This window comes from Salmo trutta, chromosome 30 (genome assembly GCF_901001165.1).
Source record: "Salmo trutta chromosome 30, fSalTru1.1, whole genome shotgun sequence".
Taxonomy (NCBI): Eukaryota; Metazoa; Chordata; class Actinopteri; order Salmoniformes; family Salmonidae; genus Salmo; species Salmo trutta.
The window spans coordinates 26,959,730-27,025,282 of record NC_042986.1 but is presented as its reverse complement, the minus strand read 5'-3'; the positions used below and the strand labels follow the sequence as shown (position 1 = coordinate 27,025,282).

The following is a 65,553-nucleotide window of genomic DNA, read 5'->3' as shown; positions in this document are numbered from 1 at the left end:
TTACGAACGCACCCAAGATTGGCGGGGTCAGTGAGCTGCACAAAGACTACACACAAGACATGTTCAGAGAGTAGGCTAAAGATCATGATAACTAACCCCCTTTCGTAGCATATGTGGTAAAATGTGTCAGTACTCAGTAGGCCTACAATGTTCAACAGTAAGATTATACTGAACCAGGTGCTGGTGCACCGGACTATGGCCCGCAGTCTTCCAGCCTCCTATTCATGTTTCACTCTGTATAACCTTAAAGCTAGGGCCGAAATGCGTTGGTTTTACGTTTGAAAATAAAGAACCACTTATATGATCATCGACTTCTACTGTCCTCCAAGAGTTGAATGTCCTATACACTTCTGTTTGCTCATCAATTTATTCATGCAACTTGGTTGGAGACCAAAGAGAACGAACGAGGTAGCAGCAGTCTTCCGTGTAGTGAGTAACCTAAATGCACCCTTTCGTTCTTATGGTAGGGTAAAGTGGAACAATGTCCAGAACAATGTCCAATTGCTGACACAAAACAACTATGTTTGGTAAAAATTTGGTAGCCTATGTGGATGATGCTCATGCTTAGGGAAACGAACTATGAAGGGAAATAAGTGACTAAGGTTTACACTTTTTTTGTTAATTAATAAAGCTGCAGTAACATTTTGGGTGACCCCACCAAATGCACATAGAAATGTGAGTTATAGATCTGTCATTCTCATTGAAGCAAGTCTAAGAAGCGTTAGATCTGTTCTATATCCGCTATTTCTATGCTTCCCATTCTTAAGTAAAACATTTTTTGTCACAGCTGTTTAGATCGTACAATGATTCTGTGCACTGTACACTGAGTATACCAAACATTAGGAACACCTTGTTTTCAATCCAGGTGACAGCTTTGATCCTTTATTGATGTCACTTGTTAAATCCACTTCAGTCAGTTTAGATGAAGGGTACAAGACAAGTTAGAGAATGATTTTTAAGCCTTGAGACAATTGAGATATGGATTGTGTATGTGTGCCATTCACAGGGTGAATGGGCAAGACAAAAGATTTTAGTGCCTTTGAACAGGTTATGGTAGTAGATGCCAGGTGCACCGGTTTGAGTGTGTCAAGAACTGCAACGCTGCTGGGTTATTCACGCTCAACAGTTTCCCATGTGTATCAAGAATGGTCCAGCACCCGAAGGACATCCAGCCAACAGTGGGAAGCATTGGAGTCAACATGTGCCAGCATCCCTGTGGAACGCTTTTGACACCTTGTAGAGTACATGCCCCGAAGAATTGAGGCTCAATTTTAGGAAGGTGATGATATTAGATATTATGTTGAACAACCCCGATAATAAGCTGCTGTAGTAGCCTAGGTCTACATTGATTGATGATATTTTAATTTGTAATTTTCCCAATGAGTGTGTGCTTCAGTTAGCACTTCATTGCGCCCCACTAGACCTCATTAGCACCTCCAGTTGCATTTTGCTGATAACTGGGAGTTTAATGGGTGCCTGACATGAGGCCTGCTGCAAATTGACCAATAATGCTTCCTTTCTGTGTGTGTGTGTGTGTGTGTGTGTGTGTGTGTGTGTGTGTGTGTGTGTGTGTGTGTGTGTGTGTGTGTGTGTGTGTGTGTGTGTGTTATTACAGTGTGTGGGCAGATGCAAATCATAGGCTAATCTAGTCTGACTGAAATTGAGAAATTGAGGACTTTGATTTTGGCATATGCTTGTTGTGCAAAATTGTGCATGTGTTATCCATAATTTATTTATGCTTGCCTTTGTGTGTGTTAAGGCTGTGCAGCAGAAGCACATACACTCTAAACAGCTGTCTTGGAGTAAGTGAACATGTGTGTTTTCTGTGAAATGCGAAGCGACAGCAGTGCCTTGCAGATCAGGAAATGGCTGTAATTTTCTGTAACTGCTTTCCTTTGGGAGTGTGTTAGAAGGAATGTGTGTGTGTGTCGCTCTATACTGTGCCATCGCTTCACCAGCTGCAGACTGCATGCACTCCACCCCAAGACCCTCCAAAAATGTTTTGGTACCTCTGTGACCCCAACAGCGAAACCACCCCTGAGCCTCAAATTCCTTCCTTCCTCACCACACCATAGGGCTGAGTGGGGGAAGCTTTAATTTATCACGAAACAGAGAGCCTCACACCGCTAACTCTGTCTGTCTGTCTGTCTGTCTGTCTGTCTGTCTGTCTGTCTCTCTTTCTTTCTCTCTGTCTGTCTGCAGCTAAAATTTGCTAATATTTGCCTAGGGCTATTCCCTTCATCTGGCAACCTTTCACTCCTGAGGGCCTGTGACAACCTGTTTCCGCAATATTGCCTCTTAATCGCTAAGTAATTGCTATCTCTAGGTGACAAGCAACCACCCCTCACCCGCCCACCCTAAAAAAACTAAATCTGTGAAAGAAAGCCTACAAGATGTGGGGGTCCTCTTTCTTCCCCCTGGTCCAGAGAAGCAGGGACCCCCACTGGTTCCTTTGGCGAGAAATTTGTGTTGAGTGTGAGGCCTTAACCTGAGGAGACAGAGTGCAGTGAGTCATGCGCTCGTCACAGGAGGAGTGTTTGTATTGGGCGAAGGGGAAGCATGGGGGGGTTGTAAGGTTAGAGGAAAGGGAGACAAGGGAGGGAGGGGGCTTCTCTCAGTGCAGGTGAGGGGGATTAGCTGAAGTTAGTCCAAAGAAACCAAATACAGATCTGTCAGCCTAATCCTCACAAATAGAAAACAGAGCTGCCTCAACGGACCCAACAACCACCCAACACCCCCACCCAATCCCCCCGTCCACCTCTCTCTCTCTAACCTCTCCTCCTCTGCTCCTCTAACCCTGTTTCTCATCAGCTTTTGGCCCGGGCCAGTGAGGCCAGTCTGGCTGAGTTGCTGCTCCACTAATGGGGCCTCAGACCAGCACCTCTTAACAGGAGGTGACTGATCGCTGATCACCCAGGGCTTTGATTGACAGCCCAGCACAGGCTTACAGAGTGACGAGAACAAGGACCCACTCACCATAGAGACAAGGATAAATGGGGGCCATTATTAACCCCTCGCATATGGAAACACTAATGAGTGTGGGGTAAAGAGGGGAGAGAACAGCGTATCGTCAGGCCTATTCTATGCACTGATGACACAGAGTGACAGAGTAGGTGGGTGATAGTATCCTATGGTGAATAAGCCTTAACTCTGTGTGGTGGGTGCATTAGGGGCACAGCTTAAGTAAATGCTATCTGTGCCTGTCAACAGCAGCAAACATAACTGATTATGCAGAGCTGCTGAGTGCTATGAATCAGAGCCAGACTACTGTGGTATTCCTGCGTCTCTGTCTGCAGACTGACACACAGACGGGGTGAGAAGAGACACAGGATACAGGGGAAAGCAGGTACTGAATGACAGGAAAGAGAACTACAGGTGCAGGATTTCAAATGAGCTGATCATCATCACCAGGAAATGAGCATGTGCCATTTGGAGAGATGTTTGTCTCGACTCTCTCTTTTGTTACGGTAACGCTGAGCGAAACCACAAAGGGAATGGAAAACACAAAAGACAAGTTTAAAGCCGTTTTATGTTTTTTCTTGCTCTCTCTCCGGCCGTCTCACAACGGTGTCTCATATGTTCCTGAGGTCCCTGGAAGTGTCTTTAACCAGAAGGGGAACATTTGCATTCCCACAGCCTCACCTGGTCGCTGTGTTTTAACAGACTGGTGCACCGTGCAGCGCACACAGTGGGGCTGTGCCGAGAATGTCGACGGGCCAAAACAGGGGGGAGAAAAATGTCAGTTTACCCCAAAAGCAGGTTTTACTGTACCCTCTACAGGGCCACTTGGCTGGACCCCACCCCTTCAAAGGAGTGCCGTCCGGCGCTCTCCGAGGCAAAATGCAAAATAAATATTAATCTGACCTTTGACCTCTCCTCTGAGCTGTTAAAGAGAGAGGGGGTGGGGTGGGGTGGGGTGGAGAGAGCACCGACTCTCAGCACCGAAAAAAGAAGAGTGATCAGATGAGGGGTGAGGGGGTGAGGGGTGAGGTTGTGAGTGTGTGTTTGTGAGAGACAATGTGTGTTTGTTTGTATGTGAGAGAAAGCATCTCTGTGTATGTGTGCGAGAGAGTGTGTGTGTGTTTGAGGAACATGAGTGTGTGTGTGTGAGTGTCTCTCAGAGGCTGCTGTCAGGCTCCAACCTGCAAGAGACAGGAGTTGTGTGTTTGTGCAGGCAGGCATAGATCAGAGTGGGAGATGTTTTTTTTCAATGTGTGGATGTTTGTGTGAGCCTGTGCGTGTTTGTGTTGTTTGTTAAATTATCTGTGCTTGAGGGCAAGGTTTTGAGTGAGAGCTATCCTAGCCTATTACGGATTGAAGAGAAAAAGCCTGGCTTGAAATATAGTGGGGGAGAGTGGGACAAACAAAATCAAACACTTTGAAAGTCAGACTTCCTCACTGTAATTGCATCAGAACATATAAAGGGCTTGTAGGTATGGTACATTAAAAGAGGCCCCCAGTGTCCATTCTGGAGCGTGAAGTCGGCTAGTGCGTAGCAACCTAGCGGTGCCAAAAGCCCTGGCCTGCCCTAGAAAGCTTAAGTAAATTACGATCAACACAAACATTTAGATGGCTGTTTTGGGCTTTAAAATGTGTTTATTATGATTAACTTCGATCCCCACAGTAAATTATTTTAATGTTCGATACAAATTGAGATATTTATTTAAATAGTGATCCATTCTGACTCATTTTTGTCGTCACACAGGACCACGTGCTGACATAGACCAATCACAGACCGGCAGGCTATGAGGAGGCTCGCTCTTTGCACATGCACCTAAAGTGGGTGTGGTGTGCTATTTGGTATTTATTAGGATCCCCATTAGCCCGAGCAAAAGTGTCAGCTACTCTTCCTGGGGTGCACATGAAACATGACATAATACAGAACATTATTAGTCAAGGACTGAAATACATACATTTAAAACATCACACATAGCCTACCCAGATGAGAGCATGGAGTCAACAAGCCTGTCAAGTGGAGATGGAGGGGCTGACCAATGCCATGTAGCAGCGTTGAGTTGACTCTCTCAGGCATGATGAAAACGACTACATCCACCATGATCCTTTGCTAGTTACAGACACTTTCACCATGACCTGTAGACAATTTTTTGGTGCCATTCAGCCCCATTCAGGAATATGGCACGCTTCAAATTAAAATATTTCCGGCCTCATGCGCCATCAGGAGTTTTCCATAGGAATAGGTGGATGACGTCAGCCCTATCACCATCTACTGGTTTTAATGGCTATGCAATAAGAACATAGTTTTATCTCTTTCTCAAGTACAGCTCAGTTGTTCAGAGTGCTAATGATAGTAGGTTGGCACATCATCCTCCATTTCTGCCACTGATTGGTCTACTAGACCAGGGCCCCCAGTGTGTGTATCTGCTCCCAGTAGTGGCTTTCACACAGCAACACACTGACTGCATGGTAGGATAGAGGGAGGAGGACAACTAAGAGGCTGTCCTCTTGTCATATTGACTAGAGTATTGTGTAAGATTTCAGGTGTTGCCCTTGAAGGATAGGAATAGTTTATGTCTGTGTACATTTTACCAGGTAAGTTGACTAAGAACATATTCTCATTTACAGCAACAACCTGGGGAATAGTTTCAGGGGAGAGGAGGGGGATGAATGAGCCAATTGTAAGCTGGGGATGATTAGGTGGCCATGATGGCCATATTGGGAATTTATCCAGGACACCTGGGTTAACACCCCTACTCTTACAATAAGTGCAATGGGATCTTTAATGACCTCAGAGAGTCAGGACACCTGTTTAACATCCCATCCGAAAGACGGCACCCTACACTGCCCTGGGGCACAGGGATATTTCTTTAGACCAGAGGAAAGAGTGCCTCCTACTGGCCCTCCAACACCACTTCCAGCAGCATCTGGTCTCCCATCCAGGACCAATCCTGCTTAGCGTCAGAAGCCAGCAGTGGGATGCAGGGTGGTATGCTACTGGCGGTATGATTGTGTGCCTTGTCTGATAATGCAGTGTTTGATTGTATGTGATAATGGTTTAGTGTGTATATTACATATACATATTGTGTGTGTGTGTGCCAGTGAAGAGGCAGAAAGCTCAAACCCTCTTTGTTTTTTTTTAGCCACTCAGTGCAGCTCACACAGCCTGGGCTCAGCCTGTAACCACTGTTTACTGTGACTGTCACCAGGGCCATAGAGGCCCAAACAAAGAGGGGTCTGTTCCGATTGTCCTGCCCTAGAGTGGCAGCCCCTCTCTGGGCAATGACCGAGGCCAGGGCTGGGGGGGCTAGAGAACTGAGGGGGAGCTGGAGGGCTAGGGGGAGGAGGGGCTGGAAGGCTAGGGAGCTGGAGGGCTGGGGAGCGAGAGCGGCTGCGGAGCAAGGGGGGCTGGAGGGCTGTGGACCTGGGGACCAAGGGGGCCCCAGCTTGCAGTATAAAGCCAGAGAGCATGGTTCTAACTGAAACCAAGTCACTTTCATGTCCTCTGTCTGAAACCGCCATACTGTAAACACCTGCAGCCATTAGCTGAATCTGAGGGACCGGATAGCAGTGTTTATATGGTACAAACTACCGTTGAAAGACCATTTAAATCGCAATAGAGTGACTTGCGGATACACACATGGAGTGAGAGGTGGCAGGCACAGAGCACAGGGCAAGCTCTCAGACAAACCACATTGCATTGTCATCAGAAAAAGGGGAGTGGGGCTTTAATGAAATGGAGAAAAAGCATATTAAATGGGCAGGGAGGTGGGCTCAGCCTGTAACTACCTCTAGCCATGCTCTCTCTCTCCTGTCCTCTTTCTTACTGTCAATTAAAGCTCAGAATCAGGGACTGTATGTCCTGTTCTACCTCGCTGTGCCATTGAAGTCTAATTTGACTGTCATAAAATTACCCGGCAAGCTGTGGCTCTAAAACATCTCAACCTTACAGAGCCACTAAAACTCTCTGTGAAGCTAAAAGTTTACCGTTACACCACATGAAGTGGTCATTAACGGTGGAAGGGGCCATCTGAAAGCCCCTCTCCCTGCCAAGGCCAGAACGGAGCGCACAAGATGGTCAGGGATGTTCCATTAATGTGTGGTGTTTAAGAGGTGCTGGGGCCAGGGTGGCATGTGGAAGGGGTGAAACAGCTACCAAATATCTTCACCCCGTCCCCTCCAACCCTGGCCTGCTCCTTGTCTGAGCACTGCACAGCACTCTCTGGCGTTACCTACTTCCTGCTTGCATGTACACTGGCTAGGGTGACAGGGAGTAGGGGTGCGCTCATATTGCCTCATAAATAAACACTCACTCAGAGGGCATGGGCATTTGTGTGTGTGTGTGTGTGTGTGTGTGTGTGTGTGTGTGTAATTTGTTTCCCCTGCTCTACTTGTCAACCTTCCCCTGCTCTACTTGTCAACCTTCTTACTGAAGGTTGTGATGGTAAAGTTGTCTGACTAAATATGTTGATGGTAAAGTTGTCTGACTGAATGTTGTGATGGTAAAGTTGTCTGATTTAATATTGTCATGGTAAAATTGTCTGAGTGAAGGTTGTGATGGTAAAGTTGTCTGACTGAATATTGTGATGGTTCTGTTGTCTGACGGAATGTTGTGCTGGTAAAGTTGTCTGATTGAATGTTGTGCTGGTAAAGTTGTCTGATTGAATGTTGTGATGGTAAAGTTGTCTGATTAAATGTTGTGATGCTAAAGTTGTCTGATTGAATGTTGTGACGGTAAATTTGACTGACGAAATGTTGTGATGGGAAAGTTTTCTGACTGAATAATGTGACGGTAATGTTGTCTGACTGAATATTGTCATGGTAAAGTTGTATGACTGAATGTTGTGATGATAAAGTAGTCTGACTGAATATTGTGATGGTACTGTTGTCTGACTGAATAATGTGACGGTAATATTGTCTGACTGAATATTGTCATGGTAAAGTTGCATGACTGAATGTTGTGATGATAAAGTTGTCTGACTTAATATTGTGATGTTACTGTTGTCTGATGGAATTTGGTGATGGAAAAGTTGTCTGATTGAATGTTGTCATGCTAAAGTTGTCTGATTGAATGTTGTGATGGTAAAATTATCTTACTGAAGGTTGTGATGGTTAAGAAGTCTCACTGAATATTTTGATGGTAAAGTTGTCTGACTGAATGTTGTGATGGTAAAGTTATCTGACTGAATATTGTGATGGTAAAGTTGTGTGTCTGAATGTTGTGATGGTAAAGTTTTCTGATTTAATATTGTGACGGTAAAGGTGTATGACTGAATGTTGTGATGATAAAGTAATCTGACTGAATATTGTGATGATACTGTTGTCTGACTGAATGTTGTGATGGTAATGTTGTCTGACTGATTGTTGTGATGGTAAAGTTGTCTGACTGAATGTTGTGATGGAATAGTTGTCTGATTGAATGTTGTGATGGTAAAGTTGTCTGACTGAATGTTGTGATGGTAAAGTTTTCTGACTAAATATTGTGATGGTAATGTTGTCTGACTGAATGTTGTCTCGGTAAAGTTCTATGACTTAATATTGTGACGGTAAATTTGTCTGATGAAATGTTGTGATGGTAAAGTTTTCTGACTGAATAATGTGATGGTAAAGTTGTCTGATTGAATGTTATGATGCTAAAGTTGTCTGATTGAACGCTGTGATGGTAAAGTAGTCTGACTGAATATTGTGATGGTACTGTTGTCTGACTGAATAATGTGACAGTAATATTGTCTGACTGAATATTGTCATGGTAAAGTTGCATGACTGAATGTTGTGATGGTAAAGTTGTCTGATTGAATGTTGTGATGGTAAAATTATCTTACTGAAGGTTGTGATGGTAAAGTTAACTGACTGAATATTGTGATGGTAAAGTTGTGTGTCTGAATGTTGTGATGGTAAAGTTTTCTGATTTAATATTGTGACGGTAAAGGTGTATGACTGAATGTTGTGATTATAAAGTAATCTGACTGAATATTGTGACGATACTGTTGTCTGACTGAATGTTGTGATGGTAATGTTGTCTGACTAATTGTTGTGCTGGTAAAGTTGTCTGATTGAATGTTGTGATGCTAAAGTTGTCTTACTGAAGGTTGTGATGGTAACGAATTCTCACTGAATATTTTCATCGTAAATTTGTCTGACGTAATATGGTGATAGTAAAGTTTTCTGACTAAATGTTGCGATGGTAAAGTTTTCTGACTGAACATTGTGATGGTAATGTTGTCTGACTGAATGTTGTCTCGGTAAAGTTGTTTGACGGAATATTGTGATGGTAAAGTTGTCTGACTGAATGTTGTGATAGTAAGTTGTCTGATTGAATGTTGTCATGGTAAAGTTGTATGATTGAATGTTGTGATGCTAAAGTTGTATGATTGAATGTTGTGATGCTAAAGTTGTCTGATTGAATGTTGTGATGCTAAAGTTGTCTGATTGAATGTTGTGATGCTAAAGTTGTCTTACTTAAGGTTGTGATGATAACGAAGTCTCACTGAATATTGTGATGATGGAATGATGGAATGTTGTGATGGTAAAGATTTCTAACTAAATGTTGCGATGGTAATGTTGTCTGACTGAATATTGTCATGGTAAATTTGTATGACTGAATATTGTGAAGGTAAAGTTTTCTGAATAAATGTTGTGATGGTAATGTTGTCTGACTGAATATTGTCATGGTAAATTTGTATGACTGAATGTTGTGATGATAAAGTAGTCTGACTGAATATTGTTATGGTACTGTTGTCTGATGGAATGTTGTGATGGTAAAGTTATCTGACTGAATGTTGTGATGGTAAAGTTGTCTGACTGAATGTTGTGATGGTGAAGGTGTCTGACTGAATATTGTGACGGTAAATTTATATAACGAAATGTTGTGATGGTAACGTTTTCTGACTGAATAATATGACGGTAATGTTGTGTGACTGAATATTGTGATGGTAAAGTTGTATGACTGAATGTTGTGATGATAAAGTAGTCTGACTGAATATTGTGATGGTACTGTTGTCTGACGGAATATTGTGATTATACTGTTGTCTGACAGAATGTTGTGATGGTAAAGTTATCTGATTGAATTTTGTGATGCTAAAGTTGTCTGATTGAATGTTGTGATGCTAAAGTTTTCTGATTGAATGTTGTGATGGTAAAGTTATCTTACTGAAGGTTGTGATGGTAAAGAAGTCTCACTGAATATTTTGATGGTAACGTTGTCTGACTGAATATTGTGATCGTAAAGTTTTCTGACTGCATAATGTGACGGTAATGTTGTCTGACTGGAAATTGTGATATTAAAGTAGTCTGACTGAATATTGTGAAGGCACTGGTGTCTGATGGGATTTTGTGATGGTAAATTTGTCTGACTGAGGGGTGTGATGGTATAGTTGACTGACTGAATTTTGAGATGGTAAAGTTGTCTGACTGAATGTTGTGATTGTAAAGTTGTATGATTGAATATTGTGATACTAAAGTTGTCTGACTGAATATTGTGAAGGTAAAGTTTTCTGACTGAATAATGTGACGGTAATGTTGTTTGATTGAATGTTGTGATGGTGGAGTTGTCTGACTTAATATTGTGACGGTAAATTTATATAACGAAATGTTGTGATGGTAAAGTTTTCTGACTGAATAATATGACGGTAATGTTGTGTGACTGAATATTGTCATGGTAAAGTTGTATGACTGAATGTTGTGATGATAAAGTAGTCTGACTGAATATTGTGATGGTAAAGTTGTCTGATTGAATTTTGTGATGCTAAAGTTGTCTGATTGAATGTTGTGATGCTAAAGTTTTCTGATTGAATGTTGTGATGGTAAAGTTATCTTACTGAAGGTTGTGATGGTAAAGAAGTCTCACTGAATATTTGATGGTAAAATTGTCTGATTGAATTTTGTGATGCTAAAGTTGTCTGATTGAATGTTGTGATGCTAAAGTTTTCTGATTGAATGTTGTGATGGTAAAGTTATCTTACTGAAGGTTGTGATGGTAAAGAAGTCTCACTGAATATTTGATGGTAAAGTTGTCTGACTTAATATTTGATGGTAAAGTTGTCTGACTGAATATTGTGATGGTAAAGTTTTCTGACTGAATATTGTGATCGGAAAGTTTTCTGACTGAAAATTGTGATGATAAAGTAGTCTGACTGAAGGTTGTGATGGTAAAGAAGTCTCACTGAATATTGTGATGATACTGTTGTCTGATCGAATGTTGTGACGCTAAAGTTTTCTGACTGAGTGTTGTGATGATAAAGTTGTCTGACGGAATGTTGTGATGGTAAAGTTGTCTGACTGAGTGTTGTGATGGTAATGTTGTCTGACTGAATATTGTGACGGTATTGTTGTCTGATTGAATATTGTCATGCTAATGTTGTCTGACTGAGTGTTGTGATGGTAAAGTTATCTGACTGAATGTTGTGAAGGTAAAGTTGTCTGACTGAATGTTGTGATGGTGAAGCTGTCTGACTGGATATTGTGATGGTAAAGTTGTCTGAAGGAATGTTGTGATGGTAAAGTTGTCTGACTGAATATTGTGATGGTAAAGTTGTCTGACTAAATGTTGTGATGGTAAAGTTTTCTGACTGAATATTGTCATGATAAAGTTGTCTGATTTAATGTTGTGATGGTGAAGTTGTCTGACTGGATATTGTGATGATAAAGTTGTCTGAATTAATGTTGTGATGGTAAAATTGTCTGACTGAATATTGTGACGGTAAATTTGACCGACGAAATGTGATGGTAAAGTTGTCTGACGAAATGTTGTGATGGTAAAGTTGTAATAATCTAGTCATCGTTGTTATTCTAGTAGAGTAGTGCACCTGCAATATGAACACATTGTATGGTATGTTACGATCTCTCCTTCTGTATTAGGCAACACGGAGAACACTTTTGCCAACATTGCCCACACAGTTTCCTTAGGAGCAAATAATTCCTCCTCCATAAAACAGAGAAAAGAGTTCAGGCGCCTGTCATAGGTAAACTGTGTATTAACCATTTCCAGGGAACACATGCAAGAGAACATGATACTGATGACAGGTCTTTTTCAAAGCAATATAGATGTAGCTATGGTATGTTGGCCTTTTGTCACATTGTGCTTCTTTTGGGAGGGTAATCATGCAAGCACGGACACACACACACACGCGCGCGCACACACACACACGCACACACACACAGTGCTATACTGGGCTACAGCAATTGTAGCGCTCTCTCACTCTACTCCTCCCAGCGCACAAAGCACCTCCTCAAAGTCTGATTGCTGAGCTCGGCTCATCGCACTCGCTGCAACACGTCTTGTCAACCTTGCAGTTTATGCGTGACCCAGGGAGACAGTGACAGGCTAGTGAGAGGTCGGAGTAGCTGGATGTAAAGGCAAAATAATCGAAATTCAAAATTGTACAGATCAGTGGATTTTAAGGCAATCCAATAAGAGTGGACGTTTAAGTGAAATTGATGTTCCAATCGGGAACTCTTCCCTCAACATGAGGAGCCGTCAATGATTCGGGTATTGAACAAACATGTTGCGAAGTTCAATATCCTTATTTTAAGTATTGGGTTAGAGCACTCAGCGCAATTACGCACGGCATCAAAATGGTTTCATTTTTGGATAGACGTGCCCCTGCTTTGTTCCTCGTATGGGGCTACTGCGTCCTGGCGGACACAGTATTTTCTAACTTTACCCTGGACAATGAGGTCCACTCGAGTTTCATCCACCGGCGGCTGAAAAGCCAGGAGCGCAGGGAGATGCAGCGGGAAATCCTCTCGATACTCGGGCTCCCACACCGGCCGCGACCGCATCTCCACGGGAAGCACAACGCGGCCCCAATGTTCATGATGGACCTGTACAATGCCATGTCCACGGAGGGGGAAGAGGACGCGTACTCCTATCCATACAAACCCGTCTTCACCACCCAGGGGCCGCCGATAGCAACTCTACAGGACAACAACTTGCTAAACGACGCAGACATGGTTATGAGCTTTGTCAATTTAGGTATGTCACCCCTTGCCATTTGTGCATATTATGATGTGCCCATGCAGTATTCGATTTTCCATCTTAAGCGTCTGAGGTTTTGCACGGCGGATATCTAAGCGCCATGCCTTAAATGTGTATGTAACAATTTGCTCATATCTTATTACATATACACCAATATGTAATAACACGAGTGAAACTGGAGTAAAGGCGATTTGCAAATGATTTAACTGTTAACCTTAGTAATATTGATTTACAGACCAAGTGACATTGTTTAGGTTCCCTGTTCCATGTTTAGGCAATATCTAATGACTTTAAAGTAAGTTACACTGGGTCCTTAAGACTTATCGCCCTCCTGATTTATGGGCCTTAAAAGACAACTGGGATTTTCACATAGCAGGAGAATGAAAGTTAGATGTATTTTCTATTGAACCAACCATGCTTTTTCGTCTGCACATGGGGATGTTGGGTCTTTGTCCTGCAGAAGCACTTTATCAGGCTACAGCACACACACTGCACAAGAAAAGCCATCCAGTGTAGATACAAGTTGTAGAATAGGTAGTCCATCTTTACAGTGTGTTGCGATTGAGTTAATGGTCCAGTTGAGGAATCCCAGAGTGTCACATTCCAGTGTCTTGTCTGTCTCTGTCAAACAGCTGTCCGTTGAGCTAATGTTCAGGTGCTCAACCCTACAGATGATGTAACCTGCAGTCACTCAGTCCACTGTTGTTATCTGGAGTATGAGCAAGTGTCAACAACAGAATAGGTTCAAGGTGCATCTTGGTCTCCTTAGGTCTCTTTAGGTTTTGCATTCCCGACAAAATAACATCCTCAACAGTTTGTATTCTATCTCCAGAGTTGGGCATGATCTGTTGTATCTCAACACGTGAAAAAGGGCCATGTCTCGGATAGCCTATGCTCTTTCCCTCTTAGAATATACGTTTTCTCTCAGTTGTTGACTGTGGGTTTTTTGGCCCTGTTTCATAATCACGTTCCTTATCTAATTAGTGCATCTTAGTGAAATCCCCCTGAGATTCTGCTCCATTACTGATTACCATTACTGTCAGCAGCAACAGCCAGCCAGGCTTTACTGCCTGCCCATCATCACAATATTAGCAGGCAACGCCAGGGGATTTATGAAAAGATAAACACACCATCATAATTCAATTTGGCCAACAAATTATGCAATCACAGCAACTGCATTTATGAATGAGGGTCAAGATGAGTATTGGTGATTAATTTGAAGAGGGAAACCACACTGCAGCATGGGATCTGGCTAGAGTACATATTCAGTGTACTACTTGTGTGGTTATAGGAAAGTTAAAAGGCAAATATTAACAAAGAATACAAGAAGAAATATCATTGCTCAATGGAGCTGGAGTTTGTGATGAATCCTGGAGAGATGAAGGGATGATTGTTGGAGGGTTTTGGCAACGAAGTGGGAGGTGACAGTGCTTCCTCTGCTGCACTATATCATTAAAGAGGGACATGCTGCATTTTGACACAGATTGATGTGACTGCAGAACCTTGCAAAGTCAAGGGACTCTCTCTTTTCCTAACACTCCCAGACTGAGGCTGCATCTGAAAAGGCACAATATTCCAAATCCCTATATAGTGCATTGCTTTTGACCTAGGCCCACATAGGGCTCCAGGGCCCTGGTCAAATGTAGTACACTATGTAGGGAATGGGGTGCCATTTTGAAGGCAACCGAAGACTTCAACGGGGCAAGTAGAAACAGTTCCTAACATAGGAGAAATGAGCACTCTGATATTACTATTGGCCTTATTTTCTTAGTCTGTGATCCATAAACAAGACATTCAATCATAACAAAGATGTTTCACATCAACAAGAGAGCATTTTTTGATTTGGGGCAAACAAAATAAATAATATTATAGCTGAACCCATCTTGTGTAATCAAGACCCTTTCTCGCCTAGAGATTTCTACGCTTGTTCTGTGACTTGCGGCTTGTGAACAAAGCCCTAATACAATTAATGTTGGAGTGTTTGTCCAGAGTCACTTCCACTCAGCTCACAGTGACTGTTATTGGTTGAGGCCTGGTAATATGGTTACCGAGCAGCACAGAAGCCTTTTCTCCTCTCTGCAGGGAAGGTTGGATTCCCCTGATGCCATATTGGGTTCCTCTTACCATATATCAAATGGTCTGTGTCACTCATTTGGATAAAGTGGATGTGTGTCTTGTTGATGTCATCATGGGTCTCGTCCGTGAATGGGCCTCTTAGTCAGTGCTCTTCTTCCTGAGTCTTATGTGATGCCATCAGATATGAGCCAGGCTTGATCCAAGCCCCAGATCGAAATGCTGATTCATACGCCTTTATATGAGAACGTGAGAGAGTGTGTGAGAGAGTGTGTGAGAGAGTGTGTGAGTGAGTGATCTTATTTTCTAGCCTTAACTCAAGACCTATGCAGGGGGAAATGAGAGCGCAACATGCTTTTTCATTGAATCACTACAATTAGAACCCTCAGAAGTCAGGCTCCATAAATGCCGTCATGTCCAAGGGGCCTCTGTTAGACTAACGTCCAACTGCCTTGGAGGTGGTTGGGAAGCGTTTTCTAAAAGTATCTGGGAGGCATTTTAGCTTTTAAATATTATGACAACAGGAGTTTATCTGATTTCAATGATAGTCCCCTCAAAGTGCCAGTGAGGGAGAGGGAAGAAGAGCAAAGAAAAGGGAATGAGGAAAAGGGGAGGTATTGAAGAGGTTTGGTGGTTCCGCATGACCCTGATTCTTGACAGACGTCTTGTAGGGAGAGTGTGTTAGCAAGCATAGGGGAATAATTCGAGATTTAGACTCATGACATTGCTCTGTGTGTGTCCTCCTGGCTACTCAAGTCAAGGCCTACTCCCTGTTTAAATACAGCGTTGCAGCTGGCACAATCTGATTGTTTGAGCACCTGCAGATCATTTGAAAGGACCATTCAAAAAAGTGATTATAAGGCATGGAACTGATGTTTTATTATTGCTAAGTGCTGCTGAGTGTTGTTTATTGAATTGTGCACAGGGCAGCTGATTTGTTAAGTCATTGAATGGCTGTATGACCTTACATGATAAAGCATGATATGATATGCAACTGATAGATTATCTGTTAGTATACAGTATATCTGAGCTGTTCTCAGGCCTGCCTATAGCTAATTGTTTTGTCAGTGTGTATCTGAGCTGTTCTCAGGCCTGCCTATAGCTAATTGTTTTGTCAGTGTGTATCTGAGTTGTTCTCAGGCCTGCCTATAGCTAATTGTGTTGTCAGTGTGTATCTGAGCTGTTCTCAGGCCTGCCTCTAGCTGATGTTTTGTCAGTGTGTATCTGAGCTGTTCTCAGGCCTGCTGATAGCTGATATGTTGTCAGTGTGTATCTGAGCTGTTCTCTGGCCTGCTGATAGCTGATCTGTTGTCAGTGTGCATCTGAGCTGTTCTCAGGCCTGCTGATAGCTGATCTGTTGTCAGTGTGTATCTGAGCTGTTCTCAGGCCTGCTGATAGCTGATGTTTTGTCAGTGTGTATCTGAGCTGTTCTCTGGCCTGCTGATAGCTGATCTGTTGTCAGTGTGCATCTGAGCTGTTCTCAGGCCTGCTGATAGCTGATCTGTTGTCAGTGTGTATCTGAGCTGTTCTCAGGCCTGCTGATAGCTGATCTGTTGTCAGTGTGTATCTGAGCGGTTCTCAGGCCTGCTGATAGCTGATCTGTTGTCAGTGTGTATCTGAGCGGTTCTCAGGCCTGCTGATAGCTGATCTGTTGTCAGTGTGTATCTGAGCTGCTCTGAGGTTGGTTTCCAGGGCAGGCCCAGGATGGGTGTGTTGCTTTGGGAAAGACCCCAGGGCCAGAGATGTCCTCTCCTCTCCCCTCTTCTCCTCTCCTCTCCTCTCCTCCATCTGAGTCACCTCAGTTAAAAGGCCCGCTGTGTAAATGGCTTACTGTGTACATGCAGAATGTACACATCTACACGCAACATGAGTCACCTTGGCCCAGGGTGTGTGCTGCTCAACATCCAACTCTCACACGCTAACTCACTTACTAACACTCTCACTGTGTGAAATTGTATGTTTTTTTTCTGTAGCATTAGCTTGGGATATGAACCTATTACACAGCATATAGGAGTTATATTGACGAGACAGTCTATAGGAGTTATACTGTATGTGGCAATGTTCTCTCGCTTTCTCTCTCTTTTTTTCTCTGTCTTTCTCTGTCTTTCTCTCTCTTTCTGTCTTTCTTGTTCTCCCAATGTGTAGTCCTCTCAGCTGGAATGATTGACGCTTTACCCAAGCACACATACCATTTCACACACACACACACACACACACACACACACACACACACACACACACACACACACACACACACACACACACACACACACACACACACACACACACACACACACACACACACACACACACACACACACCTCCCTTTGGGTAATTATTTGATATGGTCCCAGCAGTCCCCAGTGCATTAGCCCTCAGCCACAGTGAATTAAGTAATTTCCCCTTCAACAAACCACAGCTTCCAGAGCTCTGGGCTGCTTGGCTGGGCTGGCATGGCAAAGGGAAGTCAAGCACTTACACACACACACACACACAAACAAACCCGTTTTCCACACACGGATGCCCACTCGGTCTCACACACCACAGGGCAGCAGGGTGACTTCCACGTCTACTATGTGCATCTCACAGGTCAGTGAATAGTGGCATCATTGGCGTGGGGTATTTATGGTCTGTTTTCCAGCTCTGGATTTTAATGTCTTACAGTAATGTGTTATCAGGTGTGTTTAGTCATGGCTTCCTGCTATGCCCTGCTGGAGTCATGGAATCATGCAAGGATTACCGTAGCCTGAGGCGGTGAGAAAGTGTGTGTGTGTGTCTGTCTGCGTGCATGCCTGCCTGCGTCGAGTATGCGTGTGTGTTTGTATGCGCTTACAAACTCGCGTGTATCCATGTGTGTGTATAAAGAAAAATGAAACAGTGCTTGTTTGCTCTCTGGCATTCCAGTAACCAGAGCCATGCTGATAGGTCCCCAGAGCCATGCTGATAGGTCCCCAGAGCCATGCTGATAGGTCCCCAGAGCCATGCTGATAGGTCCCCAGAGCTATGCTGATAGGTCCCCAGAGCTATGCTGATAGGTCCCCAGAGCCATGCTGATAGGTCCCCAGAGCCATGCTGATAGGTCCCCAGAGCCATGCTGATAGGTCCCCAGAGCCATGCTGATAGGTCCCCAGAGCCATGCTGATAGGTCCCCAGAGCTATGCTGATAGGTCCCCAGAGCTATGCTGATGGGTCCCCAGAGCCATGCTGATAGGTCCCCAGAGCCATGCTGATAGGTCCCCAGAGCCATGCTGATAGGTCCCCAGAGCCATGCTGATAGGTCCCCAGAGCTATGCTGATAGGTCCCTGGGTGTCTAATAGTCCTGCTGGAAGTCAGCTGTTCTGACTACACACTCAGAGGAGGGACGTCGTAAAATAAAGCATTGAGTTTGGCTACAATGCGAACACACATGTGAGCAAAGTTCAGATTATTTAAAAAAAGGTGTACAGCTGCAGTGCGTTTTCATTGTCCAAATGCTCTGCTGCTATTAATCCGCACCAGATGTGTGAAACATTTGACTAAATTCAAAAACAAACAATGATGTGAGTTCTTTTGTCTCCTTGCTCTCTGCTGGCTCTAACGTCGGCCTAGCAACATTAGACCTGGGGCCAATATGTACATAAGCATTCAATATTTACTTGCAGTATAAGTATACATTTTGTACTGTTTATAGATGCATTTGAAATACATCCTTTCCTAACCCATAACATAAGAAATCTAGAGCATGTTTGAAACATTTAGATACAAGTCTGAAGGGTTATAACATATTATTTTATTGAGAGAAAAGGATTTGTTTGATTCAGTTAGATTCATATTTGTCCTGTGTGTGGATGTGTGTCTTGATGAGAGAAGGATTCCATCTGTTACCATGGTGACACCACAGGGCACCACCTGCCCCCCTGCCACCCCCCTCACCCCCTCACCACCCCCTGGGCGGTGGCACAGAGTTGGCAGCCCGTTTAGGTTTAATGGTGTGTGTTAGCGGGCAGGTCAAAAAAGAGGCTTGAATTGGCATGTTTGGAAGTTTGGATTTATTAGAGGGTTTTGCATTGAGACAGCATTGTGTTACTCCACTGCTGTACACACACACACACACACACACATTTACACATACATACATTTACACATGCATGCACATGCTCGCGCACATTATCACACACACTCATGCCTGCATGCTTGGAAACGCTTGCTGTCACGTCACAGTTATGTTGGAGTTACAGTCATGTTGGAGTCATACATCTAAATCCCTAGAAGTCATAGCATTAACTTATTGGTGTTGATGTATGGAACATGGTGCTGTAAGGAATATGGAACATGGTGCTGTAAGGAATATGGAACATGGTGCTGTAAGGAATATGGAACATGGTGCTGTAAGGAATATGGAACATGGTGCTGTAAGGAATATGGAACATGGTGCTGTAAGGAATATGGGACATGGTGCTGTAAGGAATATGGAACATGGTGCTGTAAGGAATATGGGACATGGTGCTGTAAGGAATATGGAACATGGTGCTGTAAGGAATATGGGACATGGTGCTGTAAGGAATATGGAACATGGTGCTGTAAGGAATATGGAACATGGTGCTGTAAGGAATATGGAACATGGTGCTGTAAGGAATATGGGACATGGTGCTGTAAGGAATATGGAACATGGTGCTGTTAGGAATATGGAACATGGTGCTGTAAGGAATATGGGACATGGTGCTGTAAGGAGTATGGAACATGGTGCTGTAAGGAGTATGGAACATGGTGCTGTAAGGAATATGGGACATGGTGCTGTAAGGAATATGGAACATGGTGCTGTAAGGAATATGGGACATGGTGCTGTAAGGAATATGGGACATGGTGCTGTAAGGAATATGGAACATGGTGCTGTAAGGAATATGGGACATGGTGCTGTAAGGAATATGGAACATGGTGCTGTAAGGAATATGGAACATGGTGCTGTAAGGAATATGGGACATGGTGCTGTTAGGAATATGGAACATGGTGCTGTAAGGAATATGGGACATGGTGCTGTAAGGAATATGGAACATGGTGCTGTAAGGAATATGGAACATGGTGCTGTAAGGAATATGGGACATGGTGCTGTTAGGAATATGGAACATGGTGCTGTAAGGAATATGGGACATGGTGCTGTAAGGAATATGGAAGATGGTGCTGTAAGGAATATGGAAGATGGTGCTGTAAGGAATATGGACATGGTGCTGTAAGGAATATGGTGCTGTAAGGAATGTGGAAGATGGTGCTGTAAGGTATATGGAAGATGGTGCTGTAAGGAATATGGAACATGGTGCTGTAAGGAATATGGAAGATGGTGCTGTAAGGAAAATGGACATGGTGCTGTAAGGAGTATGGAACATGGTGCTGTAAGGAATATGGAACATGGTGCTGTAAGGAATATGGAACATGGTATATGCTAGGTAGATGTGGCAGCAGGGAAATAGTTGGTGAGTAGGTGGGGGTGGGTATATGGTGTGGGTGCTGAAGTGATGATGTTGGAATAGGATTGAAATGGTATGTACTGTAGGCAGACACACACACACACACACACACACACACACACACACACACACACACACACACACACACACACATCCCTTCTTGCTCCTTCTCTCCCTGGCCTCCTTGCAGGCCTGTGCTCAGTGGGCTGCCCTTGGGACTGAGGTTAATACAGATGTTTCTCTACGTCTGCAGTCCAAAGCAGATGTGCACAGAAACTCTATCTCCTCGCAATTCAACAGACCCCTTCCCCACATCCCTCTGTCCCCCAGCCCTGTCCCTCTCATATCAACCACAGCCATGTCTGACCCTCCCTCCCCACCTTGCACCACCCTATACCAAAACACACAAACGCATATACACACACATGCATGCACGCACGCACACACACACACACACTTAAACCTACCAAAATACACTGACCTCCTCCTAACTTTCATAGCTTACACCAACAGTGTTCCCTAGTGTCCTCTCTCCAACCCCCAACTCTGCCCCTTAACTCTAGGGAATCAAACCTTCCCACCCGCGAGACACAAAACATGTCAACACTTTCTCACACACACACACACACACACACACACACACACACACACACACACACACACACACACACACACACACACACACACACACACACACACACACACACACACACACACACACACACACACACCAGCCCCAGAAGCCATCCATCTCTGACTTTTATAAGCTCTCTGGGGTGTGAGATAGTTCTCTCTGTCTGCCAGGTTAGGAACAGTAGATTGGAGCTGAAGCCTGTTGGATGGTCTTTCTGTTGAGGTCCAATCAGCTCTGTTCTCCTACTGGCCTGGCTTTGACACTGGGAGGTGTTATTCTTCCTCCCTCCCCATTGATTTATGTGGTCACTACTTGGTGGACACACACACACATACAGAGTGTTTACAATACATTTTGGAGCTGATTTGTGTCAGAGATTGCATATTGAATGCCCCCCATTGGACAGGAGAGAACTAACTGGGATAGAATAATGTGATAGTTGGTTCAGGTAGTTACTGTTGCCTTCAGGTAATGACTGTTTTTGCTGTCCTCTTTTCCACTTTTTTCAATGCTTCATGCAGAGTTAAAGCACTTAACATACCACAGAGAAGCTAAATAATGCCCCCCCCCCCCACACACACACAGTTTCTGCTAGGCTACCACATAACACATGGATTATTTATCAAAGTCAAGTCCTTGCATTCCCTTTCTATTTAACTCCTGGAACTGTATGTTCACCTGTAGATCTCCAAACAAACTGACATCTGGATATGCACAGCATCTCCTCACTCTTGGACTGTCCCAGACACTTGCTGTGAGTTGTGATGAAACAGCCTGCGGGTGGGACTTGACAATGTGGCGAGTTGTCAAAAGACCCAGATGTACAGAGTAGCGGGTGTTCTCGCTCGGCTGAAATGACGGACGACGTGCGTTCAAGGCCAGGAATGTTTCAGCCAACAACACTACGCTTTCTAAGTCATGTCTCTCTCTCTCTCTCTCTCTCTGAGGCTGAGTATGGGTAATTTTCACTGTAGGAGTATGCTGCTGACATAATTGACCCCTGAGGTTGCTCATAAACACATCAGAATGGGGTTAGAGAGAGAGAGAGAAGGGGGGCAGAAGATAAAGAATGAAAAGTATCCCTGAATTTGAGCGACAGACTTGGAGAAAATGATAGGATTGTGATGATAATAGAGGACAACAGTATGAGTCATAATACCCATAAAACCTAGCAGTCAAACAGGGAAATGGTTCCAATCATTTTTCCACCCTTCATTTTTACCTTAGGGGATTTTAGAAACACTTCCAATAAGGGCTGTGTTTTGTGAAGGCTTACCCTGCCATGACGTTTTGATAACTGTGTAAATCTCTCTAGGACAAGGTGACTTTTATCAGTATATTCTCCTGTATTTACCTCCCCTAAAAATGAAATGCAAATTTTCTGCTAATGTGGCTATCATAAAGTACTATAAATCTCATGATGATCTGGATGAGACTACCGAATCGAGGGAAAGGTAAGAATCTCTGGATTAACTATCTAATGTGAGCTAAATGTAGTAGTTAATAAATTGGCAACATTTCTTTAAATGGACAATTCTGTGAACTGTTTTGTGCAAGTTTTAAATTGACACAATACCTGTTAGCAAAGGTGTCAGCTAGAGATGACGTACAGGGTTTTGTAGTTTTGCATGATGTTTCCTTCATTAGCATTTTCGAATCTGAGAGTAAATGGAGCCAGAACTCTGCTCTATGGCCCATACTGGAGCACTGATGGAGAGTGTGTTGGTTGTTCTAGCAGAAGATTGTGTTAGCCTAAATTAATAATAATCTGTAATGTCTAAAGCCCTGTTTATACCTGGTGCTAACATGTGTCCTTTGTCCTGATCTTGTCTACATTCTGATTCAAATCAAATGAAATTGTATTGGTCACATACACATGGTTAGCAGATGTTATTGCGAGTGTTGCGAAATGCTTGTAAAAATTGTGAGTGTTTTAGGTGGCAAGCCAAATTGTCTGTGGGGGTGAAACCATTTCAGTTTGTACATGATGTTTACACCGAGGAACTTAAAACCTTCCACATTCTCCACTGCTGTCCCGTCGATGTGGGTATCATCTACTTTGTTTTGTTGACGTTGAGTGAGAGGTTGTTTTCCTGACACCACACTCCCAGGGCCCTCACCTCCTCCCTGTAGGCCGTCTCATCGTTGTTGGTAATCAGGCCTACTACTGTTGTGTAGTCCGCAAACTTGATGATTGATTTGGAGGCGTGCATGGCTACGCAGTCATGGGTGAACAGGGAGTACAGGAGGGGCCTGAGCACGCACCTTTGTGGGCCCCAGTGTTGAGGATCAGCGAAGTGGCGATGTTGTTTCCTACGTTCACCACCTGGGGGCGGCCCGTCAGGAAGTCCAGGACCCAATTGCACAGGGTAAGGTTGAGACCCAGGGCCTCAAGCTTAATGATGAGCTTGGAGGGTACTATGGTGTTGAATGCTGAGCTATAGTCAATGAACAGCATTCTGAAGTAGGCATTCCTCTTGCCCACATGGGATTGGGCAGTGTGCAGTGTGATGGCGATTGCATCGTCTGTGGACCTATTGGGGTGGTAAGAAAATTGAAGTGGGTCTAGGGTGACAGGTACGGTGGAGGTGATATGATCCTTGACTAGCCTCTCAAAGCACTTCATGATGACAGAAGTGAGTGCTACGGGGCGATAGTCATTTAGTTCAGTTACCTTTGCTTTCTTGGGTACAGGAACAATGGTGGCCATCTTGAAGCATGTGGGGACAGCAGACTGGCATAGGGAGAGATTGAATATGTCCGTAAACACACCAGCCAGCTGGTCTGCGCATGCTCTGAGGACGCGGCTAGGGATGCCGCCTGGGCCGGTAGCCATGCGAGGGTTAACACATTTAAATGTCTTGCTCACATCGGCCACGGAGAAGGTGAGCCCACAGTCCTTGGTAGCGGGCTGTGTCGGTGGCATTGTATTATCCTCAAAGCGGGTAAAGAAGGTGTTTAGTTTGTCTGGAAGCAAGACGTCGGTGTCCTTGACGTGGCTGATTTTCCTTTTGTAGTCCATGATTGTCTGTAGACCCTGCCACATACGTCTCATGTCTGAGCTGTTGAATGTCTCTGTACTGGCATTTCGCTTGTTTGATTGATTGCCTTGCGGAGGGAATAACTACACTGTTTGTATTCGGACATATTCCCAGTCACCTTTCCATGGTTAAATGTGCTGGTTCGCACTTTCAGTTTTGTGCGAATGCCGCCATCTATCCACGATTTCTGGTTAGGGTAGGTTTTAATAGTCACAGTAGGTACAACATCTCCTATGCACTTCCTTATAAACTTACTCACCGAATCAGCGTATACGTCAATATTATTCTCTGAGTCTACCTGGAACATGTCCCATTCCGCGTGATCAAAACAATTTTGAAGCGTGGACTCTGATTGGTCAGACCAGCGTTGAACAGTCCTTAGCACGGGTACATCCTGTTTGAGTTTCTGTCTATAGGAAGGGAGGAGCAAAATGGAGTCGTGGTCCGATATGCCGAAAGGAGGGCGGGGGAGGGCCTTGTTTGCATCGCGGAAGTTAGAGTAGTATTGATCCAGTGTTTTACCAGTGCGAGTGCTACAGTCAATATCCTGGTAGAATTTAGGTAGTCTTGTTCTCAAATTTGCTTTGTTAAAATCCCTAGCAACAATAAATGCAGCCTTAGGATATATGGTTTCCAGTTTGCATAAAGTCCAGTGAAGATCCTTGAGGGCTGTCATGGTATCGGCTCGAGGGGGGATATTCACGGCTGTGACAATAACCGAGGAGAATTCCCTTGGGAGATAACACGGTGGGCATTTGATTGGAAGGAATTCTAGGATAGGTAAACAAAAGGACTTGAGTTCCTGTATGTTGTTACAATTACACCATGAGATGTTAATCATGAAACATACACCCCGCCCTTCTTCTTCCCAGAGAGATGTTTATTCCTGTCGGCGCGACGCACAAAGAATCCAGGTGGCTGTATCAACTCCGACAGCATATCCCGAGAGAGCCATGTTTCCGTGAAACAGAGTATGTTACAATCTCTGATGTCTCTCTGGAAAGCAACCCTTGTCCTAATTTTGTCTACGTTGTTATCTAGAGACTGGACATTTGCGAGTAATATACTCGGAAGCAGTGGGTGATGTGTACGCCTCCGAAGTCTGACCAGAAGACCACTCCGTCTACCTCTTCTCCGGCGGCGTTGTTTTGGGTCAGTCTCTGGAATCAGTTCAAATGCCCTGGGTGGGTCGGACAAAGGAAAGTTGCATTCCTGGTCGTAGTGCTGGTAAGTTGACGTCACTCTGATATAGTTCTTCCCGGCTGTACGTAATAACATTGAAGATTTTCTGGGCTAGCAATGTAGGAAATAATACATAAAAAAACAAAATACTGCAAAGTTTCCTAAGGACAAGAAGCGAGGCAACCCTCTCTGTAGGCGCCATCTTGTGATTGCGCCCAAATTTCCAGAAATGTGTCTATACGTAGTATTAAAATGTGTCTATTATCTGTCCACTGTGTCTGCATTGTGACCAGACTTCCTGGTAATTTCCTTTATGCAAATGATTTAAGACACATATTGATGTAATCAGTCAACGTTGCCAACTGTCAGTGATTTTAGAGACTGGAATAATGATGATTTAAATGGTTTCCCTGTCCAGATCTGTCTACACTTGTAAGTTATCCAGACAATGCATGTCTGACTACCTCCAGATGTGGGCAGGATGATATGATCACAATCAAATCACAATGTGTCTTTTGATTGTCTACGCGTGTCTAAAAGTGTGGGCACAATCAGAATGTGGACAAGATCAGGACAAAGGCAGGAATGCAAGTTAAAGGCAGGTATAAACAGGGCTTAACAGATTCTCCAACAGGCACAAACAGCCAAATCAAAGCTTGTAAAAGCCAAGCAACAACAGTAAGCAACTGCTTTTATAAGTGCCGAAATATAATGTATAGTGTGAAATATGAATTTGATGTCAGTTTTGTGTTTATTTGGGAAGGCGACAGCTGTTGGCCTTACGTTGGACCATTTCCCTCTCTCAACTATTTCATTTATTTGGAAAGGGAATGGTTATAATTAAACTAAACAAACAACAAGCTCTTTAAATGAGGGTGCCATTGTGCCTGTCATGTATGCAGGGGATGCCGCCCTGGGTTTTGGGGGGAAATTTGTCTGTGTCTGTGTTCATGTGTGTCTATGTGTAAGTGTGTGTGTGTGTATGGACGTGCGTGTGTGCATGTGTGTATGTGTGTGTGCGCTGTGCACGTGTGCTTGTAAAATCTCCTGAGGTCTATAATAAGAGGCGTTTTGGCTGGTTGAGAAGGGTGTGGTGGCTGCGGCCTCTAAATTAAAGAACGTTAAAAGGGGGGGAAGATGAGAAAAGAGAGGAAAACTGAATGTCTGTGGTTCTGTCTCTCAGAGTGGTGATACCAAGAGGAAGTATAGCTGGTTACAGTGTACACTCCTTTATCCAACTCCCTCAACATGTGTTGAGACACACCACAGAACAACCCACTGGAAGACAGCTTCAAGTACAGCTTGTCTAGAAATGCAACTCCAATATGTGGAATTCTGATGTATTGTCACCTTACAGCAGATGTGTTAAACATCTCTTGTTGATGTTGATATTTTGTCTAGGAGATGAGTCCAGGTAGTTGGAGCCCCATCCCTACAGTGGGTCTGTGGTGGTAACAGGCAGTGGAGCGTGAGGGGAAACCCAGCTCTCATGTTTATGGACGCAGAGTGATTCCACCACGGCTCTCTTCCTTTCTGTGTGTTACAATAAGAAGGAGAGAGAGGTCACAACCAACTGCCCAGGCGCAGAGCTCTCTGAGGGCTATACGTTCTACCAGTGCAAATGCATTAACCCTCTTCTACCACCTTGTTCCAGGAATCACTCAATTGCTGCACAAAGGCGCAAACACATACATTCACATGCACAGGCGGAAACACACACAAGCGCAAACACACACACGCACACAGCATCCAGTGTTGAATGGGTCTTAAGAGTGGCCATTTCCCAGACAGCCAGCGCTGTCAGGGGTTACAGCAGTATAAATACATCGCAGAGCGCTGATGTCATCAGTAGTCGCCAGTGGGCAGGATGTTTCCTAACGCGGTAATCACTCTGCTGTGGGCAGTCACCCGTTACCCGGGAGATCAAACCTTTTCTCCTCTTTATAGGATCAACATGTTGAGCAAACTCCCCCTTTCTCTCTCCCTCCTCTCTCTCATTCCCCCTCTCTTTCTCTTTCCCTCTCCCTCCTTCTCCCCCTCTCTCTCATTCCCTCTATCTCTCTCTCTCTCTCTGTCCCTCTCTCTCTCTTTCTCGCACGCACGCACGCACGCACGCACGCACACACACACACACACACACACACACACACACACACACACACACACACACACACACACACACACACACACACACACACACACACATCCTCTTCCTCTCTTTATCTCTCTCTTCCCCTCCCTCTCTCTGTAGGTTATGGAAAATGTGACACGTTTTAGTTTTTTTGTACCACATTTTAAAACATTGGTGGAGGGTCTGCATCAACATCTTCTGCAGGAGGATGAGAGAGAGAGAGAGAGAGACTCAGAGAGAAAAGGTGAAAGAAAGAAAGAAAGAAAGAAAGAAAGGGAGAGAGAGACTCAGACAGAAAAAGTGAAAGAAAGAGAGAGAAAGAAAGAGAGAGAGACTCAGAGCGAAAAAGTGAACGAAAGAGAGAGATAGAGGGAGGTGGGCTGAGGTAATTGCAGTGCTCCAGTCAGTCCTTCCCAGGTTAGAGTGTGTGATAAGGAGATTAAGGCTGACCCTACAAAGCATTATAATCCCTTTATGAACCATGTGAGGGTTCTGACTGTAACCTGAATGGACTGACTTCCACCTCACCCTCTCTACATCTCCCCACCTTCCTACACCTGGGCCTGTGTGTGTGTGCGCGTGCGTGTGTGCTTCCGTGCTTCCGTGTGTGTCCTGGTTGAGGTTGTCAGGCACTATAATAGGCAGTGGTGGGAGGTGGGAGGGAGAGGTGATGGTGGTGGGACATCTCTGTTAGGGAGAGGGGTAAGAGGGTGAGGTGGCGGGGGGGGGTTGAGGAGTAAGGGGTGAGCTGCCCCCCGTTGTCTAGCGGAAGTGAGCGGTGCAGGATTGACTGGTGTGAGGATGTTGAACAGACACTTGAGCTAATGTGACCTGTCAGTTCTGTCTCCTGTTGCTCCGGAGAGAGAGGTGTCGGGGGAAGTGTCTGGGGTCCAGTGGCCCAGAGGGAGAGGGGGAGGAGAGGCAAGAGTGGAGGGGGAAGAGGAGATTGGGGGAGCAACAGCTGTGGGGAGAGAGAGAATAGGTTGAGAGAGAGAGGGAGAGAGAAAAGAAAACATTCTTGCATTGGTTATGTGAGTTTTGAAAGAGAACAGCAGGATTTCAGCCTGCACCGATGGGTGTTGTTGAGAGATATTTTGTCCATGGTTGGGGGTGGGTAATGCAGCTCTTTCCCTCATGAAGAGGAGAGGAGCTGGGATAGTCTGGGCCTTGATATAGGATATACACAGATTTATTTTAGGCACGGTCTCTATGAGAGAGCATTGAAGCTGGAGCGCATGACCACATTGGGCAGTGTTCCAGAAATGGGTTCACTCTTTATTGAGAATGTATTGATGGTAACCTTCTTCTGCATGCCAGGTGTGTGCAGTACTGAATGTTTTTAGAAGGGACCTCATCATTGTAGCTCTGTTGTGGTCTGTCCATGTGTGGGGCTTCAATCTGGGGACAAACAATGTGGTTTTGATCTCCCCATCCACACCATAACCAGATCATAACCACATCCAGCATCTTGTTAAAAGGCATACATCTGTGTTGAGATAGCAGGATTGTTTCATTCCCAAATTTGCTAACAGAATGGGAGTTGGCTGGTGACTGAAGCGTTCATGTGTTCACGTTCCATTAAAGTTATTTAAAGTCATGCTTCTGTGTGGTGTTGTGTGTTAGTGTCTTTGCATAGGCGTGTGTGTATAACTAATTATGGATCAGAGACGTCCATCATTATTTTGCATTGACACACATGACATGAAGGCTGTTTACACATCCAGTGTGTGTTACAGGTGTGTGCTGGAGGCAAAGTCAGGTGCAGGAGAGCAGAGTGTAGTTAACAGGCGCACTTTTAATTCCGGTCCAAACGAAAGCACAGAAGTACATACAACGTGCCCAAAACACGGAACAATAAACAAAAGTCTGGCGCGTAACAATACACACATAACATCAAAACAATTTCACACAAAGACATGGAGGGGAACAGAGGACTAAATACATTCAGTATCATTAGGGAATGAAAACCAGGTGTGTATGGAACAAGACTGTCACATCCTGACCATAGAAAGCTGTTATTTTCTATGGTAGAGTAGGTCAGGGCGTGACAGGGGGGGGTTTCTAGTTTAGTTTTTCTATGTTGTTATGTTCTAGTTTTGTATTTCTATGTTGGGTTTTGTTTGGGATGATCTCCAATTAGAGGCAGCTGGTCATCATTGTCTCTAATTGGAGATCATACTTAAGTAGGTGTTTTTCCCACCTGGGTTTGTGGGAGATTGATTTGGAGTGCGTGTATGTTAACTCTTCGTCACAGTTTGTTGTTTTTGTTCAGTCAGTTTATTTTGTATGTATTGCATAGTTTCACAGTGAAAATAAAATGTGGAATGACACACACGCTGCACTTTGGTCCGCTCCTTCCTACGACAACCGTGACAAAGACAAAACAAATGGGAGTATGAAAAATGAAGCGGCGATGGCTAGAAAGCCGGTGACGTCGATCACCGAACGCCGCCCGAACAAGGAGAGGAGCCGACTTTGGCGGAAGTCGTGACAGTGTGTCTGTGTGGGCTGCAGGTGTATCAAGGATGTGTGTGTGTGTGTGTGTGTGTGTGTGTGTGTGTGTGTGTGTGTGTGTGTGTGTGTGTGTGTGTGTGTGTGTGTGTGTGTGTGTGTGTGTCAAAATACTGACGGTATTATTTTCAATACTGTAAAAAAAAATATATATAGATTTTTTTATGTATTTATATTTTTGGGGGGGTTGGGGGCATCCCCGCCTTGTGGGGGCTGCGGGGTTGCGTGCTACGCCACTGCTTATATAATTTATAAGTTAAATATAACTAGAAGAAATCTAAGATGTGTCAAATAAATTATATCAAAGCTCAGGACACCAGCTATGCATTTGGTATGCTAACTTGCTAGCTAAGTGGTTACAGCAGAGAAGTTCAAATCCCTCCTGGATCAAGATCCCTGTTGACTAAATTGTTTTGTGCGTCCAAAAAATCTATATATATATATATATATATATATTGTTGTTGAAATAATGCGCCTTGTGTGCACTTCCGGTAATATCAAATTTATTTATATAGCCCTTCTTACATCAGCTGATATCTCAAAGTGCTGTACAGAAACCCAGCCTAAAACCCCAAACAGCAAGCAATGCAGGTGTAGAAGCACGGTGGCTAGGAAAAACTCCCTAGAAAGGCCAAAACCTAGGAATAAACCTAGAAAGGAACCAGGCTATGAGGGGTGGCCAGTCCTCTTCTGGCTGTGCCAGGTGGAGATTATAACAGAACATGGCCAAGATGTTCAAATGTTCATAAATGACCAGCATGGTCAAATAATAATAATCACAGTAGTTGTCAAGGGTGCAACAGGTCAGCACCTCAGGAGTAAATGTCAGTTGGCTTTTCATAGCCGATCATTGAGAGTATCTCTACCGCTCCTGCTGTCTCTAGAGAGTTGAAAACAGCAGGTCTGGGACAGGTTGCACGTCCGGTGAACAGGTCAGGGTTCCATAGCCGCAGGCAGAACAGTTGAAACTGGAGCAGCAGCACGGCCAGGTGGACTGGGGACAGCAAGAAGTCATCGTGCCAGGTAGTCCTGAGGCATGGTCCTAGGGCTCAGGTCCCCCGAGAGAGAGAAAGAAAGAAAGAGAGAATTAGAGAGAGCATACTTAAATTCAGACTACCTACTGAAGAGATGAGTCTTCAATAAAGACTTAAAGGTTGAGACCGAGTCTGCGTTTCTCACATGGGTAGGCAGACCATTCCATAAAAATGGAGCTCTATAGGAGAAAGCCCTGCCTCCAGCTGTTTGCTTAGAAATTCTAGGGACAATTAGGAGGCCTGCATCTTGTGACCGTAGCGTACGTGTAGGTATGTACGGCAGGACCAAATCGGAAAGATAGGTAGGAGCAAGCCCATGTAATGCTTTGTAGGTTAGCAGTAAAACCTTGAAATCAGCCCTTGGCTTAACAGGAAGCCAGTGTAGGGAGGCTAGCACTGGAGTAATATGATCAAATTTTGGGGTTCTAGTCAGGAATCTAGCAGCCATATTTAGCACTAACTGAAGTTTATTTAGTGCTTTATCTGGGTAGCCGGAAAGTAGCATTGCAGTAGTCTAACCTAGAAGTACCAAAAGCATGGATACATTTTTCTGCATCAATTTTGGACAGAAAAGTTCAGATTTTTGCAATGTTACGCAGATGGAAAAAAGCTGTCCATGAAACAATCTTGATATGTTCGTCAAAAGAGAGATCAGGGTCCAGAGTAACGCCAAGGTCCTTCACAGTTTTATTTGAGACGACTGTACAACCATCAAGATTAATTGTCAGATTCAACAGAAGATCTCTTTGTTTCTTGGGACCTAGAACAAACTCTGTTTTGTCCGAGTTTAAAAGTTGAAAGTTTGCAGCCTTATGTCTGAAACACAGGCTTCCAGCGAGGGCAATTTTGGGGCTTCACCATGTTTCATTGAAATGTACAGCTGTGTGTCATCCGCATAGTAGTGAAAGTTAACCCCGGTATGGTACAGAAATGGTATGACGGTATGGACATCTGAATACCGCCAAACCCTAGTGTGTGTGTGTGTGTGTGTTGAAGTAGAAGTGTATTTGTGTTCCTCCACTGTAGAGTACAGTAGGCCTGGAGCACCACTGTTCAGCATGATGGGTTCATAGAGGAGACAAGTGACTCACACCAACACACACATACACAGCTAAACACAAACACATATACACAGTGTGTGTATTTGTGCAAAAAAAGTGGGGGCGAGCGTTGCGACCGCCAGTCACGTCCTCCTAGAGGAAGTCATAAACGCGCCCGCTTGGCTTTCACTGCTGTGCCCTGCTTCTAATGACTACCATACTACTGGGGGGACCAGAACGACTTTCACATGCAGCTGCACCCAGATAAACAGCTTTTACAGTGGAGGGGCAGGCGGTTGCTCTCCAGGACAAGGGAACAGGTCTGGCTTTCTTCCCAGAGGGATTGCACCTGCGCGGGCCGTGGGAGGAGAAAGAGGGCCCTAGGTGGAGGACTAAGCCCTGGAGCTGAGTAGGGCCTAACTTATTGACTGGGGTTTAGCGGGGCTCTCAGGAGGGGGGTGGGTGTAGGGGTGAAGGGGAGAAGGGTGGAGACGAGGGGGTAGGGAAGAGAAAGCAAGGGGTTTCTGAGAGGGGTGGGGGAGTATTTTGGTGTGGTGGTGGTGCAATTGGGTGGCGAGGGGGTGGGGGTGAGAATACATTGGTGTTTTTAGGGGGAAGTGGTGAGAGGGGGTCATCCCCATGTCATCGCTGCCTTGGCTCTTTTGATTCTTAGCTGTTGTTTATGGACGATAGTAAAATCGCACAGCAGGAGAAAGGAGGGAACCAGAGTCATCTCAGCTGTTTGTGTGTGTGTGTGTGTGTGTGTGTGTGTGTGTGTGTGTGTGTGTGTGTGTGTGTGTGTTTGAGCACAGCTGAGCTCTCTTAGGTCAACCCTCGTGGCTTGGCATTCTTGTGGCCTCATTGAGTGTGCATTTGTGTGAGGTCGCACAATCACACACACATATACATTGAGTATACCAAACATTAGGAACACCTTCCTAATATTGAGTTGCACCCCCCACTTTTTTGCCCTCAGAACAGCTTCAAGTTTAGGGGGCATGTACTCTACAAGATGTCAAAAGCGTTCCTTAGGGATGCTGGCTCATGTTGACTCCAATGCTTCTCACAGTTGTGTCAAGTTGGCTGAATTTCCTTTGGTTGGTGGACCATTCTTGATAACTGTTGAGCGTGAAAAACACAGCAGCGTTGCAGTTCTTGACACAAACCGGTGAGCCTGGCACCAACCTGGTACCATACCTCATTCAAAGGCACTTAAATCTTTTGTCTTGCAAGACACAATCCATGTCTCAATTGTCTCAAGGCTTAAAAATCCTTCTTTAACCTGTCTCCTCCCCTTCATCTACACTGATTTGAAGTCTGATTTAACAAATGACATCAATAAGGGATCATAGCTTTCACCTCAAGTCATCTGGTCAGTCTATGCCATGGAAAGAGCAGGTGTTCTTAATGTTTTGTATACTCAGTGTATAGCCTAAACACACCGACTCACTGTGCGCTGAGTCAATGTCACTTTGTCTATTTATATCACTATTGGCAGGTTAGAAGGGAAAAAGAAAACCACACTAATATTACCAAAAAGTAATGTTAGCATTAGATCAACACGTAATTCCTTGATGGTCCAATCTCATAGACTAACAGGGGCAGAGGTTTGCAGTGCCTATGTGTTTACACATTCCGCTGTAGTAAAGGTCATAGAGTGGAGGATGTCATCCACTGTCTTCAGCACTATCTCACTGAGGTGAAAACACTCTCATACTGCTGCTGCTCTGTCTGCTTTGACTCTGAAAATGTCCTGCTATAGTCAGTGTGACTCTAAGAGAGGAGAGGACTGTGGAGGAGAGGAGAGGAGAGGAGAAAGAGGACAGGATAGGAAAGGAGAAAGAGGAGACTATGGAGAGGAGAAAGAGGAGAGGAGAAAGAGGAGAGGATGGAGAGGAGAAAGAGGAGAGGAGAAAGAGGAGAGTGAGGAGAGGATAGAGAGGAGAAAGAGGAGAGGAGAAAGAGGAGGGGATAGAGAGGAGAAAGATGAGAGTATGGAGAGGAGAGGAGAAAGAGGAGAAAGAGGAGAGGAGAAAGAGGAGAGGAGAAAGAGGAGGGGATAGGAGAGAAAGAGGAGGGGATAGAGAGGAGAAAGAGGAGAGGATGAGAGGAGAGGAGAAAGAGGAGAGGATAGAGAGGAGAGGATAGAGAGGAGAGGAGAAAGAGGAGAGGATAGAGGAGAAAGAGGAGAGGATAGAGAGGAGAGGAGAAAGAGGAGAAAGAGGAGAGGATAGAGAGGAGAAAGAGGAGAGGATAGAGAGGAGAGGAGGAAAGAGGAGAAAGAGGAGAGGAGAAAGAGGAGAGGAGAAAGAGGAGGGGATAGAGAGGAGAAAGAGGAGAGGATAGAGAGGAGAGGATAGAGAGGAGAGGAGAAAGAGGAGAGGATAGAGAGGAGAGGAGAAAGAGGAGAGGATAGAGAGGAGAGGAGAAAGAGGAGAGGATAGAGAGGAGAGGATAGAGAGGAGAGGATAGAGAGGAGAGGATAGAGAGGAGAGGATAGAGAGGAGAGGAGAAAGAGGAGAGTGAGGAGAGGATAGAGAGGAGAAAGAGGAGAGGAGAAAGAGGAGGGGATAGAGAGGAGAAAGATGAGAGTATGGAGAGGAGAGGAGAAAGAGGAGAAAGAGGAGAGGAGAAAGAGGAGAGGAGAAAGAGGAGGGAGAGAGGAGAAAGAGGAGGGGATAGAGAGGAGAGGAGAAAGAGGAGAGGATAGAGAGGGAGAGGATAGAGAGGAGAGGAGAAAGAGGAGAGGATGAGAGGAGATGGAGAAAGAGGAGGAAAGAGGAGAGGATAGAGAGGAGAGGAGAAAGAGGAGAAAGAGGAGAGGATAGAGAGGAGAAAGAGGAGAGGATAGAGAGGAGAGGAGAAAGAGGAGAAAGAGGAGAGGAGAAAGAGGAGAGGAGAAAGAGGAGGGGATAGAGAGGAGAAAGAGGAGAGGATAGAGAGGAGAGGATAGAGAGGAGAGGAGAAAGAGGAGAGGATAGAGAGGAGAGGAGAAAGAGGAGAGGATAGAGAGGAGAGGAGAAAGAGGAGAGGATAGAGAGGAGAGGATAGAGAGGAGAGGATAGAGAGGAGAGGATAGAGAGGAGAGGATAGAGAGGAGAGGAGAAAAGAGGAGAGTGAGGAGAGGATAGAGAGGAGAAAGAGGAGAGGAGAAAGAGGAGGGGATAGAGAGGAGAAAGATGAGAGTATGGAGAGGAGAGGAGAAAGAGGAGAAAGAGGAGAGGAGAAAGAGGAGAGGAGAAAGAGGAGGGGATAGAGAGGAGAAAGAGGAGAGGATAGAGAGGAGAGGAGAAAGAGGAGAGGATAGAGAGGAGAGGATAGAGAGGAGAGGAGAAAGAGGAGAGGATAGAGAGGAGAGGAGAAAGAGGAGAAAGAGGAGAGGATAGAGAGGAGAGGAGAAAGAGGAGAAAGAGGAGAGGATAGAGAGGAGAAAGAGGAGAGGATAGAGAGGAGAGGAGAAAGAGGAGAAAGAGGAGAGGAGAAAGAGGAGAGGAGAAAGAGGAGGGGATAGAGAGGAGAAAGAGGAGAGGATAGAGAGGAGAGGATAGAGAGGAGAGGAGAAAGAGGAGAGGATAGAGAGGAGAGGAGAAAGAGGAGAGGATAGAGAGGAGAGGAGAAAGAGGAGAGGATAGAGAGGAGAGGATAGAGAGGAGAGGATAGAGAGGAGAGGATAGAGAGGAGAGGATAGAGAGGAGAGGAGAAAGAGGAGAGGATAGAGAGGAGAGGAGAAAGAGGAGAGGAGAAAGAGGAGAGGAGAAAGAGGAGAGGATAGAGAGGAGAGGATAAAGAGGAGAGGATAAAGAGGAGAAAGAAGAGAGGATAGAGAGGAGAAAGAGGAGAGGAGAAAGAGGAGAAAGAGGAGGGGATAGAGAGGAGAAAGAGGAGAGGATAGAGAGGAGAGGATAGAGAGGAGAGGAGAAAGAGGAGAGGATAGAGAGGAGAGGAGAAAGAGGAGAGGATAGAGAGGAGAGGAGAAAGAGGAGAGGATAGAGAGGAGAGGATAGAGAGGAGAGGATAGAGAGGAGAGGATAGAGAGGAGAGGATAGAGAGGAGAGGAGAAAGAGGAGAGGATAGAGAGGAGAGGAGAAAGAGGAGAGGAGAAAGAGGAGAGGAGAAAGAGGAGAGGATAGAGAGGAGAGGATAAAGAGGAGAGGATAAAGAGGAGAAAGAAGAGAGGATAGAGAGGAGAAAGAGGAGAGGAGAAAGAGGAGAAAGAGGAGAGGATAGAGAGGAGAAAGAAGAGAGGATAGAGAGGATAGAGAGGAGAGGATAAAGAGGTGAGGATAGAGAGGAGAAAGAAGAGAGGATAGAGAGGTGAAAGAGGAGAAAGAGGAGAGGAGAAAGAGGAGAGGATAGAGAGGAGAGGAGAAAGAGGAGAGGATAGAGAGGAGAAAGAAGAGAGGATAGAGAGGAGAGGATAGAGAGGTGAAAGAGGAGAGGAGAAAGAGGAGAGGAGAAAGAAGGGAGGATAGGAAAAAGTGGAGAGGATGGAGAGGAGAAAGAGGAGAGGTGAAAGAGGAGAGGTGAAAGAGGACAAGCACATTAGAGTGTCTAATTTGAGAAACAGACGCCTCACAAGTCCTCAACTGGCAGCTTCATTAAATAGTACCCGCAAAACACCAGTCTCAGTGAAGAGGCGACTGTCACGAGCGTCTAGGACCAGTGGATATATGAAATCAGGAGCAGGAGACAGAGGGCCGGAGCAACTGAGTTTTAATAGGCAATACCAGTCGCAATAGCCGTTGGGCACAGGGCGAGTGGCGAAGTCCGCCAGGAGAAAACACTTTTCTCAAAAAAAAAAAAGGAAATCAAAGAAGCGCACAAAAAAAACAAACAGCGCGCGGGGCGCAGCCCGGCAATATAATGACTTCCTAAATCGGATATAACACAACTGTCCTTCATGAACAAACGAACAATCCCGCACGAGAACCCCAACTGAAAATACACATTAAATAACCCCCCACTAATGAAAAACACAAAACAGGTGCGGGATCGACAGACAAAACCAACAGACACAGAAACAACGATCGGTGGCAGCTAATAGGCCGGCGACGACGACCGGCGAGCGCCGCCCGACCGAGGAGGGGCGCCACCTTCGTTAGATACTGTGACAGCGACTCCGGGATGCTGGCCTTCTAGGCAGAGTTGCAAAGAAAAAGCCATATCTCAGACTGGCCAATAACAAGAAAAGATTAAGATGGGCAAAATAACACAGACCCTGGACAGAGGAACTCTGCCTAAAAGGCCAGCATCCCGGAGTCGCCTCTTCACTGTTGACGTTGAGACACCCTCAAGGTTTGTTTATTCTTTTTTTAAATGTACTCAATTTGGCATAAGGATCCGCTAGACATATTGCTAGAAAGCAGTGTTGGGGGAAAAACCTATGACATAATAAAAGCAATGTACACGACAAGTGTGCAGTTAAAATTGGCAATAAACACACAGATTTCTTTCCTCAGGACAATGAGGTGAGATAGATGCAGACTGAACCCCACCCTCTTTATTATACACCATGTCAATGAATTGGTGAGGGCACTAGAAAAGTCTGCAGCACCCGGCCTCACCCTACTAGAATCTGAAGTCAAATGTCTACTGTTTGCTGTTGATCTAGTGCTTTTGTCCCCAACCAAGGAACCCCTACAGCAGCACCTGATCTTCTGCACATATTCTGTCAGACCTTGGCCCTGACAGTGAGTCTCAGTAAGACAAAAATAATGGTGTTCCAAAAAAGGTCCAGTTGCCAGGGAAACAAATACAAATTATATCTAGACACTGTATCAAGGCACAAGTCTTATAATGTTTATTAATCCAAAGGGGTAGGCAAGAGAATGGTCGTGGACAGGCAAAAAGGTCAAAACCAGACCAGTCCAGGAGGTACAGAGTGGCAGACAGGCTCGTGGTCAAGGCAGGCAGAATGGTCAGGCAGGTGGGTACAAAGTCCAGAAACAGGCAAGGGTCAAAACCGGGAGGACTAGAAAAAGGAGAATGCAAAAAGCAGGAGAACGAAAAAACGCTGGTTGACTTGGAAACATACAAGACGAACTGGCACAGAGAGACAGGAAACACAGGGATAAATACACGGGGGAAAATAAGCGACACCTTAGAGGGGGTGGAGACAATCACAAGGGCAGGTGAAACAGATCAGGGTGTGACACGCTGTTGCCCTAGAGCACACAAAGAATTATACCTACCTCGGTCTAAACATCAACACCACAAGCAACTTCCACAAGGCTGTGAATGATCTAAGAGACAAGGAAAGAAGGGCCTTGTATGCCATCAAAAGGAACATAAAATTCGACATCCCAATTAGGATCTGGCAAAAAACGATCTGTTATAAAACCATTGCCCCTTATGGTTGTGAGGTCTGGGGTCCAATCACCAACCAATAATTCACAAAATGGGACAAACCCCCAAATGAGACAGAATGAGGAGTAGACCCGCTAGTTATCAGAATCCAGAAAAGATCTGTTCAATTCTACAACCACCTAAAAAGAGGAGATGCCCACACTTTCCACTTTCCACTTTCCATCTGGCCCTAAACAGAAAGTACACAGTGGCAGAATACCTGACCACTGTGACTAACCCAAAATTTAAAAAAAATCATTGACTATGTACAGACTCAGTGAGCATAGCCTTGCTATTGAGAAAGGTCGCCATAGGCAGACCTGGCTCTTAAGAGAAGACAGGACTTGTGCCCACTGTCAACAAAATTAGGTGGAAACTGAGCTACACTTCCTAACCTCCTGCCAAATGTATGACCACATTAGAGCCTTATATTTCCCACAGAGTACACAGACCCACAAAGAATTTGAAAAGAAATCTAAGATTGATAAACTGCCATATCTGTTAAGTGAAATACCACAATGTGCCATCACAGTAGCAATATTTGTGGCCCGTTTCCATAAGAAAAGGGCAACCAGTGGAGCACAAACAACATTGTAAATACCACCAATATGTATCTGTTTATTTATCTTCCCCCACTATTCGTACTACAACTATTTGCACATTGCTAACACTGTACATGGCTAATAATATAACACTTGTCATGTCTTTATCTTTTTGAAACCTTTTTAGGTGCAATCCTTACTATTCATTTCTAACAGTTTTCTGCTGATGTTGTTCAATTTGTTTATTTTTATTTCACTTGATTTGGCAATATAAACATGTGTTTCCCATGCCAAAAAAGCCCATTTGAATTGAATTTAGAGAGAGAGAGAGCGAGAGAGAGAGAGAGAGAGAGAGAGAGAGAGAGAGAGAGAGAGAGAGAGAGAGAGAAAGAGAGAGAGAGAGAGAGAACTTTCCCCCATTGGACAGTAATTAGATCCATGCCTTTACCCTGCACTCGCTGCCCAGTCAGACAGTGCTGTCTTTGTAAGACACACATGCACCCACACTGTTCCTGTCTGTGTTATAGTGTGTTCCATATGATAATGGTGAATGAAAGTAGCAACAGTAAAAAGAAGATGAAGAGAAAGAGATTAAATGAAAAGTGGAGCAATGTGATATACTGTAGATGTATTGCAGAGACATAGTAAGAGGCATGAGAGACTGAATGGAATCCAAACACTCATCAATGGGAAATGTGTTCTCCTCAGTCGATCATCTTTGCTCCCTCATTCACATCCATCCATAGCAGCTGGTGCAGTACAAGGACAACGGAATTTCACATCTCAGGGTGTGGAACTGGTATGTGTGTGTCTGACTATGTGAGTGTGCGTTTTTCGCTCTATGCGTGTGTATGTCTGTGGTGTATGAGTGTGATTCAGAGTGTGCATGTGTGTGCGTGTGTATGTTTTCGCTCTATGTGTGTGTGGACTGGAGGCCTTGGCAGAGATGTGTCACTGGCAACGCAGTCAAAGCTGCTCAGAGATCAGAGGCGGTCTGTCTGATAAAGAGCTGTTGAGTGTGAGCACGGTGATGGGGGGGCTAGAGAGGGGGTGGGGAGCTGCTGTGGGGGGGGTCTTGGGTCACCAGGCCCTGATCACAACTGAAAAGGGGAGAGGAAGAGAGGGAGGGAAGGAGGGGTAAATTAGATCAAACTGGAGTGCTCTAATCCAACTAAGAGACAAGTGACTCCCTATAGGCTCTGCTGCTTTACCAGTGTTAAACTGTTTAAAAAACGTACTCACATCAGTCTCGGCGAGAGATATGACCCTGTCCTCCGGATCAGCAGGGGCCTTTATGCAGTGTTCTATTTTGTTTTTGTCGAAGTTTGCATAAAAGGCATTGAGTTCGTCTTGTAGAGAGACGTCATTGAGCAGATGAAGGCTAGGGCTTCCTTTGTAGTCCATAATGAACTGTAGCCCCTGCCGCATGCGTTGAGCGTTGGAGCCGGTATAGTATAATAGGATTCCACCTTTGATTGATGGCTCTGTGGAGGTTGTGGCGGGACTTCATGTACGCATTCGTGTCCTCAGACGTAGCCTCGGGGTTGGCTGCGATAGCCCTGTGAGCTGTAGCCCTGTGTTAATCCAGGGCTTTTGATTGGGGAAGTAGTGAACCTTTACTGTGGGGACGACGTCGGTGATGCATTTCCTTATGAAACCGGTGACAGATGTGGTTAGCTCGTCGATGCTATCAGCAGAGTCCCAGAGAATATTCCAGTCAGCGCTAGCAAGCCAGTCCTGCGGCATAGCCTTTGCTTTGGTAGACTATTTTTCTACGGAACGTGTCACGGGTACATCCTGTTTGAATTTTGGCTGCAGGATTATACACTCTTAGAAAAAAGGGTTCCGAAAGGGTTCTTGGCTGATCCCACAGCAGCACCATTTTTGTTTCCAGGTAGAACCCTTTTTGTTTCCATGTATAACCCTTTTGAGTTCCATGTAGAACCCTTTGTGGAAAGGGTTCTACATGGAACCCATAAGGGTGTTACCTGGAGCCAAAAGGGTTCTACCTGGAACTAAAACGGGTTCTTCAAAGAGTTCTCCTATGAGGACAGCTGAAGAACCCTTTTAGGTTCTAGAAAGCACCGTTTTTTTCAGTGTAGAGTCAAGATCTGATTTGCCTTCAGGGGGACAAAATCAAATCAAATCTAATTGTATTTGTCGCATGCGACGAATAACAGGTGTAGACTTTACAGTGAAATGCTTACTTACAAGCCCTTATCCAAAAATGCAGTTTTAAGATGCATGAAGTGAAAAATAGATTTAAATGACTAAAAATAACAAATAGTTAAAGAGCAGCAGTAAAATAACAGTAGCGAGGGCACCGGTTAGTCAAGGTAATTGAGGTAATATGTAGGTAGAGTTAAAGTGCTAATAACCAGAGAGTAGCAGCAGCATAAAATAGGGGGGATGCAAATAGGCTGGGTAGCCATTTGATTAGTAGAGAGAACAGTCTGTGACTAGGGTGGCTGGAGTCTTTGACAATTTTTAGGGCTTTCCTCTGACACCGCCTGTTATAGAGGTCCTGGATGACAGGAAGCTTGGCCCCAGTGATGTACTGGGCTGTTCGCACTACCCTCTGTAGTGTCCTGCGGTCGGAGTCTGAGCAGTTGCCATACCAGGCAGTGATGCAACCAGTCAGGATGCGCTCGATGGTGCAGCTGTAGACATTTTTTAGAATATTAGGACCCATGCCAAATCTTTTCAGTCTCCTGGGGAGAATAGACTTTGCATGCCCTCTTCACGACTGTCTTGGTGTGTGTGTACCATGATAGTTTGTTGGTGATGTGAACACAAAGGAACTTGAAGCTCTAAACCTCGGTCCTCCTTTTCCTGTAGTCCACAATCAAATCCTTTATCTTGATCACGTTGAGGGAGAGGTTGTTATCCTGGCACCACATGGCCAAGTCTCTGACCTCCTCCCTATAGGCTGTCTCATCGTTGTTGGTGATCAGGCCTACCACTATTGTTTCGTCGGCAAACTTAATGATGTTGTTGGAGTCATGCCTGGCCATGCAGTCATGGGTGAACAAGGACAACAGGAGGGGACTTAGCACGCACCCCTGAGGGGCCCCCGTGTTGAGGATCAGTGTGGCAGATGTGTTGTTACCTACCCTTACCCACTGGGGGCAGCCCGTCAGGAAGTCCAGGATCCAGTTGCAGAGGGAGATGTTTAGTCCCAGGGTCCTTAGCTTAGTGATGAGCTTTGAGGGCACTATGGTGTGAATGCTGAGCTGTAGTCAATGAATAGCATTCTCACGTAGGTGTTCCTTTTGTCCAGGTGGGAAAGGGCAGTGTGGAGTGCAATAGAGATTGCATCATCTGTGGATCTGTTGGGGCGGTATGCAAATTGGAGTGGGTCTAGGGTTTCTGGGATAATGATGTTGATGTGAGCCATGACCAGCCTTTCAAAGCACTTCATGGCTGCAGACGTGAGTGCTATGGGTCGGTAGTCATTTAGGTAGGTTACCTTAGTGTTATTGGGCACAGGGACTATGGTGGTCTGCTTGAAACATGTTGGTTTTACAGACTCAGTCAGGGACATGTTGAAAATGTCAGTGAAGACACATGCCAGTTGGTGAGCGCATGCTCGGAGTAGACGTCCTGGTAATCTGTCTGGCCCCGCGGGCTTGTGAATGTTGACCTGTTTAAAGGTCTTACTCACATCGGCTACGGAGAGCGTGATCACACAGTTGTACGGAACAGCTGATGCTCTCATGCATGCTTCGGTGTTGCTTGCCTCAAAGCGAGCATAGAAGTAATTTAGCTCGTTTGGTAGGCTCACGGCTGTGCGAGCCGGTGTAGGACGATTCAATCTTAGTCCTGTATTGACGTTTTGCCTGTTTGATGGTCCGACTGAGGGCATAGCAGGATTTCTTATTAGTGTCCGGGTATCAGTCTGGTGTTTTCTGTAATGACCTTAGTGATCACTGTTTTACAGCCTGTGTTCGTAATGGCTGCTCAGTGAAACGACCTGTCCTGATTTGTCATAGACGCTTGCTAAAAAACTTTAATGAGCAAGCCTGTCACGTTCTGACCTGTAAAGGTGTTATTTGTTAGTGTTTAGTATGGTCAGGACGTGGCAGGGGGGTATTTTGTTTATATGTTTCGGGGATGCTTAGTCTATGTGTATAGACAAGGGGTGTTTGTTTAGAGTGGTCTAGAGTTTTGGTATATGTTTTATGTTAGGGCATTTTCTATGTTTATTCTAGTCACTCTGTTTCTATGTTTGTTTTGTAATTGGGGCCTTCAATTGGAGGCAGCTGTTTATCGTTGCTTCTGATTGAAGGTCCTATAATTAGGGGTTTGTTTGTATTGTGGATTGTGGGTAGTTGTATTCTGTTTTGTGTTCTTCACCTGACAGAACTGTTAGTGTCGTTTTTCGTAATTGTATACGTGTTTCATTTTGTTTCACCTTCTTCAATATTAAAAATAAGATGAGTATACACTTCCCTGTTGCGTCTTGGTCCTCCACACACGACACTCGTTACAAAGCCTTCCTTCATGAACTGGCTTCTGTAAAATGGTATAGAAACAGCTTGATCCACACTGTCGAAGACGCTTGGACCTCCTTTTTTTAATATTTTCATTGGTATTGTTAACAAACAAGCCCCCATAAAGAAAATGAGAATTAACAACAGGTTCAGCCCTTGGTTCGACTGTAATCTCACAGAGTTTCTCCACCACAAGAATTGCATTTGGCGAATGGCTCGGCACACGCATACTCACGCTGACTAGCTCTCGTTCAGGCAAATGAGTAATAAGTGCACTCAGGCTATCCGGAAGGCCAAAGTTAATTACTTTAAGGAGCAGTTCTCTCTCTGGGGGTCTAACCCCAAGAAGTACTTAATGTCCCTTAAAGTTGATGATGTGGTTGTTACTGACAAGAAGCAGATGGCTGAGCCCTTTAATCACCACTTCATTAAGTCAGGATTCCTATTCGACTCAGCCATGCCATCTTGCCCGTCCGACATTTCCTCATCTCCCACCCCTTCTAATGCTACTATCCCCCGATGCTTCTCCATCTTTTTGCCCTGCCCCGCTACAAAGTTTATCCCTGCAGGCAGTCACTGAGTCTGAGGTGCTAAAGGAGCTCCTGAAACTTGACCCCCAAAAAACATCTGGGTCAGATGGTTTAGACCCTTTCTTCTTTAAGGTTGCTGCCCCTATCATCGCCAAGCCTATCTCCGACCTTTTTAACATGTTTCTCCTTTCTGGGGAGGTTCCCATTGCTTGGAAGGCAGCCACGGTCCGTCCTTTATTTAAACGTGGAGATAAGCTGATCCCAACTGTTATAGGCCTATAGGCCCTGTTTATCAAAAGTGTTGGAAAAACTTGTCAATAATCAACTGACTGGCTTTCTTGATGTCTATAGTATTGTCTCTGGTATGAAATCTGGTTTCCACTCAGGTTATGGATGTGTCACTGCAACCTTTAAGGTCCTCAATGATGTCACCATTGCCATTGATTCTAAGCAATGTTGTGCTGCTATTTTTATTGACTTGGCCAAAGCTTTTGGTACCGGACCATTCCATTCTTGTTTGCCGGCTAAGGAGTATTGGTGTCTCTGAGGGGTCTTTGGCCTGGTTTTCTAACTACCTCTATCAAAGAGTGCAGTGTATAAAGTCAGAAAAGCTGCTGTCTTAGCCACTGCCTGTCACCAAGGGAGTACCCCAAGGCTCAATCCTAGGCCCCACGCTCTTCTCAATTTACATCAGCAACATAACTCAGGCAGTAGGAAGCTCTCATCTATTTATATGCAGATGATACAGTCTTACAGTGAGGGAAAAAAGTATTTGATCCCCTGCTGATTTTGTACGCTTGCCCACTGACAAAGAAATGATCATAATTTTAATGGTAGGTTTATTGGAAAAAAATCCAGAATAACTCATAAAAAATGTTATAAAATGATTTGCATTTTAATGAGGGAAATAAGTATTCGACCCCTCTGCAAAACATGACTTAGTACTTGGTGGCAAAACCCTTGTTGGCAATCACAGAGGTCAGACGTTTCTTGTAGTTGGCCACCAGGTTTGCACACATCTCAGGAGGGATTTTGTCCTACTCCTCTTTGCAGATCTTCTCCAAGTCATTAAGGTTCCAAACATATATAATCTTCTTAACCCATCCAGTGCCTAAATGACAGCATAAGTTTCAAGTATCGTGCTAGCTAGTCTTGGGGGTTAGCCTGGGAGAAGTTAAAGGAGAGACATATGGGACGAAAGTAACATAATGTAAACTGATGATCTGGAATAAAATAGAAAAACGTTTAAGCACAGGCCATTGTCTCCTCTAGTTCATATTGCTTTTATAAAATTAGCAAAATATCAACAAGTAACTGAATGTTTGAAAATTATATATGACCTCATTAGAATTATGCCTTAATCAATTGGCTTGATGGATGAGCTTCTCACATAAGCTTTTGTCGACAGGTTAGTGGTTAAAAAAATCAAACTTTATAATTCTGGGGGTCAATTACATTATCTCAAGCCATGGAAATATGATAAGCATGATGAGTTTTCCGTTTTGGAAGAGAATAAAGTGTCACGGTTGTCGTCGGTGAATGAGGACCAAAATGCGGCAGGTACGTGTATGCTCATTTTGACTTTTATTTAATTATCAAAAGAACACTCCAAAACAACAAAACACGAAAGCGAACGAACAACAAACAGTCTGGTAAAGCCTAGGGCTGAACACAGAACAATCACCCACAACATCAAACACAAACACACCCTCATATATGGGACTCTCAATCAAAGGCAGATAGACAACACCTGCCTTCAACTGAGAGTCCCAACCCCAATTAACCAGACATAGAAACAGACATACTAGACTAGACATAGAATACCAGAACACCAAACAGTACCCAAAAACCCCGGAATACTCAAACCAAATGCCCTTTAACAAAAACACACCACCCCGAACCACATAAAACAAATACCCTCTGTCACGTCCTGACCAAACTACAATACTAATTAACCCTATACTGGCCAGGACGTGACAGTACCCCCCCCTTAAAGGTGCTACCCCAGAAGCACCTTAACAAAAAATAACCCCAAGCAACACCAAAAGAAAAATTCCCCTTTTTTAATGGGAGGGAAGGGAGGGTGGCTGCCGTCAACGACGGCACTGTGCTACACCCCCCCTCCCCAACCCACCTATTTCTGGAGGTGGCTCCGGCTCAGGCCGTTCCAGGCTGTCTGGGCAGTCTGGCAGCTCGGGACAGTCTGGGCAGTCTGGCAGCTCGGGACAGTCTGGGCAGTCTGGCAGCTCGGGACAGTCTGGGCAGTCTGGCAGCTCGGGGCAGTCTGGCAGTCTGGCAGCTCGGGGCAGTCTGGCAGCTCGGGGCAGTCTGGCAGCTCGGGGCAGTCTGGCAGCTCGGGGCAGTCTGGCAGCTCGGGGCAGTCTGAGCAGTCTGGCCACTCCGGCAGTTCAGGGCAGTCTGGCCACTCCGGCAGTTCAGGGCAGTCTGGCCACTCCTGCAGTTCAGGGCAGTCTGGCCACTCCTGCAGTTCAGGGCAGTCTGGCCACTCCTGCAGTTCAGGGCAGTCTGGCCACTCCGGCAGTTCAGGGCAGTCTGGCCACTCCGGCAGTTCAGGGCAGTCTGGCCACTCCGGCGACTGTTGACTGGCGGGCAGCTCCGACGACTGTTGACTGACGGGCAGCTCCGACGACTGTTGACTGGCGGGCAGCTCCGACGACTGTGACTGGCGGGCAGCTCCGACGACTGTTGACTGGCGGGCAGCTCCGACGACTGTTGACTGGCGGGGCAGCTCCGACGACTGTTGACTGGCGGGCAGCTCCGACGACTGTTGACTGGCGGGCAGCTCCGACGACTGTTGACTGGCGGGCAGCTCCGACGACTGTTGACTGGCGGGCAGCTCCGACGACTGTTGACTGGCGGGCAGCTCCGACGACTGTTGACTGGCGAGGCTGGGTTTACGCACTTTCAGTTTAGTGCGGGGAGCGGGAACAGGACGAGTCGGACTGGGTTGACGCACTTCCGGGTCCGCACGAGAGACAGGAGCTGGAAACCCAGGGCTATGGAGGCGCACAGCCGGTCTAGATCTTACCTCCTGCACAACCCGCCTTGGCTGGATGGAACTAGTAGCCCTGTACGAGCGGAGTGCTCGTACAGGGCAGACTGGGCTGTGCAGGGGCCTGATGGTAGCCGTGCGTAGAGTGGGAGTTGGGTAGCCTGGTCCTCGGAGGCGTACCGGCGACCAGATGCGCTGCGCAGGCATCCTCCTACCAGGCTGGATGCCCGCTCTATCACGGCACCTGCGAGGGGCTGGAATAACTCGCACCGGACTGTGCGTGCGTATGGGTGAGATAGTGCGCTTCTCAGCGAAACATAGCGCTCTCCACCCCATACGCTCCTCCATATAACCACGGGTAGCTGGCTTCCGGCTCTTCCTTCGCCTAGCCAAACTACCCGTGTGCCCCCCCAAAAAAATTTCTTGGGGGTGCCTCTCGTGCTTCTCCCTCAGCGCGTCTCTGGCCTCGTACCATCGCCTCTCCGCCTTGGCTGCCTCTATTTCCCACTGCGGGCGGCGATACTCCCCAGCCTGATGCCAAGGTCCGGCCCCGTCCAGAATTTCCTCCCAAGTCCACTTCTCCCGCCAGTCCAACTCGAACGCCGTCTGCTCCTTCCTCTGCTGCTTGGTCCTTTGGTGGTGGGTGATTCTGTCACGGTTGTCGTCGGTGAATGAGGACCAAAATGCGGCAGGTACGTGTATGCTCATTTTGACTTTTATTTAATTATCAAAAGAACACTCCAAAACAACAAAACACGAACGCGAACGAACAACAAACAGTCTGGTAAAGCCTAGGGCTGAACACAGAACAATCACCCACAACATCAAACACAAACACACCCTCATATATGGGACTCTCAATCAAAGGCAGATAGACAACACCTGCCTTCAACTGAGAGTCCCAACCCCAATTAACCAGACATAGAAACAGACATACTAGACTAGACATAGAATACCAGAACACCAAACAGTACCCAAAAACCCCGGAATACTCAATACTCATGCGTCAACATTGCGATGTTGACGCATGGTTCATTTTCATAAATGTCGAACCAATAGCATTCATTATTATTCAAGTCGACATCAACATGAAATTATTGGTGATAGTACATTTGTTGAAAGTAACGAGTATTACAAACCGGAAACATGGAGATAAGACAGATGTTGCCTGAAAATTGGCACGGAGGTACACAAAGAGCCCAGGGCAGACGAGTCGAAGTTGAAGCCGGAATTGAGGTTAGTAACTGCCGATCTGATGTTCAGAAGTTCTTGTCGATCATAGGAAATGAAAGCAGTTACATTTAGTGCAAAGAAAAATTAAGATAAATGCCAAAATAATCACAAAATGGATACATTGGGTCAGAGCAAGACAGCAGCCATACAGCACCATCTTTAGTACGTGAGTGCGTATCTATGCGCACACTCCAACAGTCAAACAGGAGGTGCTTATATTTGTCCTGTGTCACAACCTGTACAAGTGTGAGGTGTGAAATATATCTTTTTTTGCATATGCCAACTCCCCCTGAGACACCCTCGGAGAGTGGGGTCACAGCCAGGGATCAGCCATTGTTGACGGCAAACCTGGAGCAATTAGGGTTAAGTGCCTTTCTCAAGGGCAGATCGACAGATTTTGTAACCTTGTCTGCTCGGGGATTCAAACTAGCAACCTTCAGTTACTGTGTGTGTGTGTGTGTGTGTGTGTGTCTGTGCGCCACCTCATGAGATCCAGAGAGGAGGAGAGACAAGTCTCCCACGGGGGACCAGTACGGGGAAAAAATGTATGAAATGTATGCATTCACTACTGTAAGTCGCTCTGTATAAGAGCATCTGCTAAATGACTAAAATGTAAATGTGAGGAGAGGAGAGACAAGTCTCTTGGGTTCAGGGAGGAGGAGAGGAGAGACGAATATCTTGGGTTCAGAGAGGAGGAGAGGAGAGATGAGTTTCTAGGTGTTCAGAGAGGAGGAGAGGAGTGACGAGTTTCTGGTGTTCAGAGAGGAGGAGAGGAGAGACGAGTCTCTGGGATTCAGAGAGGAGGAGAGGAGAGACTAGTCTCTGGGATTCAGAGAGGAGGAGAGGGGAGACTAGTCTCTGGTGTTCAGAGAGGAGGAGAGGAGAGACGAGTCTCTTGTGTTCAGAGAGGAGGTTCGGAGAGACGAGTCTCTGGGATTCAGAGAGGAGGAGAGGAGAGACTAGTCCCTGGGGTTCAGAGAGGAGGGGAGAGACTCGTTTCTGGGGTTCAGAGAGGAGGGGAGAGACTAGTCTCTAGGGTTCAGGGAGGAGGAGAGGAGAGACTCGTTTCTGGGGTTCAGAGAGGAGGGGAGAGACTAGTCTCTGGGGTTCAGGGAGGAGGAGAGGAGAGACTCGTTTCTGGGGTTCAGAGAGGAGGGGAGAGACTAGTCTCTGGGGTTCAGAGAGGAGGGGAGAGACTAGTCTCTGGGGTTCAGAGAGGAGGGGAGAGACTCGTTTCTGGGGTTCAGAGAGGAGGGGAGAGACTAGTCTCTGGGGTTCAGAGAGGAGGGGAGAGACTAGTTTCTGGGGTTCAGAGAGGACGAGAGGAGAGACTCGTCTCTGTGGTTCAGGGAGGATGAGAGGAGAGACGAGTCTCTGGGGTTCAGGGAGGATGAGAGGAGAGACTAGTTTCTGGGGTTCAGAGAGGAGGAGAGGAGAGACTAGTCTCTGGGATTCAGAGAGGAGGAGAGTAGAGACTAGTCTCTGTGGTTCAGAGAGGAGGAGAGACTAGTCTCTGGGGTTCAGGGAGGATGAGAGGAGAGACTAGTCTCTGGGGTTCAGAGAGGATGAGAGGAGAGACTAGTCTCTGGGGTTCAGAGAGGATGAGAGGAGAGACTAGTCTCTGGGGTTCAGGGAGGAGGAGAGGAGAGACTAGTCTCTGGGGTTCAGAGAGGAGGAGAGGAGAGACTAGTCTCTGGGGTTCAGAGAGGAGGAGAGGAGAGACTAGTCTCTGGGGTTCAGAGAGGAGGGGAGAGACTAGTCTCTGGGGTTCAGAGAGGATGAGAGGAGAGACTAGTCTCTGGGGTTCAGGGAGGATTAGAGGAGAGACTAGTTTCTGGGGTTCAGGGAGGAGGAGAGGAGAGACTAGTCTCTGGGGTTCAGAGAGGAGGAGGGGAGAGACGAGTCTCTGTGGTTCAGAGAGGAGGAGAGGAGAGACTAGTCTCTGGGGTTCAGAGAGGAGAGGAGAGACTAGTCTCTGGGGTTCAGGGAGGAGAGGAGAGACTAGTCTCTGGGGTTCAGAGAGGAGAGGAGAGACTAGTCTCTGGGGTTCAGAGAGGAGAGGAGAGACTAGTCTCTGGGGTTCAGGGAGGATGAGAGGAGAGACTAGTCTCTGGGGTTCAGAGAGGAGGGGAGAGACTCGTTTCTGGGGTTCAGAGAGGAGAGGAGAGACGAGTCTCTGTGGTTCAGGGAGGATGAGAGGAGAGACTAGTCTCTGGGGTTCAGGGAGGATGAGAGGAGAGACTAGTCTCTGGGGTTCAGAGAAGAGGAGAGACTAGTCTCTGTGGTTCAGAGAAGAGGAGAGAGTTTGTGTGTGTGTGCACGTGCATGCGTGTGTTTGTGGTGTTCTGTCTGTCTGATCCTTTGTGTGTTTTTGTGTTCCAGTGGAGCACGATAAGGAGTTTCTCTCGGTCCGGCGGCACCACAGAGAGTTTCGTTTCGACCTATCACGTATCCCCGATGGGGAAGCGGTCACCGCTGCAGAGTTCCGCATCTATAAGGACTTCATCCACGAGCGCTTTGAGAATGAGACCTTCCGCATCAGTGTCTACCAGGTGCTGAAGGAACACAACGACAGGTGAGGGATAGTGTGTGTGTGTGTGTGTGTGTGTGTGTGTGTGTGTGTGTCAGTATGTTTTAGGGTTCTCCTCTGTTATGTCACACAGCAACAGGTTGTGTTCCCTCACTTCTATTCTCCCACCATTGTTTTCAAAGATCAGTGAGTATATCCAGTCTTTCCCACAGCCATGTGGAAGGTGTGTATAACCTATGCTGTGTAAAGGGCCAGGTCTCTGACCCCTCCTAAAGTCTTCTGCTGCCTGCACAGCTCTAGGGGGAACAACACATGTATCCCTCTGCCAGGGAAGTGTGTGTGAAGCAGAGCACTATGACACACTATCTAACCTGTCAGTAGACCAACACTGGCCTGGGAGGAATGATGGACACTGGAGGAACAAGGGATAGAATATCAGAAAGGAAAAGAGGAGAAAAGAGAAAAACATTCCACTTTAGAACAATGATTTTTAGTTGGACAAGGATTCTTTCTCTATGCTTCTTTCTCTCTCCTTTGTTCTCTTTCTTTCTTTCTTTCTCTCTCTCTCTCTCTCTTTCTCTCTCTTGCTGTATCCTTCTTTCTCTCTCTACCTCTCTCTCTCTCTGGCTCTTTCTCTATTTCACTCCCTTAATTCCAGTGTGTGATGGACAGTGTGTTCAGTATGAATGGAACAGTCGTTTATAAAGTCATTATTGTCAATTATGGAAATGAAGTGTTCCCCTGGACCTCACCATCTGGAGCCTTCCCTCTCTTCCTCGCATTCTCTTTCTCTATTGCCCTGATCTCGCTCCCTTACTTGTTCTACTCCTCAGCTCCACACTTTTTGCACATATTATCTAAGTATGCAGGCTTGTGTGTGTGTGTGTGTATTTGTCTGTATCTGTTTGTATCTGTGTGTGTGTGTCTGTGTTTCTTTGCGTATGTTTGCATGTTGGGGTCCCATGTGGGTCTGGTTGTGTATGTGTGTGTGTTTGTGTTTGTCTCCGTGTTTGTGTGAATGTTTACTCATGCATGCACGTGTGTGTGTGTATCTCCTCCAGGGAGTCGGACCTGTTTCTGTTGGACTCGCGGGTCATCTGGGCGGCTGAGGAGGGCTGGCTGGTGATTGATGTGACATTGACCAGTAACCACTGGGTTCTGAATCCTGGACGCAACCTGGGCCTGCAGCTGGCTCTGGAGAGCACCGCGGGTAAGCAGAGGGCCTTTGAACCAGGTCTAGAACCCAGAGGGAGCTCTCTAAACCAGAACTTCTATATGAGAGGTCAAACCCTATAAGAACCTGGACCCATAACCAAATAGCTTATTAGAGTATGAGTACTGATCTAGGACCAGCTCATCCCTTTCCATATAATCTTATTAATTAGGATCTAAATTATGTATATGGGCCCTGGCCTGGATTCATGTAAGAACAGGAGACAGCATAAGCAGTATGACCTCAGTGCATAGCAATGGCACATTCTCTACCAGCACACAATACAGAGAGAACACACTGGTAGAGGGATAATACAAGCCCTCATTATTTAACACGATCCACTATACCCTCATCATCACTATCACCCATGCAGAAGAGATTTCAACAAACAACATGTAGTGCAGATGTATTTCTATTGAGTCAAGTTTCTCTTTAGAGCGGAGGAGAGATTGCTATCAGGATGGCAGGATGTTAGCCACTTGAAATCAATAACCACAACAGCAGCATCAACAGTAGTACTGTATGACAGTGTTTCTGAGTTTACCTCAGTGATGATAGAAGGATGATCCATGTTTCTTTCATGTTAGGGACAGTGTGTGTTTGTGTGTGTGTGTGTGTTGGGAGGGGTGTGTTTGTGTGTGTGTGTGTGTGTGTGCTGGCACGCTCGTGAGACGTCCCGTCCCGTCACCATCAATTTTCAGCATTACACAGACTAAATAAATGGTTCTCATTAGAGACTGAGTGGACCACACACACTTTAGATACCCACACTCACATAGACATGTCTCTGACATGCTGTCCTCTGTGTCTCCCCCTGCAGGTGAGAGTGTGAACCCGCGGATGGCAGGGCTGATCGGCCTCAGTGGTCCTCAGAATAAACAGCCCTTCATGGTGGCCTTCTTCAAAGCCACAGAGGTGCACCTGCGCAGCATCCGCTCAGCACCAGGGGGCACCAAACAACACAACCCCAACCGCTCCAAAGGGGCCAACAAGGGCCAGGAGGCACTTCGAGTGACCAACATCGCAGGTAAGGACTGGGGGATGAGGGGAGAGGGAAGCTAAGAGAATGTGCCTTACGGCAGTATGTGTATCTGTGGAAGGCCTTTTAAATGGCACAGAGATATGTTGGTGTAGTGATGGCTGGCTCTGGTGTGGGTTCCAGGTGAAATGGGAGGCAGATGGAGGCCAGGGCTACTACTGTCTACTACAGCCTCCTTACAATCATTTTCCACATATATCCAAGGGTCAACACACACACACACACACTTTCCCCCTCCAAACCAATTATACAAACTTTGTAATGGCAGTCAAACAAAAGTCAAGTGACCAAAGTTGCTAAGCTTGCTAGATAACCTCCTTCAACGAATGACAGAATATATTTTTTGTCTTAATCGAGTTAATGATCATACAGATAGCAGATCAGACCATGAGTAACAGGGAGATGAAGAGTGGAAATAGTTGAAATATCAGGGTATCTTAACGGGGACCAACTCTGTTTTAAAAATATCTCATACTGTTTGTTGATCACACATTCTCTACAGAAGCGCTGATCAGTAAGTACAGGAAGCGGGCAAAATGTTATAGTGGTATTTTGACATGCATAGGTGAGAAACATACTTTGATACTTCAACCTATGGATTACAGAATAAAGTTAGGAATTTTCATGCGAGACAGGAGTCCAGATTTTGGATTTCAGTGGGATTGGGACTGGATAGGAAAATAGTCTAGGCCAGGGTTCATCAAATAGATTCCGCTGCAGGCCGATTGCAGACTGCAAATTGACCGCAACAAGCCCAAACCGATATAATATTTGACTAAAACATAATTTCAAACCTTGCTTACATTTGTATACGATCACATACACCAGTTTATTAGATTCACCCATCTAGTATCTTTGACTCCAGAACAGCCTAAATGATTCTGGGCATGCAAAAGTTGCTCAGTTGGTATCAAGGGACCTAACGTGTGCCAGGAAAACATTCCCCACACCATTACCCCAATCCAACCAGCCTGTACCGTTGACACCAGGCAGGATGGGGCCATGGACTCAGGCTGCTTACTCCAAATCCTGACTCTGCCATCAGCATGACACAACAGGAACCAGGATTCATCAGACCAGGCAATGTTCTTCCACTCCTTATTGTCCAGTGTTGGTGATCACGTGCCCACTGGAGGCTTTTCTTCTTGTTTTTAGCTGATAGGAGTGGAACCTGGTGTGGTCATCTACTGCAATAGCCCATCCGTGACAAGGCCCGACAAATTGTGCGTTCCGAGATGCCGTTCTGCACATCACTGTTGTACTGCACCGTTATTTGCCTGTTTGTGGCCCGCCAGTTAGCATGCACGATTCTTGCCATTCTCCTTTGACCTCTCATCAACGAGCTGTTTTCGCCCGCACTGTGGTGGTCATGAAATAACTGCCGGTCTCATGGTAATTGACCGTTAATTAACATTAACACATTTAGCATCTCCTGGCTTCCACAAGCCACTGATGAAGATCTTTGGAACATCTACACTTTAAAAAGTCTAATATATCCATGTAATATAGTCTACACCATCACAATAAATCCATGATTTATTTTAGACAGGTCTAAGGAAAAATTATATGATGAAAATGTAGTCTAGCATATTCTGAGTTGTCCTTATGTTAGGCCCTGATCTGGCTGTGCCATATGGCTGTGGGCTACACTGGTTCATTTAGCAAGATTTTCTTAGAATTCCGTGCCATTATTTTACAATATGAAGAATACAGTTTAACATAGCTGAATAAAATAGAAAACATATATTGACCAAACGATTTGAGGGAATCTAATTTTATTGATCACATACATATATTTAGCAGATGTTATTGCGGGTGTAGCGAAATGCTTGTGTTCCTATCTCCAACAGTGCAGTAATATCTAACAATACAAACACATCTAAAAGTAAAAGAATGGAATTAAGAAATACATAAATATTAGGATGAGCAATGTCGGAGTGGCATTGACTAAAATTCAGTAGAATGGAATACAGTACATACATATGAAATGAGTAAAGCAGTACATAAACGTTATTAAAGTGACCAGTGATTCCATGTCTATGTATATAGGGCAGCGGCCTCTAAGGTGCAGGGTTGAGTAACCGGGTGGTAGCTGGCTAGTGATGGCTATTTAACAGTCTGATGTCCTTGAGATAGAAACTGTTTTTCAGTCTCTCTGTCCCAGCTTTGATGCACCTGTACTGACCTCACCTTCTGGATGATAGCGGGGTGAACAGGCAGTGGCTCAGGTGGTTTATGTCCTTGATGATCTTTTTGGCTTTCCTGTGACATCGGATGGTGTAGCTGTCCTGGAGGGCAGGTAGTGTGCCCCCGGTGATGCGTTGGGCAGACGGCACCACCCTCTGGAGAGCCTTGCGGTTGCGGGCAGTGCAGTTGCCATACCAGGTGGTGAGACAGCCCGACAGGATGTTCTCAATTGTGTATCTGTAAATGTTTCTGAAGGTCTTAGGGGCCAATCCAAATTTCTTCAGCCTTTTTTTTACATTTACATTTAAGTCATTTAGCAGACGCTTTTGAGGTTGAAGAGGCGCTGTTGCGCCTTCTTCACCACACTGTCTGTGTGGGTGGACCATTTCAGATTATCAGTTATGTGTACGCCCAAGGAACTTGAAGCTTTTCACCTTCTCCACTGTGGTCCCGTCGATGTGGATAGGGAGGTGCTCCCTCTACTGTTTCCTGAAGTCCACGATCATCTCCTTCGTTTTCTTGACGTTGAGGGAGAGGTTATTTTCCTGGCACCACTCCGCCAGGGCCCTCACCTCCTCCCTGTAGGCTGTCTAGTCATTGTTGGTAATCAGGCCTACTACTGTTGTGTCGTCTGCAAACTTGATGTTTGAATTGGAGGCGTGCGTGGCCACACAGTCATGGGTGAACAAGGAGTACAGGAGGGTGCTAAGTACGGCCCCAGTACGCACCCTTCTGGGGCCCCTGTGTTGAGGATGTTGTTTCCTACCTTCACCACCTGGGGGTGCCCCGTAAGGAAGTCCAGGACCCAGTTGCACAGGGTGGATTCAGACCCAGGGCCACGAGCTTAATAATGAGCTTGGAGGGTACTATGGTGTTGAAGATTGAGCTATAGTCAATGAACAGCATTCTGAAGTAGGCATTCCTCTTGTCCACATGGGATAGGGCAGTGTGATGGTGATTGCATTGTCTGTGGATCTATTGGGGCGGTAAGCAAATTGAAGTGGGTCTAGGGTGTCAACTAAGGTAGAGGTGATATGATCTTTAACTAGCCTCTCAAAGCACTTCATGATGACAGAGGTGACTGCTACCGGGCGATAAACATTTAATTCAGTTACCTTTGCCTTCTTGGGTACAGGAACAATGGTGGACATCTTGAAGCAAGTGGGGACAGCAGACTGGGATAGGGAGAGATTAAATATGTCCGTAAACACTCCAGCCAGCTGGTCTGCGCATGCTCTGAGGACGCGGCTAAGGATGCCGTCTGGGCCGGCAGCCTTGTGAAGATTAACACACTTAAATGTCTTACTCAAGTCGGCCACAGAGAACGAGACCTCACAGTCCTTGGGAGCGAGCCACATCGGTGCACTGTGTTATCTTCAAAGCGGACAAAGAAGATGTTTAACTTGTCTGAGGGTGACGTGGCAGGTTTTCCCTTTGTAATCCATGATTGTCTTTAGACCCTGCCACATATGTCTTGTGTCTGAGCCGTTGAATTGCGACTCCACTTTGTCTCTGTACTGATGTTTTGACTGTTTGATTGCCTTATGGAGGGAATAACTACACTGTTTTGTATTTGAATAGTCAACGTGGGAACAACATCCCCTATACACTTCCTGATGAACTCAGTCACCATGTCTGTGTAAACGTCAATGTTATTCTCAGAGGCTACCTGGAACATATTCCAGTACGCATGATCAAAACAATCTTGAAGCATGGATTGCGATTAGTCAGACCAGCGTTGAATAGACCTTAGCACTGGTACTTCCTGTTTGAGTTTCTGCCTATAGGAAGGGAGGAGTAAAATGGAGTCATGATCTGATTTGCCGAAGGGAGGGCGGGGGAGGGCCTTGTAGGCATCTCGAAAAGGCGAGTAGCAGTGGTCTAGTGTTTTTCCTAAGAGAGTACTACAGTCAATGTGTTGATAGAACTTTGGAAGCGTTTTCCTCAAATTTGCTTTGTTAAAATCCCCAGCTACAATAAATGCGGCCTCAGGATATGTGGTTTACAGTTTGCACGTTTTCACAGTTTGCACATGCGGCTATTCTGTGTTGAACAGTTAACAATGAAAGAGGTACTCATATATATTTAATTTAGAGTTATTTATGTAACTTTAGTTGTGATACAAACGTTGGGCTGCATGATGAGACTCTAATGATAATTTGAAAAAAGTTGCATGAAAGGCATGAGCTCTGCTTTGTTTCTTGTGCAGGCAGCACACACTTCATCAGTCTCTCATTCACAATTTGACAAGCAATTGATAATGTTTCGATTTGGCATCATCCCCTTTTTGTGGCCATTATGCCCCCTAAAACAAATCCATGCCTTTTGCGGCCAGTGGCTGTTGTGCCCTTGGGCTGCATATAATAATTATAATTCCCTTCTCCCAGCTGCGTGCCGAAGCACCTCTTTCTCACAGGCTACAAGTGTCAAGCATGTTCCCGCTCCCCCTCTGGCGCTTGAGGGTGCCAGGCTGCCCGTCATTGGACTCACCTGGACTCCATTACTTTGTTGATTTCCCTTCTATATCTGTCTGTTCCTCAGTTGATTCCCCATGTCAGCATTATTGTGGTTATGTTCCCCCTATTCAGACGGTGTTCTTGTTTTGGTTTGATGTCCGTTTTCCAGTAAATGTTCACTCCTTGTACTTGCTTCTCGTCTCCAGCATAGATCCTTACAACAAGTGAAGACAGACACATCAGGGACCCAACTGTGTGCGTCCTCATCCAATTCTGAGGCGCATATTGAAGATATGGAAGAACTGTCCACATTAGCTTTTCATCAGCCAATAAGATGAGTAGGCCTAACGAACAGCAAAAGCACTAGCCTATGTCAATCTACTATCCCCCATAGTACAAAAGTTGACCTATTCTATTCTGTGTGAGAAATAAATATTCCAAACATAGTCTGGGACAGTTGTGGGATGTGATAGATGCCACATTAATACAGCCACTAGCATCAAAAAAAAATGTTTTACGCAATGAGCCTGACGCAACAGATGAGAACATTTAGCTTAAAATGTTGACAAACTATTGGGCTATTTCTTCACATTATGAGCGCAGCAATGCGCACACGGCAGTAGGCTATAAGCACAAATGTTCCATTAGCAGGAAAACACCATTATCAAAAGTGACCACAGATGTGATTATGCATGTAATGCTTTTATTATAAAGGTGCATTTTTATGGTGAAACTCATCTTCCCCAAACGAGAAACTCACGCGCTGTGTATGTATGCCAGTTAGGCTCTACACCTGTTGTAAAGTGGATTAATGTGCTTCATTTTAAGAAGTTATTTGACCACTTTAGTTGTTAGTAAACAAACTTTATGAAAACATAAAGGCCTATGGGCTAGGCTACATGAAGTGAGCGACAATGATTAGAAAACGTTGGGGAAAAAACATGTCCTGTTTGCCTTAAGCTAGGCATTATTCACAAGTGATAATATATAATTTACAAATGATAGGCTAATATTGTCACCCATCACACTATTCTTGAATTAATCTTGTCTTTACATACACCACCATTCAAAAGTTTGGGGTCACTTAGAAATGTCCTTGTTTTTGAAAGAAAAGCACATTTTTGTCCATTAAAAAAACATCAAATTGATCAGAAATACAGTGTAGACATTGTTAATGTTGTAAATAACAATTTAAATTGTAAATAACACATTTCTCATGGAATATCTACATAGGCGTACAGAGGCCCATTATCAGCAACCATCACTCCTGTGTTCCAATGGCACGTTGTGTTAGCTAATCCAAGTTTATGATTTTAAAAGGCTAATTGATCATTAGAAAACCCTTTTGCAATTCTGTTAGCACAGCTGAAAACTGTCGTTCTGATTAAAGAAGCAATAAAACTGGCCTTCTTTAGACAACTTGAGTATCTGGAGCATCAGCATTTGTTGGTTCGATTACAGGCTCAAAATGGCCAGAAACAAATAACTTTCTTCTGAAACTCATCAGTTTATTCTTGTTCTGAGAAATGAAGGCTATTCCATGTGAGAGACTGCCAAGAAACGGAAGATCTCGTACAACGCTGTGTACTACTCCCTTCACAGAACAGCGCAAACGGTCTTTAACCAGAATAGAAAGAGGAGTGGGAGGCCCCAATCCACAACTAAGCAAGAGGATAAGTACATTAGATTGTTTAGTTTAAGAAACAGACGCCTCACAAGTCCTCAACTGGCAGCTTCATTAAATAGTACCCGCAAAACACCAGTCTCAACGTCAACAGTCAAGAGGCGACTCCAGGATGCTGGATCATACCATGCTCAAAGTCCCTCAGGCCACTAGTTTTGCCCATCTACCGTTCAATCGAACAGTAACCGAATGCCTCGATGCCTGTCTATCTGCTTTATAATATATACTGCTCAAAAAAATAAAGGGAACACTTAAACAACACATCCTTTTTTCTTTACATAGTTGAATGTGCTGACAACAAAATCACACAAAAATAATCAATGGAAATCAAATTTATCAACCCATGGAGGTCTGGATTTGGAGTCACACTCAAAATTAAAGTGGAAAACCACACTACAGGCTGATCCAACTTTGATGTAATGTCCTTAAAACAAGTCAAAATTAGGCTCAGTAGTGTGTGTGGCCTCAATGTGCCTGTATGACCTCCCTACAACGCCTGGGCATGCTCCTGATGAGGTGGCGGATGGTCTCCTGAGGGATCTCCTCCCAGACCTGGACTAAAGCATCCGCCAACTCCTGGACAGTCTGTGGTGCAATGTGGCATTGGTGGATGGAGCGAGACATGATGTCCCAGATGTGCTCAATTGGATTCAGGTCTGGGGAACGGGCGGGCCAGTCCATAGCATCAATGCCTTCCTCTTGCAGGAACTGCTGACACACTCCAGCCACATGAGGTCTAGCATTGTCTTGCATTAGGAGGAACCCAGGGCCAACCGCACCAGCATATGGTCTCACAAGGGGTCTGAGGATCTCATCTCGGTACCTAATGGCAGTCAGGCTACCTCTGGCGAGCACATGGAGGGCTGTGCGGCCCCCAAAAGAAATGCCACCCCACACCATGACTGACCCACTGCCAAACCGGTCATGCTGGAGGATGTTGCAGGCAGCAGAACGTTCTCCACGTTCTCCAGACTCTGTCACGTCTGTCACGTGCTCAGTGTGAACCTGCTTTCATCTGTGAAGAGCACAGGGCGCCAGTGGCGAATTTGCCAATCTTGGTGTTCTCTGGCAAATGCCAAACGTCCTGCACAGTGTTGGGCTGTAAGCACAACCCCCACCTGTGGACGTCGGGCCCTCATACCACCCTCATGGAGTCTGTTTCTGACCGTTTGAGCAGACACATGCACATTTGTGGCCTGCTGGAAGTCATTTTGCAGGGCTCTGGCAGTGCTTCTCCTGCTCCTCCTTGCACAAAGGCGGAGGTAGCAGTCCTGCTGCTGGGTTGTTGCCCTCCTACGGCCTCCTCCACGTCTCCTGATGTACTGGCCTGTCTCCTGGTAGCGCCTCCATGCGCTGGACACTACGCTGACAGACACAGCAAACCTTCTTGCCATAGCTCGCATTGATGTGCCATCCTGGATGAGCTGCACTACCTGAGCCACTTGTGTGGGTTGTAGACTCCGTCTCATGCTACCACTACAGTGAAAGAACCGCCAGCATTCAAAAGTGACCAAAACATCAGCCAGGAAGCATAGGAACTGAGAAGTGGTCTATGGTCCCCACCTGCAGAACCACTCCTTTATTGGGGGTGTCTTGCTAATTGCTTATAATTTCCACCTGTTGTCTATTCCATTTGCACAACAGCATGTGAAATTTATTGTCAATCAGTATTGCTTCCTAAGTGGACAGTTTGATTTCACAGAAGTGTGATTGACTTGGAGTTACATTGTGTTGTTTAAGTGTTCCCTTTATTTTTTTGAGCAGTGTATATACAGTTGAAGTCAGAAGTTTACATACACCTTAACCAAGTACATTTAAACTCAGTTTTTCACAATTCCTGACATTTAATCAGAGTAACAATTCCCTGTTTTAGGTCAGTTAGGATCACGACTTCATTTTAAGAATGTGAAATGTCAGAATAATAGTAGAGAGAATGATTTATTTCAGCTTTTATTTCTTTCATCACATTCCCAGTGGGTCAGAATTTTACATATACTCAATTAGTATTTGGTAGCATTGCCTTTAAATTGTTTAACTTGGGTCAAACGTTTCGGGTAGCCTTCCACAAGCTTCCCACAATAAGTTGGCTGAATTTTGTCCCATTCCTCCTGACAGAGCTGATGTAACTGAGTCAGGTTTGTAGGCCTCCTTGCTCACACACGTTGTTTCCAGTTCTGCCCACAAATGTTCTATGTGATTGAGATCAGAGCTTTGTGATGGCCACTAAGCCATTTTTCCACAACTTTGGAAGAATGCTTAGGGTCATTGTCCATTTGGAAGATCCATTTGCGACCAAGTTTTAACTTCCTGACTGATGTCTTGAGATGTTGCTTCATTATATCCACTTAATTTTCCATCCTCATCATGCCATCTATTTTGTGAAGTGCACCAGTCCCTCCTGCAGCAATGCACCCCCACAACATGATGCTGCCACCCCCGTGCTTCACGGTTGTGGAGGTGTTCTTGGGCTTGCAAGCCTCCCCCTTTTTCCTCCAAACATAATGATGGACATTATGGCCAAACAGTTCTATTTTTGTTTCATCAGACCAGAGGACATTTCTCCAAAAAGTATGATTTTTGTCCCCATGTGCAGTTGCAAACCGTAGTTTGGCTTTTTTTATGGTGGTTTTTGAGCAGTGGCTTCTTCCTTGCTGAGCGGTCTTTCAGGTTATGTCGATATAGGACTCGTTTTACTGTGGATATAAATACTTTTGTACCTGTTTCCTCCAGCATCTTCACAAGGTCCTTTGCTGTTGTTCTGGGATTGATTTGCACTTTTCGCACCAAAGTACGTTCATCTCCTTCCTGAGCGGTATGACGGCTGCGTGGTCCCATGGTGTTTATACTTGCATACTGTTGTTTGTACAGATGAACGTTTGGAAATTGCTCCCAAGGATGAACCAGACTTGTGGAGGTCTGATTTGGCGGATTTCTTTTGATTTTCCCTTGATGTCAAGAAAAGAGGCACTGAGTTTGAAGGTAGGCCTTGAAATACATCCACAGCTACACCTCCAATTGACTCAAATGATGTCAATTAGCCTATCAGAAGCTTCTAAAGCCATGACATCATTTTCTGGAATTTTCCAAGCTGTTTAAAGGCACAGTCAACTTAGTGAATGTAACCTTCTGACCCACTGGAATTGTGATACAGTGAATTATAAGTGAAATAATCTGTCTGTAAACAATTGTTGGAAAAATCCCTTGTGTCATGCACAAAGTAGATGTCCTAACCGACTTGCCAAAACTGTGAATCTTGATGCCTTAATTCATTGGCTTTAAATACATGAGCCTCACGGAGTGGACAGACAGGGCCAAGAACCCGGCATAGAGCAAAGTCAGGTCCTATGTTTGGGGCAGATCACGTGTGTGTGTGTGTGTGTGTGTGTGTGTGTGTGTGTGTGTGTGTGTGTGTGTGTGTGTGTGTGTGTGTGTGTGTGTGTGTGTGTGTGTGTGTGTGTGTGTGTGTGTGTGTGTGTGTGTGTGTGACAGAGCTGATGAGAACCAGTTGTTCCTGATCATTCCCAATCCCAGTGACTGGGACAAATGTATGTTCCACAGAACCCCTGAGGGTGCGGGTACCAGAGGGAGTGAGGGAATAGAAAGAAAAAGAGAGGGATTAAAATGGAGTGGTGAAAGAGATGGGTTATGCCTCTTTGTCCTCTCTCTGTCCTCTATGCTCTGCTAGCCCCACAACTCAGAGGGCACAGTGAACTACCCAAAAAGGTTTAGGCCTGTACTACATAGACTGATATCATGTACAGCAAGGTTTCCATGCTATAATATTGTAATGTTTTACACTCCTCTTTATCTCTCCATTTTTTTCTTTCTTTCTTTCTTTCTTTCTTTCTTCTTTCTTTCTTTCTTTCTTTCTTTCTTTCTTTCTTTCTTTCTTTCTTTCTTTCTTTCTCTTCTCTCTCTCTCTCTCTCTCTCTCTCTCTCTCTCTCTCTCTCTCTCTCTCTCTCTCTCCCCCATCTCTCTCTCAGAGAACAGCAGTGCTGATCAGAAGCAGGCATGCAAGAAACACGAGCTCTATGTCAGCTTCAGAGACCTGGGGTGGCAGGTACGCACCCCACACATTCCTCTATCTCTCCCTCTTTCTCCTCTTCTCCTTTTCTTTTATCTACCCTCCCTCTTAAAATGTATCCCTTTTTCTCACTCGCTCCCACACTTATCTCTTCCTCACCACACCTCTGTTCTCCCTCTTTTACACTCTGTCCCCGCTGTTTCCCTCCCTGTCCTCCCTAATGCCTTTTCTTAGCAGAGATCTAAATCCAAAGTGATCTACAGTTCTCACTGTTGTCCATGATATCCATTCCAACAGCTGGGTAAACAGTGGGATATGCGAAGGAAAGGGGCAGATTTATCGCCTTACTAGGGCTCCACAGTTCACAACAAGTTCTGAGTTTAGACCCGGGAAGCTTGTTGTTACTACTGAGGCTACCATGACTACTGTGGCATGCATCACATGCTGATCACACAATCACACGAAGGATAACAGTGTGACCCTCTTTCTCTCTTTATCCACCCTCTCTCTATCCCTCTCTCTTTCTCTATCCCTCTCTCTCTCTCTATCCCTCTCTCTCTCTCTCTCGCTCTCTCTCTCTCTCTCTCGCTCTCTCTCTCGCTCTCTCTCTCGCTCTCTCTCTCGCTCTCGCTCGCTCTCTCTCTCTCGCTCTCTCTCTCTCTCTCGCGCTCTCTCTCTCGCTCTCTCTCTCGCTCTCTCTCTCGCTCTCTCTCTCGCTCTCTCTCGCTCTCTCTCTCCCTCTCTCTCCCTCTCTCGCTCTCTCAGGACTGGATCATAGCTCCAGAGGGCTATGCAGCTTATTACTGTGAGGGAGAGTGTGCCTTCCCTCTCAACTCCTACATGAATGCCACTAACCACGCCATCGTGCAGACACTAGTGAGTACCCAAGAATATACATTATATTTTCGTATCATTCAGTCAGTATACTAGACAGTGTCAACACAAAGACAACTGCATTGACATGTTATCAGTTCAGTGTCTCCCTTACTCCAACCCCCACCTGTCTCCCCCCCACCCCCTGTACAGGTCCACCTAATAAACCCAGACACTATTCCTAAGCCCTGCTGTGCTCCCACCCAGCTCCATGCCATCTCAGTGCTCTACTTTGACGACAGCTCCAATGTCATCCTCAAGAAGTACCGCAACATGGTGGTCAGAGCCTGTGGCTGCCATTAGACTCCAGCCAACCTCTCAACCCACACACACACACACACACATTCCTGCCTCTAAATATCCCTCAACACACGTCACTTTCATCTAGAGACTTGAATGGACACATGAATGAACCCACATGTCCTAGAGTGCCTTGCCGTGCTGCTGGATAGGAGCTACATGAGGACTGGCGGACAATCATGATTATTGAGTCCAACCTGGAAAACACACACAAACACAAACACCCACATACACACACACACACACACACACACACACACACACACACACACACACACACACACACACACACACACTTTCTGTGCTTTCTACTGTGTGTGAGACATTTTAAGCAGTGATTGTATAGTAATACACAGTCCACAATATTTTGTTCATGTCAATATGTTTTCTGTGTAGTTAAAGGTGTTTTTCTAGATATTTTTGATCTATATTGTTTTTGTATGCTTTTTATGACTGAAAGACTAGGCTTTAGGAAGTGTGGATGCTCTATGGACTCTTCATGTACATTACTGTGTAAATAGTTTTTCAAACAAAGAGAAGTGTATTTATTTCCTGGTCTTGGGAATGTTAAGGGTAGGTTCAATGTTTCTCCTCTGTACTCCAGTGTCTACATGTACTGTATGTTATGCAACTCTTTACATTGCGTTCCACTCTTCATACAGTAAAGTACAAACACAACTCTCTCTCTCTTTCTCGCTCTTCCTCTCTCTCTCTCTCTTTCTCGCTCTTCCTCTCTCTCTCGCTCTCTCTCTCTCTTTCTCGCTCTTCCTCGCTCTCGCTCTCTTTCTATCTCTTGCTCTTCCTCGCTCTCGCTCTCTTTCTATCTCTAGCTCTCTCTCTCTCTCTCGCGCTCTCTCTCTCTCGCTCTCTCTCTCTTTCTATCTCTTGTGCTCTCTCTCTCTCTCTCTCTCTCGCTCTCTCGCTCTCTCTCTCTTTCTATCTCTTGTTCTCTCTCTCTCTCGCGCTCTCTTTCTATCTCTTGTTCTCTCCCTCTCTGTTTTACACCATGCTTGCTCAGTTGTTTGCCCTGCAGAGTAACAGTGTTAAATCTATCATCAGTGTGGACCTATC

General features: G+C 45.4%; 1 protein-coding gene across 1 annotated transcript; it reads left to right on the top strand.

Annotated features, from left to right (window-relative positions):
- The first annotated feature begins 12,190 nt into the window (after positions 1–12,190).
- Positions 12,191–65,021, top strand: LOC115168387 (bone morphogenetic protein 7-like). Its single transcript, XM_029723605.1, has 7 exons — positions 12,191–12,928; positions 50,558–50,750; positions 51,767–51,915; positions 52,739–52,945; positions 63,269–63,345; positions 64,075–64,185; positions 64,336–65,021. Exons 1-7 carry the CDS (start codon positions 12,529–12,531, stop codon positions 64,483–64,485), a joined length of 1,287 nt encoding a protein of 428 aa, XP_029579465.1. The 5' UTR covers positions 12,191–12,528; the 3' UTR covers positions 64,486–65,021.
- The last annotated feature ends 532 nt before the right edge of the window (positions 65,022–65,553 follow it).

Bases quoted from the DNA above. Each gene is read 5' to 3' on its own strand.
- LOC115168387 (XM_029723605.1), top strand. From the start codon at position 12,529: ATGGTTTCATTTTTGGATAGACGTGCCCCTGCTTTGTTCCTCGTATGG. The intron at 12,929-50,557 runs GTATGTCACCCC...TTTGTGTTCCAG, and splicing joins TATGAGCTTTGTCAATTTAG to TGGAGCACGATAAGGAGTTT. The intron at 52,946-63,268 runs GTAAGGACTGGG...TCTCTCTCTCAG, and splicing joins TCGAGTGACCAACATCGCAG to AGAACAGCAGTGCTGATCAG.